Below are 72089 nucleotides of genomic sequence, written 5' to 3' on the forward strand. Positions count from 1 at the left end.
GTCGAATTTGACAGCGAATGCCTCAGATCGGCTCATGAAAATCAACCAAGGATCCGATATGGCCTTCGAATATGCCATTAATTTCCAGACTTTGGCTGCAGAAATGTCTTGGAACAACGATGCTCTTATTGCAGCTTTCTGGAGGGGGCTTTGTGAGGATCTTAAGGACGAGCTGGTTACTCGCGATCTACCTACAGTACTTCCTTTGTCAAGATAGATTCCAGGATGACCTTTGGTACAACCATCGTCAGGTCTGAGTTTCCTCCTCCTGTGGCTTCCACTCCACCAGTTCACAATAAACCTATGCAGATTGGAGCAACATGCTTTACTACCAAGGAGAGAACCAGTAGGAGGAATGCTTGTCTCTGTAATTATTGCAGTCTCGCTGGACATCTGCTGAGATCCTGTCCTACCAGACCTCAGAATCAGGGAAACGCTTCAGCCTAGGTGTGAGGGGGAGTCTCCCCTAGACAAGATTCCTGCACTCCCAGTTACCTACAGATCTCCTTTGTTTCTCCCTGCTTCCCTTTCCACCCTGTCTGGTAAATTTTCCTGTCAAGCTTTTCTGGATTCCAGAGTGGCAGTACATTTCATTGATAGCACTTTTGCTAAGTCCTGTGGTCTAAGTGCTATTCCTCTCAAGACTCCTCTTTCTGCCTAGGCTGTGGATGGCAGACCAATTTCACCAGGTGTTCTTTCTTCTGCTACTGCACCAGTCCTAATTCGAGTTGGCAGTCTTCATGAAGATTGCTGCTCTTTGATTGCTCTGAGACTCCCATCATTTTCCAATTTCCTTTGCTTCGACTTCATAACCCTTCCATTGACTGGTCTATTGGGGAACTTATGGCCTGGAGCCCGTTTTGCCATTCCAATTGTATTTCCTCTTCAGTTATTCCTGTGTCCACCTCATCCATGTTTTTAGTATCCAATCCTCTTCTTCTTCCTACTGCCCACAAAGATTTTGCGGATGTGTTTTAAAAGAGAAATACCGAAGTCTTACTTCCTCATCGTTCATATGATTGTCCCGTTGACCTGATTCCCGGTTCCATTCCTCCTAGGGGAAGAACTTATCCCTTATTCGTGCCTGAGACTCATGCCACAAAAGAGGTTTATCAGGAAGTCTACGTCTCCAGCCGGAGCTGGTTTCTTTTTCGTTCAGAAAAAGGACGGTACTCCTAGACCGTGCAGTGACTACCTTGCCTTGAACAAGATAACCATAAAGAATCGTTACCTCAGATTCCACAATTATTCGACAGACTTAGGGGAGCCAAAGTCTTCACCAAGTTAGACATACGAGGTGCATACAACCTTATCCATATCCATCAGGGCGATGAGTGAAAGAAAATTCATTGTTCCCTACCATGTGGTCTTCTTCAACCATTACCCATTCATACCCAACGCTGGTTAGATGTGGCTATTAGGGATGGGCGAATTTGACCCGTTTCGCTTTGCCGACTCTCATTAAAGTCTATGGGGGTCAAACAAATTTTGATGTGCGACAATTTTTTTGATGCGCATCTTTTATTTTTTGACGTGCAACGCCATTCAACTCTATGGGCGTCATTTCCGTGGCAAAAAAATTCACCCATCCCTAGTGGCTATGGACTTTATTGTGGACTTAAATCTCCGGATATAACTACTATTTTAGTTGTCGTAGACAGGTTCTCCAAGATGGTCCATTTTGTTCCTTTGAAGAAACTTTCCTCTGCTGCTGGGTTAGCACAGATTCTCAGATTCTCTGGGGTGCTCTCTGTTTTTCTCCGTATTTGGTTATAATCCATCTGCCCTTCTGTCTGATGTTTTCTAGAGTGAGATACCTGCAGCTGATGCACTTGGTTGTGATTTCAAGGTCATCTGGTCCCAAGTCCACCAATCCCTTCTCAAAGCCTCTTCTTCTCAGAAAGCCGCTGCTGACAAACACCGTTGTTCTAATCCTCAATATCAAATCAGAGATTTAGTTTGGCTTTCCACGAAGCCCACCAAATTTCGCTTGGCTTCTCCCAAGTTTGGTCCTTGTTATTTGGGTCCCTTCATGATCAAGGAGGTCTGGATCTGCCTTCCTCCATGAACATCTAAAATTAGTTTTGCGTTTCTTTGGTCAAACCTTTTGTCAAGAATTTTTTTTTCGGTTGAGCAACCTCCTCCTGCTCTCATTAATCTTCATGCTCACCAGGAATTTGAGATTCAAGAGATCCTGGATTCTAGGAAAGTGAGAAGCAAGGTCCAATATTTGGTCCATTGGAGGGGTTTTGGACCTGAAGAGCGATCTTGGGTAAAAGCTGCCAACACTCATGCTCCTCGACTGGTCAGGGCTTTTCACAGGAAATTTCCAGATTTCCAAGTTTTGGGAGTCCCCGGAGGTTACTCCTGAAGGGGGGGAGGGTACTGTGTGATGCGCTGGGCGATTTCTCCCATCTCTTCCCTCCCAGCGCATCTCTCTGCACAGGCGTGCACTTCCTTGTCCCCGGTTAGAATAACGCTTGCGTCATGACATCACAAAGATGCGCCGGATTCTAATCTTTGGAGCCAAAACAGCCTTAAAAGCCCAGTTCATCATTTTGTGAGTGCCCAAGCTGGTTTCAGTTTTATGCGCCTGCCGAAGTGTTGTAATATATGCTCACATCATTAGCCCCAAAGCCTTCCCATGGAATTAAAACATAAATTTATGCTGCAGACATTAAAAAAGGAATTGAGGCTGTAGTCTCCTTTTTCACCTTTCTCATATGGGGCACTTTGAAAGTCAAATTCAAGCTGAACAAATCCAAAGGGAAGTTAGCCTAAACTATTATTATAGCTGTTTTTGGGGTGAATTAAGTATTTAAAAAAATTGTGTTACTGGTCCTTAAATAGTATTGGTGGTATAATTTTGCAAACAAAATGGATTATTTCTTGCTCAGGTTATCCTTTGTCTTCCTAGCATTCACTAGGAAGGTTACTATTACTTTTTTTCCAAAATTAGATGACACTTTTTTCAGAAACGTCAGAAAGGTGTGTAATACCGTTGGAGTTGTCTATAAAATACATCTTCATTTTAAATATAGTAAGAATAAAGAAAGAACATCCAGCATTGTGTAACTAATGTGCACTATGTTAAAATAAAACTTAACAAAACCTTTAAGGACTTGAACTTAAATGTTAACACTTTGTGCACCTTACATTGTGTTTATAGGCTTGTACACTAACTTGTTTTACATTGCGTTACAATTTAAAGTGATTGATCACATCTTCATTACCATGGGTAGGGGATGGTTTAATGTGGTACTAGGCAACCTGTTGAAGGTCACTATAAAACTAATACAGTATTGCAGTTCCAGTTTGTATAAGAACACCCATATTGCCACATACAAGTGAGGGAAGTAGTACTATGGTGGTATTTCTTAAATGGTCCAGTGCTAATATATGACCATGTTAAAGAATACCGAATAAACTTATTTGGCTTAGCATTGTTCTAACAATGAAGAATATCATCATTTTCTATATTTCCTTTTAGATCCCTAAAGCACAATGTTCAGACAACTGTCTCCCTGGCTTCAGGAAAGCGACAAAGCCTGGAGCTCCATTCTGTTGCTATGATTGTGTCCTTTGTTCGGAGGGAGAGATCTCCAATATAACCGGTATAAATACATCTAAAACAGTATCAAAGGATTTTAGTGTGATGAGTAACGGCAGAACAGCTTGTGAAAACCCAACAAAGTGTAGTCTGTGAGTATAGGAAAATACAGCCTGCAGTAAGATGGTTGGTGAAGACTGGGAAAGAAAGTTAATGATGGGAAGGTCTAAAGAATAGAGGCCACAGCGATCATCAAGGAAACTGGTGAAGTGGAGTATGAAGTTATTTCAGCAGAATTCTGTCATCTTTGCACTGAGGTTATTGCTTTGTTAATTTAATAGCCAAACCTGAGCTGGATGAACAGAATCATGGTGTAATTATAACATATATTAAGGAGATACAGAGAGGGCTAGAGATTCGTAGGGGAATCTATGGGTGTCTGAAACATTGTGTTCCTGAATGTACTTCAAAAAGTGAAGTCAAATGTTATTTATTTCTTGATAAAATCTGTCAAATAAATTCTTTCATTTCAGTTATCCAGGATTGTCTGTTCCCGTCCCAACTTATTCTCACGTTTCTCTGTGTCTCATCATAAGTGTTTTCAGATTTGTTTTATATGATCCCTTTTCAGTTTTCTTCTACAAGGTGTTTAACAAGATTAACAAAGGTCCAGGGCCAGATGTTATTCATCCCAGGGTAATTAGCGAGCTTAGCTCTGTGATTGCCAAACCTCTTTACTTAATTTTTTCAGGATTCATTGAGATCTGGCATAGTGCCGAGAGACTGGCGAATTGCTAATGTGGTGCCTCTATTCAAAAAAGGATCCTGTTCTCAGCCTCAAAACTATAGGCCAGTTAGTCTGACGTCAGTGGTAGGAAAGCTTTTCAAAGGGTTAATAAAGGATAAGATACTGGACTTCATAGCAAATCACAATACTATGAGTTTGTGCCAGCATGGTTTTATGCGTAATAGATCTTGCCAGACTAACTTAATTTCTTTTTATGAGAATGTAAGTAGAGACCTCGATTCTGGGATGGCAGTGGATGTGATTTACTTAGACTTTGCTAAAGCATTTGATACAGTGCCACACAGAAGGTTACTGGTTAAATTAAGGAATGTTGGCCTGGAACATAGTATTTGTACCTGGATAGAGAACTGGCTAAAAGATAGACTACAAAGAGTGGTGGTAAATGGAACATTTTCTAATTGGACCAGTGTTGTTAGTGGAGTACAGCAGGGCTCTGTACTAGGTCCCTTGCTTTTCAACTTGTTTATTAATGACCTGGAGGTGGCCATTGAAAGTACTGGTTCTATTTTTGCAGATGATACTAAATTGTGCAGAACTATAGGTTCCATGCAGGATGCTGCCACTTTGCACAGTGATTTGTCTAAACTGGAAAACTGAGCAGCAAACTGGAAAATGAGGTTCAATGTTGATAAATGCAAGGTTATGCACTTTGGCAAAAATAATATAAAAGCAAGTTATACACTAAATGGGCAAGCAAAAGGGAAGGGCCGCACTAGCTCACCGCTCTCCCCTCTGATCAGGTGCACAGTCAGACAGTGACCCCACTGTGTATACGACAAGACATTCGACGGCAGACGGCACTTCTGAAAAAAGAGGGTTTATTGGAAATCCTGCTGGAATACACCTAACGCGTTTCGGGAGTTATCCCTTAATCATAGGTTCAAAATTCATTTGTTACAGCTGGGCTTCTTATACACTAGGTAATAGTGCCCTCCAGTGGGCTCTTAGTAAAATTACACCTTTATTACAATCAATTAAAAAGTGAAACAAAGTGAAACAAAGTGAAACAAAATGAAACAGTAAAAAACATTAAAACATTTTTCTTTCCTTATTTTAGGAACAATAAACTTGATTTAAAAACCAAACAAACTGTCATTGTGGTCTTTGTAGCTAGGGCGGTATGAGTAACCTGTCTCTCTAGTCTATATTGATTTTCCCAAGAGGAAAGAAAGAGGAGGGGGAGAGGGGTTTTTTTAATTTCTAATGTAACTGGAGAAAAAGCTACTAAAGTGGCCTATCATATCCATTTAACCATACTAGGCTTTCATCGTTAGAGCCTAGGGTAACTTCCCTAATATAGATAGCTAATATCATGCCTATAGTTTCAGGCCCTTTGGGATCCTTGTATCCAATTTGAGGATCCAGAAGGCCTCTCTGAGATTTAGTCTATGGGTAATGTCGCCCCTCTGATAGGGACCCGTACTTTCTCAATCACTTTCACCCTTAGGTCTTTCAGACCATTGGGTGTACACATCCTAAAATGTCTACCTACCGGGGTATTTTCCTCCCTATTGGAAATGCTTCTGATATGTTCCCTGATCCTCTCCTTCAGCATGCGGGATGTACGACCCACATACTGCTTATTGCAATAACCACACTCAAGTAGATAAACTACATTTCTGGTGTTACAATTATAGAACGCAGTGTTCTTAAAAACATGCCCTGATGTATTAGATCTGAACTCGGACCCGATAGAAATTACTTGACACGTTTTACATGTGTTGGCCCCACATTTGTATGTCCCTTTAACTTTTAGCCAGTTGTCAGCCACATTGGGTGAAACCGATGAGACCAAGCTCGGTGCCAGCATATTTCCTAAAGTTGGGGCCTTTTTTGGGACATATTTAATATCAGTTTTGGCCAGAATTTCGGACATTTTTGCATCACCATTCAGTATAGGTAAGTATTTTTTGATGATCTTACAAATCTGGCCATATTCCTCACTGAATTCGGTTACAAAAAACATTTTTTGTTTATCTAGCCTGATTGATTCAACGTGGCTTGGGTCAAACGTCTTGTGTCATTTTTCTCTCTCTTCAATACAGGTGCTACTCTGGCTTTTTCGTATGCACTTCTGATAAGGTGTTTAGGATATCCTCTATCCTCTAATCTTTGTCCCAAGTCCCCTACAATCTAGGTGTTCCTCAATGGATATGTTCCAGGACCTGGTGGAACAGGATCTTAAGAAGCTAAACACTAGCACTACAGGTAGAATCAAATGGAACATCTCCCTTGAGGAACGGACAGCACTTAGGTCCCTCAGGTCAGCAACTAATATTACCATACGGCAGGCAGATAAGGGCGGAAGTGTGGTTGTCATGAATACGGCCGATTATATAGCAGAGGCCAAACGACAACTTAATGATTGTGAAACTTACTCCACCCTCTCTTTCAATCCTCAGGACAAATTCATGAAAGCAATCGAGGAACTGGTGTCATATGGTATGTCTTTGGGAGTGGTGGATGGTCACGACAGGGACTATTTGGTCAAAAAGGTCCCAATCGTCCCTATCTTTCACCATCTCCCAAAGATACATAAATCCATCAATACACCTGAGGGTAGACCCATAGTCGCCAGCATAGGATCAGCAAACGAGGGACTCTCGGACTGGCTTGATTTGAATCTAAAACCACTAGTCCCACTTTTGGGCTCATATATTAGAGACACGGGTCATCTTATTGAAAAATTATCCACCTTTACTTGGCGGGATACTTATCATTGGATCTCCATGGATGTTAAATCCTTATATTCCATGATCCCACACAATATGGGTATACAAGCCATTTCAGACACACTGACGGAATCAAACACTTACACACCAGATTTTATTCACTTCAATTTACTTGTTCTTGAATTTTTATTAACACACAACTTTTTTCACTTCGACGGGGGTACTACCTCCAGAGACGTGGCACTGCTATGGGGGCTTCCTTCGCTCCCTCATATGCGAATTTGTATATGGGCCGGTGGGAGCAGTGCACGTCTATGGATGTGCTAACCCCTTTCGAGAACACATTGTTTGGTATGGGAGGTAGATCGATGACCTGTTATTTATATGGGACGGTCCTTCAAAGTTGATTGACGAGTTTCATCATTACCTCAATACCAATGTATATAATCTTCAATTTTCACTTGAATGTCACAAGAAGACGATCACCTTCTTAGATTTAACCTTAACAGGTAACACAAACACCAACCTTATAGACACGGAAGTCTTTAGGAAACCGACGGCAGGCAATACGATTTTAAAATATAATAGCTGCCATCCAAAGCATACACTGAACAGTATTCCTTACAGCCAATTTGTTAGATTCCGGAGAAACTGTAGTCAAGATGCTACATTTGATCTTCAATCCCAGCACTTGGGACAAAGATTAGAGGATAGAGGATATCCTAAACACCTTATCAGAAGTGCATACGAAAAAGCCAGAGTAGCACCTGTATTGAAGAGAGAGAAAAATGACACAAGACGTTTGACCCAAGACCACGTTGAATCAATCAGGCTAGATAAACAAAAAATGTTTTTTGTAACCGAATTCAGTGAGGAATATGGCCAGATTTGTAAGATCATCAAAAAATACTTACCTATACTGAATGGTGATGCAAAAATGTCCGAAATTCTGGCCAAAACGGATATTAAATATGTCCCAAAAAAGGCCCCAACTTTAGGAAATATGCTGGCACCGAGCTTGGTCTCATCGGTTTCACCCAATGTGGCTGACAACTGGCTAAAAGTTAAAGGGACATACAAATGTGGGGCCAACACATGTAAAACGTGTCAAGTAATTTCTATCGGGTCCGAGTTCAGATCTAATACATCAGGGCATGTTTTTAAGAACACTGCGTTCTATAATTGTAACACCAGAAATGTAGTTTATCTACTTGAGTGTGGTTATTGCAATAAGCAGTATGTGGGTCGTACATCCCGCATGCTGAAGGAGAGGATCAGGGAACATATCAGAAGCATTTCCAATAGGGAGGAAAATACCCCGGTAAGTAGACATTTTAGGATGTGTACACCCAATGGTCTGAAAGACCTAAGGGTGAAAGTGATTGAGAAAGTACGGGTCCCTATCAGAGGGGGCGACATTACCCATAGACTAAATCTCAGAGAGGCCTTCTGGATCCTCAAATTGGATACAAGGATCCCAAAGGGCCTGAACTATAGGCATGATATTAGCTATCTATATTAGGGAAGTTACCCTAGGCTCTAACGATGAAAGCCTAGTATGGTTAAATGGATATGATAGGCCACTTTAGTAGCTTTTTCTCCAGTTACATTAGAAATTAAAAAAAACCCTCTCCCCCTCCTCTTTCTTTCCTCTTGGGAAAATCAATATAGACTAGAGAGACAGGTTACTCATACCGCCCTAGCTACAAAGACCACAATGACAGTTTGTTTGGTTTTTAAATCAAGTTTATTGTTCCTAAAATAAGGAAAGAAAAATGTTTTAATGTTTTTTACTGTTTCATTTTGTTTCACTTTGTTTCACTTTTTAATTGATTGTAATAAAGGTGTAATTTTACTAAGAGCCCACTGGAGGGCACTATTACCTAGTGTATAAGAAGCCCAGCTGTAACAAATGAATTTTGAACCTATGATTAAGGGATAACTCCCGAAACGCGTTAGGTGTATTCCAGCAGGATTTCCAATAAACCCTCTTTTTTCAGAAGTGCCGTCTGCCGTCGAATGTCTTGTCTTATACACTAAATGGCAGTGTGTTGGGAGTCTCCTTAAATGAGAAGGATCTAAGGGTCTTTGTAGATAACACGTTGTCTAATTCTGGGCAGTGTCATTCTGTGGCTACTAAAGCAAATAAAGTTCTTGTATAAAAAAGTGCATTAACTCAAGGGATGAAACATAATTGTGTCTCTTTATAGGTCCCTGGTGAGGCCTCATCTGGAGTATGGGGGCAGTTTTGGACTCCAGTCCTTAAGAGGGATATAAATGAGCTGGAGAGAGTGCAGAGACTAAGTGCAACTAAACTGGTTAGAGGGAGGGAAGAGTTAAATTATGAGGGTAGACTGTCAAGGTTGGTGTTGTTTTCTCTGGAAAAAAGGCGCTTGTGAGGGGACATGATTAGACTTTACAAGTACATTAGAGGACATTATAGACAAATAGCAAATACCCATAAAGTGGATCACCGTACCAGAGGCTTTAGACTAGAAGAAAAGAACTTTCATTTGAAGCAACGTAGAGGGTTCTTCACAGTCAGGACAGTGAGGTTGGGGAATGCACTGCCGGGTGATATTGTGATGGCTGATTCTGTTAATGCCTTGGATTATTTTTTGGACAGACATAATACAAAGGCTATTGTGATACTAAGCTCTATAGTTAGTATAGGTATGGGTATATAGAATTTAATTAAAAGTAGGGAGGGGTGTGTGTATGGATGCTGGGTTTTCATTTGGAGGGGTTGAACTTGATGGACTTTGTCTTTTTTCAACCCAATTTAACTATGTAACTAACTATGTAACTAAGTGTTTCTTTTTACAAATCTCACTGTCAATAATTCAGTAAACCACTCAATGGACATGTTGGACAAAGATGAGCTATTGTGTTTTCATTGTTTGTATTTTGTTGAAGTCAGCAACCTTTGTGTATCTGGACTTTTGAGAATCTACATTTACTTTTTTGATTTTTTTTAAAAAAAATGATTATAAACTATTGTTTATTAGATGTTAAATTTCCCTTTGTGTATGTAAGAATTAACAGCTTTTTTTTTTATATAAATTGGCTTTTCTTGATTAATTCAGGACATTGTGATCCATGTGCTTTAATGTCCAGTAAACAGAATGTACTTTGCAGGGTAGTACATAATAATCTGTTTGATATCCACAATGTTTCCAATAGTAGTGTAGCACATTTGTTTATGTGTTTTGTTTTAATTGTGATTCTAGGAGTCTCTCAAGAGTAATTCAAACACACCAGCTACGTATAAGCAAAGGTTTATTACATACATAGAATGAAGATGATATACATTACCGAGTGAGCACAGTATGAAAAGCCCCCCTCTCTGCCTGTACGACTGGGAGATCCTAAACAGTCCACAGATCGAGGCTCAAACGGTTCACGGAAGGTTACGTGTAAACCCCACAGGCGAATCTCAACTGGCCGAATGGAGACCCACAGTTTATATAGGCTTAGCAAACAATGAGTTCATATAGTAATTTAGTAAGAAGATACAATGATTTGGTTAATAACAGATCTTGCTTCCCATGCGCTCATCGGGATCTGGCCAGACTCCCAACAAGCACATCCAAAGCAGAGATCTTATCTTGCTAACTGGTAGCTGAATAGCATATTGTGCCCTGCAGCTTTAAGGCCCCACCTTTTTCTTCGAGTGATCTGCCAGGCGAGGTGTGACAACTTCCTGCTACACTGCTATATAGTGAGTGTAAGGAGTGGCCTCTTCCTCTTTCTCCTCTGGATGCTGATCCAGCTGGATGTGCTCAGGGGGACTGAGTGCAATAGGCCAGAAGAAGTCATGTGTCCAAGTCGGGGACCAGGTAACCCCGTGAATGAGGAACAGATATACTAGGGCAGACTTGTCATAGTCTCTCTAGGAGAGAAAGGCAGAGAGGTGAGAGAGAAAGAGCAGCTCTGAGCTCCAACATAGGAGTGGCAGTTTGGAGGTATCTCTCCCAGGCCATATTGCCTGTATTATAGGGATCCCAGTGGAGAGGGAATCAGGAGAGAGTGATTGCCCTGAGGTTGATCCAGAGACACTACTGAAATATGTCACAGAGGTGAAGTGGGAAACCTGCCAAGTCTATCCCCAGGGAGTGTCAGCCTGTGTCTGCTCTAGGTGAGCTGCCTGCAGATCTGTGTGACCTCTCTATATGCTGTTGCCTCAACTCCTGCCTGAGTACAAACCTGATGTCACTTGCCTCGTGCATAGTTCAATAAACCATTTTCCTGTTTTATTAAGCACCTCCTTTTTTTATGTTTTGTGTGCACAGTAGCCTGAGGGTGGTAGTTGCACTACACCGTAGAGGTAACACTTCCACATGGTGAAGACCCTGACCCTGTTGTGTAAGTCGCATGTAGCAATGCTCTACCCTGCTAGTGGGTATTTGATGAAATACCGCCAAATAGCTGCTACACTACAATAAAGGAAAGTCTGATAAGGGCTGCAGAAATCATAAAACATAATACATATGAGAATAATGAACAAATATTAGGTCATCGAGTTGATTACTTGATTATAATTGATTATACAGGATTATGGATTATAAGGCCGCCTTGTATACTATGATATAAAGCTTTGTTATACACAGTTATACGTTATAAAGCTGTCTTTTTACACTATATTGGGCTCAACATATGACATTGGGTTCAACAGTAGAACAGTTCTTTGTGTTTTATTTTTATACAGTTCTTAATCAAAGTATTGCAATGAGCTATTGGGTTTAATCAGAGTATTACCATGAGCCATTATTGAAAAAACTCCTATTAATACGTTTCAATAAAGAAAAGTGAATACATCTGCTATTGACACCCAACTTAATATCTATGTCTGGTGTCACCCCAAAGGTCAATAGAATTGTGATACAGGTAACATCTTATTTTATAATCAGATTAGTGTAGTTTCATCACTACAGAACTTGTATTTTATTTATTTGCAGAATTTCAACATCATTTTTGTAACTACACTACTTTTGAACTTAAATATGTTTTAAACATAATTCATTAGCTTATTTTATTGAACTTTTTATGGTTAATGAACTTAATTGGTTCTTACTTTACAGACAGTAAAAACTGCATCAGATGCTCAGATATGGAATCGCCCAATGAAAAGAGGAATCAATGTATTGCTAAGAGTATAACATTTCTCTCATATGATGATGTGATTACTGAGTTTTTCTCATTCATGTCTCTTGTCCTTGTTGTTGTAACTCTATTGATATTGGGAGTTTGCATTACATATTGGAACTCCTCAATAGTTAGAGCCAACAACAGGAGCCTGAGCTTCCTCCTCCTTGTCTCCATCAAGCTGAGCTTCCTCAGTGTGTTTCTGTTCCTCGGTCGCCCTGTGGATATAACCTGCATGCTGCGTAACATCACTTTTGGAATCACCTTCTCCATAGCTGTCTCTTCTCTCCTGGCCAAGACTATCATGGTTTGTGTTGCTTTCAAAGCCACCAAGCCAGGGAGCTCATGGAGAAAATGGGTGGGAGTCAAACTGTCCAATTCTGTCGTCTTGTTCTGCTCATCCATTCAAATAATAATCTGCATGACTTGGTTGGCCATTTCTCCTCCCTTTCAGGAACTGGACTTTCACACTTACCCTAGAACCATCATCATTCAGTGCAATGAGGGCTCAGCTATTGGCTTTTACTCAGTTATTGGGTATATGGGGCTTCTGGCAGCTGTTAGTTTTGTTTTAGCATTTTTAGCTCGGACATTACCGGACAGTTTTAATGAGGCCAAGTACATCACTTTCAGCATGTTGCTCTTCTGCAGTGTTTGGATCACAATGATCCCGGCCTATCTGAGCACCAAAGGCAAAAACACTGTGTGTGTGGAGATATTTGCCATACTCACCTCAAGTGCTGGACTTTTATTCTGTATATTTCTGCCAAAATGTTATATAATTTTATTTAGACCTGAGATGAACACAAAATCTCATGTAGTTGGGAACAAAGCCTTATAATCTACTGGTTCCAGAAGATTTCTTTTCTTCTTCTTTTTCTTCTTCAGACCATTTCTAGCAAGTGTCCATCCATCTATATTCCCAGAGGACAAGTTATTAGAAGTGGTTTGGATGTTGCACCATTCCTGTATAGCACAAAATATAAGTACAATTCTTTTATTTAAACTCCTTTATCCAGAACACTTTCATAACTGCACTGGTGAGGAACTACTGACTGATACTGAAGTCTTTAATGAGGAATTGCATACTAGTAATAAGCTTATTGCTGCCCATGCCTTGTTGTTTGCTAGTGGCCTGCTGCATTTTATGCAAACCTTACATAACTGCAGAAAGAAACAAAAACATGATACATTTTAGGTACCAGGTAAGCTTTTCAGGTTCTGATGACATATTATCACATGAATTATTATAAACACATGGTACAGTTTTATATATCGTGCACACGTTAAGTTTTTTTTTTTTGATTTTATAATTCATGTTTTTGAAACTCTAATTGGAATGTGTGGGTTTCAGCTCAAAAAACCTCAATAGCAGTAAAAATTGGAATTCAAACATTGACAAATCTTAATGTTCTTCATCTGAAGATTTGTGGTGTATGAGAGCGTCAATGTACAAGATAACTTTTTTACTGTTACAGATCAGTTACAGAGATTTCTTCTGAACAGTTGAATAATAAATGCAGTATTTAATTGTGCCACAGATCAGACAATATGAAACAACATTCATAATGTTCATAACCTAGATAACACGTTGTCTAATTCTGGGCAGTGTCATTCTGTGGCTACTAAAGCAAATAAAGTTCTTGTATAAAAAAGGGCATTAACTCAAGGGATGAAACATAATTCTGCCTCTTTATAGGTCCCTGGTGAGGCCTCATCTGGAGTATGGGGGCAGTTTTGGACTCCAGTCCTTAAGAGGGATATAAATGAGCTGGAGAGAGTGCAGAGACTAAGTGCAACTAAACTGGTTAGAGGGAGGGAAGAGTTAAATTATGAGGGGAGACTGACAAGGTTGGGGTTGTTTTCTCTGGAAAAAAGGCGCTTGTGAGGGGACATGATTAGACTTTACAAGTACATTACAGGACATTATAGACAAATAGCAGGGGACCTTTTTACCCATAAAGAGAATCACGTACCAGAGGCCTCCCCTTCAGACTAGAGGAAAATAAGTTTCATTTAAAGGAACAGAGTAGGGGGTTCATCACAGTGAGGACAGTGAGGTTGGGGAATGCACTGCCGGGTGATGTTGTGATGGCTGATTCAGTTAATGCCTTTAAGAATGGCTTGGATGATTTTTTGGACAGACATAATATCAAAGGCTATTGTGATACTAAGCTCTATAGTTAGTATAGGTATGGATATATAGAATTTAATTAAAAGTAGAGAGGGGTGTATGTATGGATGCTGGGTTTTCATTTGGAGGGGTTGAACTTGATGGACTTTGTCTTTTTTCAACCCAATTTAACTATGTAACTATGTAACCTCAGAATAACGTAATGTACATACGGAGATTGGGAAGCCATTTATCAGTATTCTCATTTTTTAAAGCCCCTAAATCTGACCTAAATTGATCAATATAAGTCAGGAAAGAGACATGGTCTCCCCACATTTAAGCCATCACAAATTAATACCAAGCATATGAAAAGGATAGAAAAGAACAGTGCATTAACAAGCATTGTACACACCATCTGTAAGTCAATTAACTAGCATACTGAGAAAATATAACAATAGATACACAATGTGTAAATATATATTTGCGTGAATTGCTGGTATGGAAAACTGTTTCAGATGTCAAGGCAATGAATGGCCCAATCAGAAGAAAGTAATGTGTATTGCGAAGCAAATTGACTTCTTTTTTTATGCTGATCCTTTAACTGTAGGCTTTAATCTCATTTCTATAATCCTTTTTTATAATTGCAGAATTTGTATTGGGAATCTTTATTTCATTTTGAGACACTTCAATAGGGAAAGCCAATAATAGCAATCTGAGCTTCAATCTCACCTCCTTATGTGAAGCACAACATAGTTTCTGAACCTGGAAAAATTATCATTCAGTGCAACGAGGGCTCATTAGTAGTGATGGGCAAAATTGTTCTGCTTCGCTTTGCCGCAAAATTAGCGAATTTCACGTGAAATTAGCGAACATGGTGAACAATTCGTGAAATGCAAATTTTGACGCCCACACATCTGTTTTAATGCTCGCAATAAAGTCAATGGGAGTCCAAATCATGTTGACGCGCAACAGTTTTGACGCCCCTGACTGGGCATCCAAATTTTTTTGACTCCGGCGAATTTTCACCACCCAATTTTCATTGCAGTTTCACAAATTTATTCACCAGTGGCAAAACACAGAAATTCACCATGAATTTGTGCCTGCCGAATTTATTCGCCCATCACTACTCAGTAGTTGCCTTCTATATTGTCCTCTTCTACATTGGATTGTTGGCAGCTGTGAGTTTCCTTTTAGCATTTTTAGCTCAGAGCTTACAGGATAGTTTTAATGAGGCCAAGTACATCACTTTCAGCATGTTGCTCTTCTGCAGTGTTTGGATCACAATGATCCCGGCCTATCTGAGCACCAAAGGCAAATACATGGTGGCAGTAGAAATATTTGCAATTATCTCTTCAAGCTGTGGCCTTCTCTTCTGTATATTTCTACCCAAATGTTACATCATACCAACAAAACAGTCCTTGCTGGGATATATATAATCTTTGCATTATAATGGAATACTTAATAAATATTAATAACTGAGTCTATAATTAAAGACTTTATTAATTCTACAAAAAAAAATTCATGCTAATGAGAAAAGATGAAATTCCAAAATAATTAAAAAATATATTACAGTGGTTACAGTGGTTCCATTCTTGATTATGCATGGGCTACAAGTAATTATTTGCACTAATGGCCCATCTTCTATTCACATGAATGTTGGGCTTTGTGGACACGTGATTGAGATAAGAAAATAAATTCTTTTCTGTTCATACAAGCACAATCTGATCTGCCACTATGCTAATGTTACATGGGGATAATGCAAAAGGAGGGGCTGCTTCACAGCTTGCATACCCCAATGTCATTTTAACCTGACCCTATTTCATTATGGTAATCACTGTTCCATGCTGTAATGGCTTTCTAGTTTTTTGGAAAGTTTGTTAGTAGAAATGAGCAAACAATGGCTTGTTTTGCTTCCTGAAAAATTGGTGAAACTCATCAACCTAAGGACCAGATTCAATTCAGTGAGATAAAAGTTTTCTCATGGATTATCAAGTGAAAAGTCCTGGACAAGATTTGATTTCAGGAGAAAAAAATATTCTCCAGTTTATTTTTTAGACTTCAATAGAGTATTCACGTGATAAACAGTGAGATAAGTTTTTCTGAATTGAATTGTATCTCAAATTAAATCTCGTCCATGAGTTTTCTTATGATAAACCTTTTCCTCTCTCATATGAATCGGGCCCTAAATTGGAAAGGTCCATTAAAAGGTGAAATAACATAGCAGTCAATGCATATTAGGTCTGCAATTATTGCTGAAGCTTTTCTCCATATTCTACAACTCTTCTAAATAGAAAAAAAGTCTCCCATGTTGCCAATTTCTTCTACACATGGCAACCAGACAACTCCTTGGATAGACTGGAGAGTGTCCCAAACACATTGGTTGATGTGAAAGACAAGGGTTGCCAGACACCATGTTTATTTTTTAGCAAAACACATGAAATTGATATGTGAAAATTCTTGCCACTGGCAAAACCACAGATTTCACAGAGATAACATTTTCTACCCCCAGGGTGAAACTGAAGTAATTCAGGGGAGCTACAAGTACCAGGAATGGAAATGGGTGGAAAAACAAGCAGCTAACATATGAATAGTCGCAGACTGTGTGTGTTGCTTAGTCATAATAATAGAACAGACAATGATCCAGGCATTAGGTCTAGTCTGCAACAATTTTCAGCTGTGGCTAATGACATCATGATGACATCATGTCCTGGAACTGATAAGAGGTAAACAATAATATAAAGAGGAACAAGCAGCCAAGTGTAGGAAGGAGAAATACCCAAATTGTGCTAGCACATACACTGAGACAGAGGAAATAGAAAACAGATAGGGTCTTTACATATGGGTTCTGGAACACACGTATTTTTTTTTAATGAAAACAGAAGAACAAAATAAAAAAATGTGGAACCTTAGTAAATCTGCCACAAGTTTACTGCCTGCCAACTTGGGCAATTATCCAGTCTTTCGGAAAGCAATGAGAAGTTTGGTGCCAGAAATCAATCAGCAATCAATCTGTGCTTACATTTCCCTTTAAATATACTATTCATTCACTGACAGGGTATGTTATGGTTTTCCTCCATAAAATAACTTATTCTGCTGATGGTGTTATTTAATGACCATATTTTTTGTCCCTTCATTTGTACATGTTTTTCATTTGTGATGGACTGCAAGTTTATGGCTTTCTTTAAAGTGGCAGTATACAAAACGCCTCTGCTGAAACTGGTCACAATATACATCGTAAGATTGTAACATAGTAAGTTAAGCTGACACACGTCCATCAAGTTCAACCTTTTAAGTCTATATATAACCTGCCTAACTGCCAGTTGATCCAGAAGAAGGCAACAAAAAAACACTTGAAGTCTCTCCAATTTGCCTCAGAGGGGGGACAATTCCTTCCTGACTACAAGATGCAATGGGACCAGTCCCTGGATCAACTATTACTATGAGCTCTCTCCCATATCCCTGTATTCCCTCACTTGCTAAACACCATCCAACCCCTATCTAATGTATCAGCCTGTACCCCTGATTAACTTCCCAGCTCTCCCTGTAACACCCCTTTCCCTCCTCTAATCTCATTGGCTCCCTCCTGTCTGCTGGGAGGAGCTACTGGTGAATAAAGTATCTGACCCTTCCTTATACCTATCTAATGTATCAGCCTGTACCTCTGATTAACTTCCCAGCTCTCCCTGTAACACCCCTTTCCCTCCTTTAATCTCATTAGCTCCCTCCTGTCTGCTGGGAGGAGCTACTGGTGAATAAAGTATCTGACCCTTCCTTGTACCTATCTAATGTATCAGCCTGTACCACTGATTCACTTCCCAGCTCTCCCTGTAACACCCCTTTCCCTCCTCTAATCTCATTGGCTCCCTCCTGTCTGCTGGGAGGAGCTACTGGTGAATAAAGCATCCGACCCTTCCTTGTACCTATATAATGTATCAGCCTGTACCACTGATTCAGAGAGACAATTCCACATCTTCACAGCTCTCACTGTAACAAACCCCTTCCGAATATTTAGCTGGAACCTCCTTTCTTCTAATTGGAATGGGGACCTACTGGTAAATAAAGCATTAGAGAGATTAGTAGCCCTCTTCCCCAACTTGGCCAGTCTTTCCTCATAGCTAAGATTTTCCCTTTACCAGCTTAGTTGCCCTTCTCTGTCCCCTCTCTAATACAATAATGTCCTGTTTGAGTGATGGAGACCAAAACTGTAGGGCATATTCTAGATGGGGCCTTACCAGTGCTCTATACAGTGGGACCCCCTCCTCCCGTGACTCTCTGCCCCATTTAATACAACGCAAGCCCTCATTTGCCCTTGATGCTGCTGACTGGCATTACTTGCTACGGACAAGTTTATTATCTACAAGGACTCCAAGGTCCTTTTCCATAATGGATTTGCCTAGTGCATTCCCATTAAGGCTATAAGTGGATATTGTTACATCCCAGGTGCAGGACTTTACATTTATCAACATTGAATCTCATTTGCCACTTAGCTGCCCAGATTGCCAGTTAGTCAAGATCCTGTTGCAAGTGCCACATCCTGGATGGAATTAAATGGGCTGATAATTTTGTGTCATCTGCAAACACTGATACATTACTTACAATACCTCCCTTAAGTCATTAATGAACAAGTTAAATAAAAGTGGCCCCAATACTGAGCCCTGGGGGACCCCACTAAGAAACTTACTCCAAGTAGAGAATGTACCGTTAAGAACCACCCTCTGTACCCGATCCTGTAGACCTTAGTTTAGAAAGGGGTTATTTGTGGGGCACGGTGTCAAACGCTTTGGCAAAATCCAAATAGATCACATCTACTGCCCCCCCACTGTCCAGCATCTTACTTACCTCATCATAAAAGGCAATCAAATTCGTCTGACATGACCTATCCTTCATAAAGCCATGCTGATTGTTGCTCATAATGCCATTCATTAGGACAGCATTTTGAATGTGATCCCTTAACAAGCCTTCAAATAATTTTCCCACCACAGATGTCAAGTTTACTGGCCTATAATTGCCAGGCTGAGATTGTAATCCCTTTTTAAATATTGGAATGACATCAGCTTTTCTCAAATCAATAAATAGAATTTATGTTGAATTTGTATTCTGCCTACTTTTAAATTTTCAAAATTCACAAATTTCTTATTTTTTTGCCATTCTAAAAGGCTAATTTTAAAAATGGACTATTTTCACTGACCTTACTCTACCATCCATTATAAACAGTGCAAAAACTCCCTATCTACTTTTAAACAAACAAACCTCTGCCTTTTCTAAGCAGCGACCTTTGACCAATCCATTATCAGGAGCATCTCAGTGGATTATCCTCTCTTCTAGAGTTTTGTGGGACTTGAAGAAGGAGAAAGTGCTGATGTGAAACTGACTACATGTTCTTGATTAGTGCCAGAAATAACAAAATCCATATATATTTCTCAATTAAAACAATAGGTATAAAGTACAAGCCCTATTTATTTAGCTCATGTTGAAAAAGGGTTTAAACAGTCCCTTTAACAGAGGCATCAACTTGCATCACTGAAGTAGTTCAGGGCAACACTGAATGGGAAGGGGATTGGCAGAGAGTCATTCAAATGTCAGTGGATAAAGAGATAGAAAATAACTAAAACACAAAGATATTTCTGTAAAAAAACATAGGATGGAGTAATGTTGATACATAACTAAAATGAAAGTCCCTCAGTTCCATAGTGATAAAGATGCTGCCCCACACTTCTTTCTTTCATGTTTACACAGGTCTTCAAGAGACAGAGACAACTATTTGGTTCTTAAAGTGACAAGTTGTAGTATCTATGAATTGTAGCCAGTTTACATATTCCTATTGAGTAGTGTAGAGCAACTATTGGAAGCTGTTGTGGGAAATAGAAACAATTTTTTAAAACAGCTTTGTAACTTAGTTTAAAAATGAATCCAATGCAGAGAAAGAATAGAGCTTTTTAGAGAAGTAAAATGGGTTTAAAATTGAAATGCTATTTCTATGGCTGTTTATGTGCAGGTGGAATATGTATCTGGAATAGATCACAGATCCCCCAGGTACCTGCACAAATATTCGTCGAACCATAGGAATCCTCTCTCTGTTCTCTATAAAATGAGGGTTGGATGAGGCAGTCCCCTTACTCTGTTCTACAAATGCAGCCCAGTCCTGGATCCTCTGTGTCTCTCTGTGCTACTGACTGGGGAAATGCTCTGACCCTCTACCTTATATTGGGGCACATTATCTGTATACAATTCCAGGGCACATGGCTTTAAATATTCTCTTTAGAGTGCTGATATATGTAGTATCAGTCAGGTGTGTTGGATACTGCCATTCTGGTTGCAAACTGAAGATCATTAAGGCACTTGAGGACTATGAATATATCAAGGAAGGGGATATTATGATTGGAGGAGTGATAACTGTAAATGCCTTTGCAAATCATTACTATTCGATGGATGACAAATTCATAACGTGTTTTAAGTGAGTATTTCGTTTTTTTGTTAATCCAACATCAAATTCAAACCAAGAAAATAAATATTTAACATGGAAGAAACATGGAAAGCTCCAAAGCAGCAGGTTCAGTTAGATATCTGTTGGCTTCTAAACGAATGCAGCAAATGGTTAATGGTAAATAGTAAATCAACAGGAGAAAGTTTAATAAAAGTTCAGTCTGTTCTTCAAGCACAAGCTGGGAAAGGGTAGAAAGCATTTTGTTACGAGGTCTCAATCGTCATGTGGGCCCAGGGAGAAAAGGTCCATAAACATAAAGGTAAATACATTTTTTCTACACAAACATATCTGATTCCACTGATCACTATGATCCATTGTGAAGTGAAGGATTCTGGGAAATGAAGATAATCTTTGCACCACCCACTATGGGAAGCAGAGGGACTTCAAGTCCCAGAATCCATCACTTCACATGCAATAAAATGAGGGCAGGGATGCATTACTGTGTGAGCTGGAAAACAGGTGCCTGTGAATAGAGAAATATCGTCATTCTTTCCCTTCACTCTGTGACTGTTTATGTAGGAAACAAAAAATATTTATACATATTTATATCTGGAAGCTCTGAAATTGTGTAGACTTCTTTGTCAGTCTTTCCAACAGCAAAGATAATGTTATGAGTATTAACATCTGTGAATATAAGAAATCAATCCTCAGAATTCAGTTTTTATAACAATCTCTTCTGAAAGACAAAATATCCGAAGCCTTTTGAAATTAAGAAAAGATGATAGAGGAAAAGAGGGAGGTCTGTTTAATTACTGCCATACACGGTCACTCAAATCTATAAACTCCCCGAAACCTTTTCCATATGGTAAAGAAACAAAGTGACAATAGAAGCCTCCCGTGTGTCCATATTCCAGAGGATTAACATGGATTGCCATTGTCATTTTTACATGTCCATCACTTATTTCTACAGTAGTTTGTAAAACCATCTTATGTTCTTGTGTGCATTACAAAAAGAACAAGATTTAAATTGATTGCATTTGTTTTAAAGGCACCGTTAAAAGTGCATTAACATCCTACCCTATCCAGCACTGTGCCATAAGTGGCTAAATCAGTCTTAAAACTGAAATAAATAATCTCTGTCACTTGTAATGATTGATATGGTTGATACCCAATCTTGAGAGGCTATTGGTGGTCTCTTACTCAGAATATCAGAAATGTGTGCTTGTTTTTTTCTAACTTAAAACCATTACATTCCTATTGTTTATATTGATTATACTAATGCAGGAGGGTAAGGTTTTTCTAAGACCCATGGATTGAGTTGGCCAGCTAGGCTGGGTCCTATTCCTATAGAGTAGGGGGAGTAGTCCCTTGAGGTATTAAAAGGGATGCCCACATGTGCTCTGCCTCTTTCAAGGCACCCACCAGCTGGAGGAAGTGGGGTGTTGCTGTTAGGGGCTGAAGTGGAGGTAGACTTCAGTATAGGAGAAGCAAGTGTCAGGTCAGAAATTGTTATAGGCCACTAGAGTGATGGTTAGGATCAGGAAAGTTAGTAAGCAGCTATGGCTCCAATGAGGAGTTTAGTGAGGGGTTGGTACCCTGCGGCACCTCTGCTGCCATTATAGGGACCTGAGCAGTCAGGCTCAAGATTAAGTAGATCCTGGAGTAATTCACCTCTGTGGGCTTTGCATAGGGATGGGAAGTTGGTGGCCATGAGGCAGGCTCATACCAGTGTGGTATACCTTCCTCCATCCCATAACCTCTTGCCCAGGTCTTCTATAACAGTTTACAGTAACGGAGGAGACAGTTGGGGCAACCTCGTCCCATACACCTGTTACACTTGTTTCTGAAGAAGACTGTTTGGGGGACTTCAGAAAATGTGTATGTGTATGACTAGTGTTTTTTCAAACCTGAGACCCAAATCACATTTATTTAAATTTCCTTCTGGTTGGGGGGCCTTTTTTTAAACAGTATTTGTGTACCACCTGCTGTTATGGCACCAATATATGCCAGGGCTCTTATTACTTTATAACCTTGGTCCTAGGCTTTTAGATGGGAAATGTGTAACCTGCTGTTATGAACTGTGGCACACAATCTAAAATGATCTTTATATTCTCAGACCTAGCATACAAAATTACAAATATCTTTTGGATTTCCGTTACTTCATCAATAAATTCAACAAGACCCTATTCTTGAAACAAAACATAACATTGGGATACCACATATATGATTCCTGTGGAGATGTATATAAGGCACAGAGGAGCATATTACAGATATTATCTGGACTCAGAGACCCAATTCCCAATTACTCCTGTGTAGGAAAGAGAAATATTGTTGGATTTATTGGGGATCTCACCTCAGTAACAACAATTCCCATTGCTCATATACTCAGTGTCCTTGGCTATTCCCAGGTAAGAAACAAAGACCCATGTTAACAAGCATAGCCCCATACTTGCAGATATGTAGTGATGTTGTTTAGACATGTGAGAAAAAAATCTGTCATGTCATAGCAGTGATGATATTATAAGATAATGAATAGTCCAAACTACGGACTCAGGGATAAGGGTCTTTTCTTAAATAATTCAGGAAAAGTCAAAGCCACTGAAGCAATGATATCTTAAGAAGGAATATTAGGAACGGGGGCAAACATTTTTTCAAGAGAATAGTGACAAAGACAAGTCATCATATTATTAGAGAACGTCCAAGACGAAGAAGATGTACATTTTGAAGTGAGTCATTGAAAGTAGAATGTTGAGACAGAACAGCTTCCACCCAAACATCCTTTAATTCCTAAAGGGGAAGCTCAGTTAAAAAAAAAAGTTATGGATGGAATTGTTTTAATTATTAGACACCTACAACTGAAAATCTTTATATCTTTAAAACTTTAATAATACAATCTTTATATCTAAGTCTAAAATGAAATCTTTGAAAAATCCCTCACACACGTTTGGTGAATGGTGGTGCAGGTGCCCAGTAAATACCTGTCAGGGTATCAAATCAGCAGTATAAAGACAACGAGACACACACAAAAATGCATTTGAAATGGTGCTTTACCTATTTAGTGAGGCCATTTTTCTTATGTATAAAACATCTCAAAACATTATCCATTGCTTTATGAAGTACTGTGATGTGATCTATTTAATATTCTAAAAAAATAAACAGCATACCATTGTTTTTAAATAAAACTGGTGCCCACATTATTAAGATGCAGGACTTTGCAAGATGACAAATTCAAGTTGGGTAAGACGGAGTTATCAAGGTCCTAAAAGATCAGTTACCAGTAGAAGTGGCATTGGCAACTAAGGGGCAGATTTATCAAGGGTCGAAGTGAATTTGAGTGAATTTTCAAAGTAAAAAAAATTCGAAATTCTAAGTAGTTTTTTTGGATACTTCAACCATCTAATAGGATACTACGACTAAGACTGAATTTGATTCGAAGTAAAATAGTTTGAATATTTGACCATTCGAATTACTGTCTCTTTAAAAAAACTTTGACTTCAATACTTCACCAAATTAAACTTGCCAAAGTGCTATGTTAGCCTATGGGGACCTTATAGAGCAGTTTACTAAGTTTTTTGAAGTCGAAGAAAAATCGTTCAATCAATTGCTGAAATCCTTCGAATCGTTCGGATGCACCAAATGCCACATTTAATTTAGAATATGGCCAAATCCATTTTTTAATCCTACATCTAAACCAAATCTGGGCATCATCTGCATTTAGACCATGTGATAGCTGAAGGTGAAGATAATTTTTCACATGCTGTATAGTTTTTGGGCAATTTTGCTAATTTGTATCATAACCCTTCCACTATCTTTAGAACACTGCCTCTAAACATCAACGGCCTACCTCTCATGTAATTACCCTGCCTTTAATGTCATCCACTCCCCCTTTTGTCTGGGTGGCAACCCTCTTGGGTCACCTGCAAGGCCAGGTATTTATTCATCTCATTTTAAAGTAAGATCGATTCTGTGGGGCAGACCCAGGGTCATTTTAATAAATGGCAAAAAGCAGCATCTGTTCTAACCTGTGACAGAAGGTAGAAGGTAGACCCCCTCAATCAACTGACTAGAAGCACTCCACTCTGCAGTATAGTTATTTTAATTGCTTCGCTTTTTTATGGGGTTCCCATTTTGCTATTTATCTCCTCCTGTGACTGGTTGGCTAGTTGGGCCAAGATAAAACACCTGAGAATCAAGTCTACTTCAGTAAGCACATACTATGTCTTCAGGTCCTGCTTATTACATCAAATTCACCTGCTTGAGTTAAAGGAACAGTAACACAAAAAAAATTAAACTACTTTAGTTTAGACTGTAAGCCATATGGGGTAGGGTCCTCTAGCCTTTTGTTTCCTTGACATTATATTTTTTATATTTATGTGAATTGTATTTCTAATAATGCACTTATTGTTACTTTTTATTCCAATGACCCCTTGTTTGTTACTACTAATTTATTGTTTTGCTCTACAGTGCTTTGCCCTCAAGGAGCGCTATACAAATAAAAATATACATACATTTTAAAAAAATGAAAATCTCATGTACTTTTGCCCTGCACTGGTAAAACTGACCTGTTTGCTTCAGAAACACTACTATAGTTTACATAAACAAACTGCTGTGTAGCAATGATGGGAATTTAAAAAAAGGCTATATGGTACAGGTTAAATAGTCAATAGTTACAGATCTTATCTGCTGCATAACTTGAGCCTTTTCTCCCTTGAATGGCTGTCTCCATGGCTACACAGCAGCTTATTTATATAAACTATAGTAGTATATCTGAAGCAAACACAGCCATTTTACCAGTGCAGGGCAACACTGGATTATATTTTTATTATTTTAAAACACTTTCATTTTTTGATGTTAATGTTCCTTTAGCTGACTCCCTGTGCTCTAACTATGGGAGTCCCTATATTACTTGTAGGTATCAATAATAACACTAACAGGGCAGAAGGAGGAATAACCCAGAGGAATTAGAAATCCCAGGCAGAAATGTCAGAAAAGTGCAGAATACCTACATGTTCCCCTGTCCTTCTTCAGGAGCAGATATCTCTCACTGTTACATATTTGGCCACCAAGAAAAATTTGCATAAAGGTTAAAAGCTCAGGCAGGAGCTCCCTTCCACTTAGCAAAAGAGACATAAATGCTTCATCTGAAGATATATCAGAAGGCGAAATAAGTTCTAAAGAGCATCAATGTTTAAGGTACATTTATTTTATCTTTTATAGTGGATACATTTCTCATTGTTACAGGTCAGTTATGGAGCTACAGACCCTTTCCTCAGTGACAGAACCACCTTCCCATTCTTTTTTCGCACAGTACAAAGTGATGATGGGCAGTTTATTGTTCTAACACAATTACTGAAATATTTTGGATGGACTTGGGTTGGAATCATTAAAACTAATGATATAAATGGAGTGAGAAATCTAATAACTTCTAATAACCTATCTCTCCAGTGAAGGGATTTGCATTGACTTCACTATAAAGTTCCAACATGAATATTCCCATAATAAAAATAGGATATTTTATAAAAAGATTATCCAGCAATCCTCAACAGGTGTTGTTATTTTTTGTGGGACAATTAATATGAACAGTGTAGATCATTTACGAGAACTATCAGATATATCCAGTGAGAAAACGTTTATTTTTACATCTAACTTTTTATTTTTTAGTTATGCTCTCGGTTTTGCACTTGAATTATTTAATGGAAGTTTGGTATTTGTACAAAACAAGGCAGAGTATAATAAAAATGATCAGAGCTTCAGACAGTTCTTAGCGAGTGTCCATCCATCTATATTCCCAGAGGACAAGTTGCTAGAAGTTATTTGGATGTTGCACCATTCCTGTATAGCACAAAATACAAGTACAATTCTTTTACATAAACGCCTTTATCCAAAACATCTTCCTAATTGCACAGGAGAGGAACAACTAACCGATATTGAAGCCTTCAATCAGGAATTGCATACCAGTAATATGCTTATTGCAGCCCATGCCTTGTCTTTTGCTAGTGGCCTGATGCATTTTATGCAAACCTTACATAATAAGCCAACTGCAGAAAGAAACAAAAAGGTGATACAGTTTAGGTACCAGGTAAGTTGTCCCGGATATGATTACTCACATATATTATTATAAATGCATGGTTATGTTTATGTATATATATACATATATATATATATATATATATATATATATATATATATATATATATACATGGCAGAGGTAGTATAGTGGTGCTCTGGCAATTTGGATTATAAAGACACCTTGCAGTGCTGAAACTCATTCAGTTTTACCCAGGTGCATCCATGAGAGGGATCCTCTGGGCAGGGCTAAGTAATTTTTTTCCCGTTTCTTTAGGGATACTCACATTATAGAAAAAACTACTCTGATTCATCTGTTGTCTTTTCAATATTTTTTTGCAAAAGACAATTTTTTCATATTTAAATTTTTAAGTGAATGTGGTTGTTCACCTTAAAATTTACTTTCAGTGGGTTATTTACTAAACTTCGAATGTAAAAACCACAATTTTGTTTTTTATATAATCAAACTTTTAAAAAAATCGCACATTTTTTTGGAATTTATTAAACCCCAAGGATGGAAAAGTCTGAATCTAAAAGACCTGTCGAGGTTGCATATAAGTCAACGGGAGAATGATTTTTTGATTTGTGCTGGGTTTCGTGCAGTGTCCCAGAGTTTTAGGGTGAAAAAATAGTGAAAATTGTGAAAATCGGATGAAACATCAGAAAAATTTGTGAAAATCAGATAAAATATTCGAAAAAATCATGCAAATCTGATTTTTCACGCAAAGCAAATTTTCGGGAAAATGTAATAATAAATAGCGAAAAAAAACCAGAGTGTATTTGAGCTGAGTTTGTAGCAGAAATTATTGAGATAAATTAGGACTTTGATAAATAACCACCTTAGTATAGTGTAGAGAGTGATATTCGGAGAAATTTGCAAATGATCTTCATTTATTTTATCTCTTTTAGCTTCTTTTGCGACTTTACACTTTGGAATTTCACTTATCTGGTTGCTTGAGGCTAAATTAAATTAACAGCCAGTGGCTTGAATTAGAGGCTGGAGAATGAATGGGAGAAGATTCTGAATTGAAAGTTCATATCATTTTTTGGTTGCCCGGGTTCAGTGATCCCCATTTTAAACCTGTGAAGAATTAGATAAAGAAGGCAAATAGTTCAAAAACTATACAAAATAAAAAATAAAGATGAAAAATGAAAAGTAACTAAGAATCAGCCATTCTATAACATACTAATAGTAAACTCAAAAGTGAACTACCCTTTTAATAAATCTTGAATTTGAATGTTTGGGAAACTCAAATTAAAAAACTGTGTGTGTGTGTGTGGGGGGGTTGTACCACAAAATAATCAATGTAAAAACTCTAATTAAAATGTTGATGAATCTGCCTCTAACAGGTCAAGAGATAAATGATTTCTATAAGCCAATAACATAATACATCCAAAACAGAATTATTTCTTATATTTATTCTGCAGTGAAGAAATTCAAAATTGTGCTGATGTCTTCTGAACATAAGAAAAACATTTTAAACAAAGTATTTAATATTGTCAGATACTGAACATAAGAAACAATGTCCATAACTTCTATGAATGTACATACATACATACAAACAGACACTTACATACATACATTTTACTTTGCTCTAAGGCCTTTTATGTAGGGGAAACCATGGTTCCAAAATGATTGTATTAGCCAATCAAGGGGCCCAAAGTATTGAAAGGGGATCTAAACTGAAAATTATATCAGGAGAATTATTATTTTCCCTCCAAGATAGTCACATAGGCAGAGATTTTGGGTGAATATATTCTCTCTCTAAGTTATTCTTTTTTTCATTCTTTGATGAATGACTGAAAAGGTTTTGTGAATCCTTTTATTCTATCATTGATTATTACTGACCACTGTTTGTTATAAAACTATAATCATTCTCTATGTAACTGAATAAATATATTATATTTATCAAAATGTGCCTTCATTTACATTGTTTGGGTTCATAACACACTTTAGGAGGGAATTAGTACTGTACTCATCTCGTCTTTAACAAAAACCATAGCACATGTATTTAAAGGGATTCTGTCAAGATTTTTATGTAGTTTTTATTTTTAAATTACACAGTTTACACTGCAAATAATTCACTCTACAATATAAAATGTCATTCCTGAACCAGCAAGCGTATTTAGTTGTAATATTGGTGTGTAGGTGCATCTCAGGTCATTTTGCCTGGTCATGTGATTTCAGAAAGAGCCAGCACTTTAGGATGGAACTGCTTTCTGGCAGGCTGATGTTTCTCCTACTCAATGTAACTGAATGTGTCTCAGTGGGACCTGGATTTTACTATTGAGTGTTGTTCTTAGATCTACCAGGCAGCTGTTATCTTGTGTTAGGGAGCTGCTATCTGGTTACCTTCCCATTGTTCTGTTGTTAGGCTGATGGGGGGGTGAGAAGGGAGGGGGTGATATCACTCCAACTTGCAGTACAGCAGTAAAGAGTGACTGAAGTTTATCAGATCACATGACTGGGGGCAGCTGGGAAACTGACAATATGTTATTAATATAATAATAAAATAATTTAAACTGGGATATGATATATTTTGGGGTATTCAAAACAGCCAAAAAATGTTCAACTCTTACTATAACAGCTCAACTGTGACATTATTAAGGTGCTCACAAATACATTGGACTTAGGATATAAAGCTCACTGGTGGGTAAAAATGTGATGGATTAAGTACAAATGTTGTATTCAGATATGAGCCTTATATATGAGCCTTCAGGCACTCTGCAATCTTTTTATGTAAAATTGAGTTTTTGGCTTGGAATGTGACATGTTGCTGACAGTTTTTGAAATGTTTTCTGCACCTTATTCCTGATTGATTATAATACTGATAGTCTGTTCTTGTCGATTGTATACGAGCTAAACCATAACATTAATTGCTTTCCCTTTACTTTGCAGTTACACCACGTTCTGAAGGGTATGAAATTTCCAATGCAAGGCCCTTTTATGAAATCTTTTGATTTACACGGAGAGTTGGTATCTTCCTATCAGGTTATTAATGTGTATGTTCAACCTAATCAATTCATAGCCATTGCCAAAGTAGGACACTACATACCCTGGGCCCCTTTAGATGAGAGGCTGCATATCACACTGGATGCAATAAAATGGAAAACAAAAAATAATAAGGTAGGGACATATTATCTCAAACAAAGCTGGTGAATTTCTATAGAAGCCAATAGAATTTGTCTCAAGCAACTGTTATGTATATTGTATTGCTAATATACAGTAGATTCCACAATTTACAACAGCCAGGTAAATGGAGGCAACATTGTTATTTTCCAGAGATGAAGTATTTTACTTAGGGCAAGGCCAGACATGGCGTTTTTTTGCAGCGTTTTTACATTGCATTTTTAAAAAATAACAGCCCGGCTTTAATACGCATAAACTGCACCACCACTGAAACTAATGGAAAACACACTATGGCAATTCACACAGGGCGCCAGTATTGGAGTTTTTTAGCAGAAACACCAATACATCAAGAAACTACTAAAACAATAGACTCTATGGAATCTGTATGTTTGAAACCACACTTTGCATAAATACGCAGCGTATTTTAAATATGGCATCCAAATTCTCAATGAGAACAATGAAAACAATGAGAAGTGCATGTTGGGAAAAGAATCCTACGTGCTGAAAAACACATAAAAAACGCATGTTGACGATCGCATGTAGTTTCAGTGGTGTATTTACGCCTGGCTGTTCTTTTTTAAATACGCAACATAAAAATGTTGCAAAAACGCCACGTCTGGCCTTGCCCTTAGATTTTCAAGCCCAAAAACAGCAAGTGTTATCAGTTCTTTTAGAATGTGCCCACAATTTATTTTCTATAGAACATCCATCAGGAGACTCTTCCCTGATATACATACTCATGTCTACATCCACTTTCCACTGTATTTCATGTTATACAGTTACAACCTCAATAAACAAAATAGGGAGGTGTTCTGATTGGCTGTCAACAAGATAATCAAACATCATAATCATGAAGTTTAAGTCAAACAGGTCATTTCCATTACATGTTGTTTTACCATAAACAGCTCCACAGCCATTACCCTTAAAATAGCTAAGGGTCTCTCAAGATGGCTTTTCAGGATATTTTAGTGTTAGATCACCCACCTATTAGCAATAATGAGGGGTAATAAATGTTTTTCAAAGATGTATTTTGCTCATAAAAAAAAACTAATTCTCCAAGTAGTAATGTGTTATCCAAATCATTTTGCAACAAATCAACATTTCTTATGAATTAATCAGCCAGAAAATTGTTAAATTACCCTGACGATAAAAAACAAAGTAATCGCTCTTATAGAGGGGCCCCTCATTTTTGAATTTCAACAATTTTCTGTCTGATAAATTAATAATAAATATTTATGTTTGAATAATACTTTACTACTTAGGAAATGTGTCTACTATTTTTTCTCTTCTGAATTAAAATTAGTAATTTAATTGTGTGGGGGGTTATTTATTAAGAATCAAGTTGTGTTTTCCACAAAAAAATTGAGTTTTCGAGTGATTTTTTTGGTCAAAATTCACATTTTTGCTTTAAAAAATATTTTTTGAGATGTATTATCCTCTGACCCTGGAAATGCAATACACCATCTAAAACCTGTTTAGGTCATGTAGGAGTCAATGGCAGAGGCCCCTTGAACCATTTGAATATGTTAATAGCCTGCGTAATGTTTTTTTCCGAGGGTTTTGCACAAAAACTCGATTCATTCGATTTTTTGGGTTTCGCAACTTGAACTTGCAGAATCAAGTTTTTCCCTTCAAGTTTTTTCTAAAATAAAATACCATTCGAGTTTTGAGTTTATTTAAGTTCATTTGAGATATAAAAACTCAACTCAACTTTTGATAAATAACCCACTTAATGTGGAAGACTGACTTTTCTATTAAAAGGTATGTTTTACTAATAAAGAATCTTTTATGAATTCTCGTCTGGTTCTTTTATTTGTTTCAGGTATATAGTTTGTAATGGTACTTTTTGTAATGGTACTTTTATGCTCAATTAGCCTGATTTTTGATTTTCATGAAGTTTTGACAATATAATACATTTAATTGTGTGAATGTATTCAGAATTCCCAAGTACAGTTTCCATATTGATATGCTGGGAACATGTAAATTCTTTTAGTGGAGACCACTGGTGTCCCAGTGGTGTACAATGTATGATGAACCAATACTTCCTAATTATCCATTGAGATAAAATAATGTTGTCCAAATTGGGTAACACATAAACCAATCTCTGGGTACAGAGAAGACAGAAGTGTGAATTACAGACCCATTTTACTGGACAGGTTTAAAGTCTAAAGTGAAAACCTACTGTGCATCCTATCCTACCTGCCAGTTAACAAATCTGGCCTATCATTTTCAAAGCCCCTTGGTGCCCTTACCAAATATTGAGATGCCATGTGAGCAGATAACTTGGGTTTATTAGATCCCCTGGTAAAATCTACCCAAGCGCATGAGTATATCCTTGATTATACCACCGATACACTTAAGCTATTCCCCTTAAGAATGACTCTAAAGCCATTGACTGTGAACCGTTCCAGATGTGCTCAAGGTTGGGGTTTCCAAATGCAATACTCACAGACCAGGGTACTCCATTTATGTCATGGGTTATGGCAGATGTGTGCATAGTGTTCTAGATAAAGCAATTATGTAAATCTGTCTACCATCCCAAGACAGAGAGCCTGGTTGAGTATTTTTAATAAGACTTTAAAAACAATCCAACCGGTAAAGGAACATGCAAAGTGCCCAAGAGGCTCAATGTCTGGTATACAATAAGTTGGCTACAGTGAGGCACTTCCAGGTGGGGGAAAGAGTGACAGTATTAATCCCCACAGTGTAGAGTAAGTTCTTGACCAGATGGCTAGGTTCATTTGAAAATGTAAGCAAGGTCGGTAAACTGTAAAGTTCACCAACCTGGTAAGAGAAACCCTACCAAATTGACCAAGTAAATTTGTTAAAAGGTTGGAGGGATAGAGAACAAGTGTTTGCTTTGCCTGGTGAAAAACTTGAGCCTTAGGTTGGTGCTCAGTGTCCTGGTGGCAACAAAATTGCCAAAAGCCTAGTTTCAGCATGTACCTGACATTAGTGACATCTGATTTACCTGGGGTCACTAATGTCATGGAGCATGACATTATTACAGTGCCAGGGCTTAAAGTATGTGTGGGTTGCAGAAAGGCCATATCAGAGTCACAGAGTGAATGGTCGAGTCCAATTGTTTTGGTACCTAAACCCAACAGAACTCTAGATTCTACAATAGAGAACCCTTTACATAACCACCTTGGACCTCACAAATAGTACTGTCAAATGCTTTTAACCAAGGAGACAAATGAGAAAGCAACTTTCTTCACTCCAGATGGCCATTTTCAATACAGAAAAATATGCTTCGGTTTGCAGACTGCTCCAGCTAAGTTCCAGAGGGCAATGGATGAGCTTATGCCGCCCCACCAGAGATACATATCTGTTTACCTGGATGACATTGTCTTTAGTAGGGACTGGGAGTCCCATCTGCCTAAAGTTTAGGCAGCCCTTGACTCCCTAATAAAGGGTGGACATATGCTGTACGCAGAAAAGTGTGCTATAGGAATGGAGGAGGCAAGGTACCTTGGGTACATAGATGAAAGAGGGCTAGTAAACCCCAGTGTAACAAGGCAGATGCTGTCCAGAACTGACCCTACTCTTAAACCAAAACGCAAGTACAAAGTTATTGGAAATGGTTGGATATTACATGAGGTTTGTAACCAGTTTTGCCACCATAGCAGCTCCATTGGCTGACCTGACCATAGGTGAGAAATCAATCATGATTGAGTGGAGTCCAGATGCTGAAAGGCCCTACCTATAGCCCAAGCCCACACTTTGTCACCACCCTGTGATTGGATCTCCAGATTTTACTAAGGAATTTGTTGTCCAGGCAGACACATCAGACGTAGGTTTTGCAGCTGTTCTTTCGCAGGCCATCAATAGGGAAGATCATCCCGTAGTGTTCCTTATTCAAAAGCTGACTGTAGCTGAGAAAAACAAACAATTAAAATAATACACATCTGAAACTGTATGGATGAGAGACAATGAAAGAGAGTAACCTCCGTCCAGCTGCAGCTATTCCACTCTGGTCACGTGGATTGCACTTTGAGAGACAACGGATAGGAGCGTTCAAAGCGTAGCTGGATCCAAAATAGGATAGAGTACTCTGGTACAATATGTACTGGTAAAAAATCTAATTTTATTAAATATGCATTAATTGGAGTGGATGTATAGAGCAGGGGAATGCATGGCTCTACGCATTTCGTGACTGCATGGGTCACTTCATCAAAAGCCAGAGTAAAACTATTCAATAACTGAGTGAGAATGTCTGGCTGTGACGTGGACCTTGAACTTGCACCATGATTACCTTTTGGGGAGGACATTCTGATTAATCTCTGATCATGATACTATGGGCCATTTGGGAGTTTACTTAAGTATTTTGGTTAGTAGATACAAAATAGTTATTCAGGGGTACATGTTTGTGAGAATCTCACATATGTCTGGGCCAATAATACTATTTAACACCTTATATTATGTTAATAGGCTGGAGCACTAGCTTGTTTTACATTGTGTTAAGTCTAAAGCGATTGGTCGCATCCTTCATTACATGGGTAGGGTATGGTTTATAAGATTGGATTAATGACTCACTGGGTTACCAGATCAAGGTACAAACCCCCTTTGAAATGTTGTGTATTTCTGGTATGACATGATAAAGCTAACACAGCAAAGCAATTCCAAGTTGTGTAATAGCACCCATATTACCACCTACAAGTGAGGGAAGTGGTACTATGGTAGTATTTTTTAAATGGTCCAGTACTAATATAAGAGCATGTTAAAGAATATTGAATAAACTTAGTTGGCTTAGCATTCTGGAATAATATCATAGTTTTCTGTTTTTCATTCTAGATCCCTAGAGCGCAATGTTCAGACAACTGTCTCCGTGGCTTCAGGAAAGCGACAAAGCCTGGAGCTCCATTCTGTTGCTATGATTGTGTCCTTTGTTCTGAAGGAGAGATCTCCAATATAACCGGTATAAATACATATAAAACAGTATCAAATTATTTTAGTACACTGAAAAATGGCAGAACAGCTTGTGAAAACCCACAAAAGTGTAGTCTGTGAGTATAGAAAATACAGCCTAAAGCAAGATGGTTGGTGAAGACTATGAAAGAAAGTTAGTGAGAGGAAGGTCTAAAGAATAGAGGCCACAGAGATCAGCAAAGAAACTGACACTGATCAATAGGCTAGTGGAGTATGGAGTTATTTCAGCTGAATTCTGTCATCTTTGTGCTTTATGCTATTGATTTGTTAATAAACAGAGTCATGGTGTAATTATGACATATATTAAGGAGATACAGAGTGGGCTAGAGATAAGTCTGAAATATTCTACTCCTGAATGTACTTCAAAAAGTGAGGTCAAATGTTATTTATTTCTAGATACAATCTGTCAAATAAATTGTCTATTCTCCGTTATTTGGTATTGTCTTTTCCGTTCAAATTTAATCTCATGTTCTATAGTTTTCTGCATCCCATCATAAGTGTTTTTAGATTTGTTTTGTATAATTCCTTTTCAGTTTTCTTTTGCAAGGTGTTGATTATGAAAACCTTCCCCCTAAACCCAACCAGATAACTAATCTCACTGTCCATAATTCAGAAAACCACTGAAAACCATATATTTCATGGGCAAAAACAAGTACAATTGTATTTTCATAGTTTGCTTTTTTTTGTTGGAGATGTAACTGGACTTTGGAGACTCTACATATACTTTTTGAATTTTTATTATTATAAACTATTGTTTGTTAGATGTTAACTTTCCATTTGTGTGTAAGATATTGTAGTTCAGGACATGATGACCCAAGTGCTTTAACATCCAGTAAATATAATGCCCTGTGCAGGGCAGTACATAATAATCTGCTGATTTCCACAATGTTTCCATAAGTAGTGTAGCACATTTGGTTATGTGTTTCAATAAAGGAACAGTCTCTAAACACAATTATTCCACCATTGTAACAATATCTGGCTATTGACAACCAACTTAATTTCTACAGTTTGTCTGGTTTTACCCCAAAGGTCAATGAGATCTGTTATACAAGTAATATTTTCTTTTTATATTCAAGGTTGGGTAGTTTCTTCCGATTTCAAATAATGCAACAACATATGTTTGTTTTATTTGCTTAATATCAATATATTTTATTTGTAACTAGGCTACTTTTTAACTTAGAAATGTTTTAAACATAATTAATCAGCTAATTTGAATTAACTTTTTATGGTTAATGAGTTTAATTAGTTCTCACTTTACAGACAGTAAAAACTGCATCAGATGCCCAGATTTGGAATCGCCCAATGAAAAGAGGAATCAATGTATTGCAAAGAGTATAGAGTTTCTCTCATACAATGATGTGATTTCTGAGCTGTTCTCATTCATTTCTCTTGTCCTTGTTGTTTTAATTCTGTTGATATTGGGAGTTTTCATTTCACACTGGAACACCACTATTGTGAGAGCCAACAACAGGAGCCTGAGCTTCCTCCTCCTTGTCTCCATCAAGCTGAGCTTCCTCAGTGTGTTTCTGTTCCTCGGTCGCCCTGTGGATATAAACTGCATGCTGCGTAACATCACTTTTGGAATCACCTTCTCCATCGCTATCTCTTCTCTCCTGGCCAAGACTATCATGGTTTACGTTGCTTTCAAAGCCACCAAGCCAGGGAGCTCATGGAGAAAATGGGTGGGAGCCAATATGTCCAATTCTGTAGTTTTGTTCTGCTCATCCATTCAAATAATAATCTGCATGACTTGGTTGGCCATTTCTCCTCCCTTTCAGGAACTGGACCTTCACACTTACCCTGGAACCATCATCATTCAGTGCAATGAGGGCTCAGCTATTGGCTTTTACTCAGTTATTGGGTATATGGGGCTTCTGGCAGCTGTTAGTTTTGTTTTAGCATTTTTAGCTCGGACATTACCGGACAGTTTTAATGAGGCCAAGTACATCACTTTCAGCATGTTGCTCTTCTGCAGTGTTTGGATCACAATGATCCCGGCCTATCTGAGCACCAAAGGCAAAAACACTGTGTGTGTGGAGATATTTGCCATACTCACCTCAAGTGCTGGACTTTTATTCTGTATATTTCTACCCAAATGTTACATTATTTTATTTAAACCAGAGATTAACACAAAATCTCATGTAATTGGAAACAAAGCCTTATATTCTACCTGATAAATTACAGAATAAATGTTTCTTCTCAAAGTAATCAAAGTAGAAATATGTCTATGTTTGGGGGAATTATCGAAGAGAGTCAGGTTTATAGAAGACAATAAAGCACACAAATATTATTAAAAATAATAATATTATAATAATAATATTAAAAATCATTGCAGAGAGATAAAATGGTGCATAAATAGCATACATGCATGAAAGTATTCACTTTTTGTTTACTTTTGTACAATTCTACAATTCTGTAGGCAAACACAGCTTGTTTGTGGTTTTAGTCTAAAAAGTGCACTGGTTAGCACCAAGTGGTCAGAGTAAGAAAGGGAATAAACAGAAATAAAAGAGAAACTGCCTTCAATATCAATTGCATTTACAAATCATAAAGTTAAGTTGCTAGATTTGTCTATCATTTTTCAAAAAACATTTTATTTTCATTGTTTAAGTGACTCAAGGGGTTATTATAATTGAAATTGGTAATTCATTTACCCTGGATACATCATCATTTTCCACTGTCTGCTTTATGTGTCCACTGTCTCAAACTGTATACAATATTATTCACAGAGAGTTAAAAAACACACTAACTGCATTCAGTATGGTTCCCAGTGGTGTAACTACTGGGGGTGCAACTGCACCTGGGCCTGACCCCTCCAATATCACCCTGTCATTTTATAATCATGGCCTGGAATTAATGACATTGCTCTGACATTGCTGTTCCAGGGCAGATTTACTGGCCTTTATTTTGCATTGATTTGAGCCATTAGAAATCTATTGGTTTCTTGTTGGTTTGCTGTTGCATGCGTTTGGCTTCCTTATTTCTTTGTTGTTGAGCTCTTAGAGCCTCCTGGGTAGTTTGCTACTGAAAAGAGATGAACAAAATATTTGCTGCATTTCACCATGAAAAAATGGTCATAGACACCAAAGTATAGTAAAAAAAAAAAAAAAAAAGTTTGAAAAATGCCCATTCACTTCAATGGTAAACTTTTTGGCTGTTGGCACTGTTGCATGGTCTTAGCTTCCTCATGTCTTTTCTGTTGAGCTCTCATAGCACCCTGGGTAGTTTGCTACTGATTATGGATTTTGCAGTTGGCGCTGTTGCATAACCATGACTTCCTCATGTCTTTGCTGTTGACTTGCAATAGCTTGTTGCTGAACTCTCAAAGCTTCCTGTGTAATTTGCTGTTCCATAGCCATAGCCATGGCTTCCTCTATTCTACTGCATCATATTGGCCTGAATCCTCTGCCATATTAATTCATGGCTGCTTTTTTTAAGAAGGAAAGCAATGACATTCAAACTTGTGTGTGAGGCAATGACTCTGAGGTGGTGAAAGAAAATTCTGTTGTATGAAGTCTGCTATGTGTTAAGCAGTGTTCCTGCCTAGGTTCCACTTGTGTGGCCCAATGCTTGTTGTTGGACATTTTGAAGTTGACTATGTTCAGATAAGTTATTACTGTAGCTCTTGATGGGCTATGGTTTCCAGAAGTGCTAATGCTAGTATATGGTGAATAACTGTATTGTAACTGTGCTTATTCTTCAAATGGTATGTGTACATTAGTGATGGGGAATTAATTTGCCTGGCGTGAATTTGCAGTGAATTTGTGGCAAATTTCCATGTTTCAGCACCAGCAAATAAATTCGCAAAACTCCAGCGAAAAATTCGCAGGTGTTAAAAAACTTTGGACGCATGTCTGAAAAGTTGCTTGCATCAAAATTAACACACGTCAGCACTATTCGGGCGCCCATTGACTTTAACGCAGCCATCAAAATTGACTCAAGCAACTTTTCAGAAGCGTGTCCAAAATTGACGCACATCCAAAATTGTCGCTGTTTATTCGTGAATTCTTCAGCGAGTCGAAATGGGAGAAATTCCCTCATCACTAGTGTACATCCCTAACACTAGAGAAGTTATTGTTGTTTTGAATAACCATAAGTGTCCACTATTGATTCTACTAAGAATTATAGTTCTGCAATACCATTCTTCCCAAAATGCACAGGGGTTCCACCAGAGTCTAAAGCACCTCGATTTACATGTGACCTTATACCCTCAAAGTGTTTCATAGTGTCCAGCAACTTTTCGTAGCTGCTATGAGAAAAGGAAAAAAAATCTTGAAATAACTCTGTAACTCAATTTAAAATTGAGAAAAATATATAGGGATCAAAATGACATAGAATAGAAATGTTATTAGTTTGGCTGTTTATGATCAAGTGGCAAATATATATGGAATAGGTCACAGATTCCCCTGGTGCAAATCCTCTCTCTGTTCTCTATAAAATGAAGGTTGGATTAGCCAGTCCCCTTACTCTGTTCTACACATACAGCCCAATCCTGGATCCCCTGTGTCTCTCTGTGCTACTGACTGCTGCTGGGGGAATATTCTGACCCTCTACCTTATATTGGGGCACATGGCAATTTTCTTATACAGGGCACATGCTGTTAAATATATGCTGATACAGTATATGTATATTCAGTCAGGTTTGTTGGATACTGCCTTTCTGGTTGCAAATTGAAGAGTTTCAAGGCCCTTGAGGACTATGAATATAATAAGGACAGTGACATCATGATTGGAGGAGTGGTAACTGTAAATGCATTTTCATATCATAACTATTCAAAGGATGCGGAGCACAAGTGTTTTCACTGAGTATTTTGGGTTTTTATTTTTTGCTAAACCAACATCAATAAAAACCAAGAAAATAAAAGGTTGAACACAGAAGAAACATAAAAAACACCCAAGCAGCAGGTTTAAGAGAAAGTATAGTAAAAATGTATTTCGTTCTTCCAGCACAAGCTTCTTCTGAATTCCAGGAAATTTTGTTTTGAGGTCTCATCTGTAGGTGAAATGTGCAACATTAAAGATGGAGCAGACCAAGCTATAGCTAAATCTATTCAGTACTTTAATTATTGTTTGCTGCACAACAACCCTTGCCTGCTGCCCCTCCCCCTCAAATGATATTCCGTGGTACTTGGTAGTTCTGTGTGTTATGAACCAATTGAAGTTTGTAGATTTAAAAGGCAGATTCTGCAGAGTCAAGTGACTTATACAGGACATCCACCTGAACATTATTGAATTGGGGCTGATAAGAAATCGTAATTTAAGGGAAAAGGGCACAATTAGCTTAAAATGAATACAATTGTAAAAAGATATATTCCCCAGGTTCTTAATTATATACCCCAGGTTCCAATTCTCAATTGTACTTTCTCTCCAATGTTAAGAAAGTTCAACAAAACTAGGTTAAAGTGTGAAGTGAGTCATGGAAAGTAGAAGGGTGAGACAGAATGGCTCCCACCAAAACATCTTTAGATGACTTCAGTTGGGAAAGGACAGGAGATGCCAGTGTGAATTAGAACAGGAGAACAGTTAATAGATACGTTGGAATGAATGGTGAGTTTTTTTGTGCTTTAAATCTCTATAATTCAAGTTTTCATAACGCCAGCGCGCATGCGCCTATAAATATAGAAGATGTGCGCCACGCGCGCCCTAGTGCCGGCACAGAGGAGCAGCGTGGCGGGCGTCCCCACCGCACCGCTAGATCACCAGGGCGGTATGTTATTACACCTCAACAAGTTTTGTTATCTTTTGTGGGACAATTCATTTAAAAACTATATATAATTTATCAGATCAGATATTTTCAGTGCGAAAACTTTTATCTGTACATCAAACTTTTTATATTTTAGTTATGCTCTCAGTTTTGAAGTTGAAATTAAATTATTTAATGAAAGTTTGGTATTTGCACTAGATAGGACAGAATATAATAAATGATGACGGCTTCAAACAGTTCCTAACGAGTGTCTATTCATTTAAATACCCAGAAGTTACTAGAAGTAATTTAGATTCATGTATAGCACAAAATACAAGTACAATTATTTTACATAAACTCCTTTATCCAAAACATCTTCATGATTCCACAGGAGAGGAACGACTAACTGATATTGAAGCTTTTAATAATGAATTACATACTAGTAATATATTTATTGCAGCCCATGTCTTGTATTTTGCTAGTGGCCTGATGCATTTTATGGAAACCTTACATAATGTTATATGTTCCATATGTTGTAAAATGTATGAGGAAAACTGGTCACCCAAAAAAAGTTCAAGTTAGGACTTTTGCAGGCAATCACTCTGAAAAAAGTCGCCAGCGTTTTTTGAACTTTAATGCATTTTTGGCTCATAGGATAAGATGTAAGTGACAGAAGATTGAGGAAGATCTAGCTACTTTATTGCACTTTGTCTGGTCTGAGCTGGCGAAGTCATCTTTGGCGAAAGAGCGTAACGCTCAGTAAAATCCGCACTTTAGTGAATTTGCAGAGTAACGACCGCTCGCCAGAATTAGAAGTCGCCTGGCGATAGAGTGTGAATGACTGCTAGCGTCGGTCTCTCTCGCTAGTGAATATTCGCCTGTGCCTATTAGTAAATCGGCAATATCCCTGCGGGTGGCAACGCTAGTGAATTGTCGCTAGTGTTAGCCCTTTCGCACCTCTAAATGGATAGAGTTGATACAAAGTGGGGGTTATTTATAAAGTTTGCGCATATTTATTTGCAAATGGTTGTATTGCCCATGTTTTTTCCTGAACGCTAAAATATTGCACTGGTCTGCCTGTCTTTCCGGTTTTTGCAAATTGCCATTGTGAATACATTTTCGCAAATGAGATGGGTGTTTGGGTGAGTGCGCCCAATTTGCAAGGTTGTTGTGTGTGAAAACAGCATTGATAGTAACTTAAATTTGCAATTTGCAAAACTGTTTTGCGAATATTTTCTCCGCCATCAAAGTTGTGGCGTAATTCAAACACAGAGGGGAAGATTTACATATGGTCGAATATCGAGGGTTAATTAACCCTCGATATTCGACTGCCGAATGTAAATCCTTCGACTTCGAGTATCGAAGTTGAAGGATTTTCCTCAAATAGTTCGATCGAACAATCAAACGAATCGTTCGATTCGAAGGATTTTAATCCATCGATCGAACGATTTTTCTTCGACCAAAAAAAGATTGCAAAGCCTATGGAGACCTTCCCCATAGGCTAACATTGACTTCGGTAGGTTTGAGGTGGCGAACTAGGGGGTCGAAGTTTTTTTTAAAGAGACAGTACTATCGAATGGTCGAATATTCGAAGTCGTAGTCGAAGGTCGAAGTAGCACGTTCGATAGTCGAAGAAGCCAAAAAAACCATTAGAAATTCGAAGTTTTTTTTATTCTATTCCTTCACTCAAGTTAAGTAAATGGGCCCTAGAGTGTGCACATAATAGTCACAATTTGTGATTTTTGCCATATTTAAAAAGCTCTTAGAAAAAGCTCACTATATAGCTCTTAGTGTGAAAAAAAGTTGCAATTCTGTTTGGACACTCTTATTCAGCTTTATAACCAATTTGCCCTGCACAAAGTTTGTAAATGAGCCCCATTGATGTGTGTGGACCATTAAGACCTCAGCTGGAGACAAGTATTTTGTGACCTTCATGGATGATTACTCCAGATACACAAAAGTATATCTAATGAAGCAAAAAAGTGAAACACTGGATAAACTCAAGGGGGCTCATTTATAAACTTTGCACAGTGAATATATTTGCCCTGCGCCTGGTTATATTTATGAAGCTGAATAAGAGTGCGCAAAAAGAATTGCAAATTTTTTTATAAGAGCTTTTGAAATATGGCAAAAATTGTGAATATCTATGCGCACACACTTTGGATTTGAATTATGCCACTGGTGACAGAGAAAATATTTGCAAAACAGTTTTGCAAATTTCGAGTCCATTGAGTTGCAGGTAAAACTGTGTCCCTGTGTAAAATACATAATGAAGCAGTAGGATTCTTCATGAATCAGATGAAAGTTGAGTGTAATTATAGTTAGAATGTATCCAGGGTATATGAATTTACAATTTCAATTATAATAACCTCTTAAATAATGAAAATAAAATGTTTTTTTGAAAATGAAAGACAATTCTAGCAACTTTATGATGATTTGTAAATGCAATTGATACTGAAGCAGTTTCTGTCTATTATTTCTGTCATTCCCTTTCTTACTCTGACCACTTGGTTCTAATTAGTGCAGTTTTCAGACTTAAATCACCATTTCTCTCAGAAAGCTGTGTTTGTCTACAGAGTTTTGTATAATCCAACAGAGCCGGCAAGGTGGGCATATTGGTGCTCCCAAAAGTACTCAGAGGCCCAAATAGAGTGAATGAGTGTAAGAAATATTTATGCACGTCTGCTATACTGTATATGAACAGTTTTATTTCTCTGCATTAATATTTGTGTACTTTATTGTCCACTATAAATCTTTCTCTCTCTCTCTCTCTTTGTTAATTCCACCAAACACAGACATATTTCTACTATGATTACTTTGAAAAGTAACATTCAATCTTTAATTTATCAGGTAGATTATAAGGCTTTGTTTCCAATTACATGAGATTTTGTGTTCATCTCAGGTCTAAATAAAATTGTGTAACATTTGGGCAGAAATATACAGGTTAAAAGTCCAGCACTTGAGGTGAGTATGGCAAATATCTCCACACACACAGTGTTTTTGCCTTTGGTGCTCAGATAGGCCGGGATCATTGTGATCCAAACACTGCAGAAGAGCAACATGCTGAAAGTGATGTACTTGGCCTCATTAAAACTGTCCGGTAATGTCCGAGCTAAAAATGCTAAAACAAAACTAACAGCTGCCAGAAGCCCCATATACCCAATAACTGAGTAAAAGCCAATAGCTGAGCCCTCATTGCACTGAATGATGATGGTTCCAGGGTAAGTGTGAAGGTCCAGTTCCTGAAAGGGAGGAGAAATGGCCAACCAAGTCATGCAGATTATTATTTGAATGGATGAGCAGAACAAGACTACAGAATTGGGCAATTTGACTCCCATCCATGTTCTCCATGAGCTCCCTGGCTTGGTGGCTTTGAAAGCAACACAAACCATGATAGTCTTGGCCAGGAGAGAAGAGACAGCTATGGAGAAGGTGATTCCAAAAGTGATGATGCGCAGCATGCAGGTTATATCCACAGGGCGACCGAGGAACAGAAACACACTGAGGAAGCTCAGCTTGATGGAGACAAGGAGAAGGAAGCTCAGGCTCCTGTTGTTGGCTCTCACAATGGGGGTGTCTATGTGTGTAACAAACACTTTCATTATCACCAGAGCAATAAGGAAAAAGAAAATAGCAATAGAAGAAAAAAATGCAGAAATGTAATCATTGATATATGAAAGAAAATCCTGCGTTTTTCCAATACATTGATTCTTCCTTTCATTGGGCCATTCCATGTCTGGGCATTTGATGCAGCTTATGCTGTCTATAAAAATAGAAGATATATTAAAAAAAAGAATTATTCACATTAGTTTTAAAAGAAGGAGAGATATAAAGACCAAAGGTTTGAACAGAAAAGAACCCCACCATGTGTGTAGGTCTAGACTACAATGATTCATGAGATGTACTGTTATTAAGCATGACATCCAGATTTTTTATTCTCAGTAATTGCCATGAATTGAAAGCTCAATTTTACTTAAATCAATTTCAGATATAAAATACAATGAATAAATATATTTATGAACAAAATGCATGTGTTATATGGTCAGGTGTTTTAGAGCTGATCAGTAATTAAGTCTCTTGCATTAAATATTTCTAGATGTCCAGCCTGAGTATTTTTCAGTAGGATCTTAGGCTTTTAAGGTGGAATGTAATTAAAATCACAAGCGTTGTTTAAAATGGCGTTATTACAAATGTTTAGTTTTCTTGCAATGAAAAATCATTCGCTGGTGAATATTACATCACTCATTATCGCTAATCAAAGGTTAGCATTAACACCTACACTTTCATTAAATATTATTTCACAAAAATATGCTTTGTGTTGTGAAATTTTATTATATACAGTACAAAAGCCATTTGTTCTCAAACTTTGCGAGCAGTGGCGTAATTATAGAGGAAGCCGATCCCACAGTCACAGGGGGCAAGGCAAAAAGGGGGGCCCTGAATGTGGGGTCTGCTTCCTCTATAGCTATTAAAAAACCTTCCTCCCCAGCCGTTCTCTCTTACCAGCGAGGAAGGGGGAAGCAAGTCGGGCGGAGTCAGGGTTGCATTTGAGTGGAGTTGGGGCAGGACATGGACAGGGTGCAGGTGGGATGTGGGTGGGAGGAGGCAGGATGGGAAGTGGGCGGGAGGATGGGAATTGGAGTGTGACGGGCCCCTCTGAAGATTTTTTTGCAGGGGGGCCCAGCGCACTCTAGTTATGCCACTGTTTGCAAGGAAGTCGTTGAGGTCTGCAAGCAATGAAAATCTTGGTTGCTGAAGTTCACAAAGGTTTGTGAACATGTTTTGCTATATAGAAACATATTACATTCCCCCATTAGAGTGTAGGATTTTCAGTATCTGTGATGTTTTTTGTAGAGTGTCTTGCCCTGTGGAGTACAATAAAGCCTACTTTATTGGTTAAAGGTTTCTCAAGTGGCAAGAGAATTAGTGGAATTTTGCAGCAAATATTAAGAGAGTCAAGCGTCAAGAGTCAAGAGTGAGTTTATTGTCATTTCATCCATATACGTTTGTACAGTACACAGTGAAAGAAAACAACATTCCTCTAGGACCATGGTGCTACACAAAAAGTGCAAGTGCAAAAATATGCAACTCGTGCAAGACAGGACAGCATAGTGCAGGGACAGGACAATACAGGGCACACTCAGCAGATGTAATATGTTAAGTAAATAAAGCTAAATGTCAGACATGATGGTGTATCATTGTGATATGACAGTAGTAAGAACATGATAAAGAACATGATAAAGTGCAGATGTGCTCAAAGAGAACATTTGTATCCAATGCCTATTTATTTATACAATGGAGTACAGTGGCCGTGTAACGTTGTGGTATATAGTAAGGTCAGATGGAGTGTGAGAGAGATCTGTCCGGTCCCTTATGGCTTGGGGGAAGAAACTGTTACACAGTCTGGTAGTGAGGGCCCTAATGCTTCTGCACCTTTTTCCAGATGGCAGGAGTGTGAACAGTGAGTGTGAGGGGTGTGTTGGATCAGACACAATGCTGGTGGCTTTACGGATGCAGCAAGTGGTGTAAATGTCCGTGATGGAAGGAAGAGAGACACCTATGATCTTCTCTGCTGTCTTCACTATCCTCTGTAGGGTCTTGCGCTCCATGACAGTGCAGTTCCAGCCCAGACAGTGATACAGCTGCTCAGGATGCTGTCGATAGTCCCTCTGTAGAAGGTTGTGAGTATGGAGGGTGGGAGATGGGATTTCCTCAGCTTGTGCAGGAAGTAGAGGCGCTGTTGGGCTTTCTTGGCTAAGTAGCTGGTGCTGTGGGACCAGGTGAGGTTCTCCGCCAGGTGGACACCAAGGAATTTGGTGCTTTTGACAATGTCCACATTAGAGCCGTTGATGTACAGTGGCAGGTGGTCACTCCTAGTCTTCCTAAAGTCAACAACCATCTCCTTTGTTTTGTCTACATTGAAAGACAGGTTGTTGGCTCTGCACCAGTCTGTTAACTGCTGCACCTCCTCTCTGTATGGTGACTCGTCATTATTGCTGATGAGACCCACAGTCATGCATCAGCAGAGTGAACAGTAAAGGACTAAGCACAAAGCCTTGAGGGGCTCCGGTGCTCAGTGTGGTGGTTCTGGAGATGATGTTTCCAGTCCTGACTGACAGGTCTGTCGGTCAGGAAGTCCAGAACCCAACTGCAGAGAGAGGTGTTCAGTCCAAGCAGGCTCAGCTTTTCTATCAATGCTGAGGAATGATAGTGTTGAATGCTGAACTGAAGTCTATGAACAGTATTCAAATGTAGGTGTCTTTTTTGTCCAGATGAGATAGATGGGCTAGATGGAGGGTGGTGGCTATTGCATCGTCTGTTGAGCGATTTTGATGGTATGTGAACTGTAGTGGGTCCAGTGCTGGTGGCAGCAGGGTTTTGATGTGTTTCTTGACAAACGTCTCAAAACACTTCATGATGATGGGGGTGAGTGCCACAGGACAGTAGTCATTGAGGCACTGATGACTTCTTCGGCACAGGGACAATGGTGGTGGTTTTGAAGCACTTCAGGACAGTGGAAGTGATCAGGGAGATGTTAAAGATGTCAGTGAAAACATCTGTCAGCTGATCTGCACATTCTCTTAGCACTCTGCCAGGGATATTGTCTGGTCCTGCTGCCTTCCATGGGTTTACTCTTTCTAGAGTCATCCTCAAGTTAGCCACCGTCAGACGCAGTGCCTGGTCACTAGGCAGAGTGATGGTCTTCCTCATTCCTGTGTTGTTCTGTGCTTCAAACTGTGCATAGAAGTCGTTCAGCGCATCTGCAACGGAGGCGTCACTGTCACAGGCAGATGGTGTTGACGTGTAGTTTGTGATAGCCTGGATGGCCTGCCACATGCTCCCTGTGTCACCATTCTCTTGGAAGAAGCTGTTTATTCTCTGAGTATTTGCACGCTTAGCTACTCTGATGGCACGGGAAAGTTTGGTTCTCACTGTTCTCAGGACGACTTCGTCACCTTCCCTGAAAGCAGAGTCTCGGGCCCTCAGTAACACACGTACCTCTTCAGTGAACCACTTCTGGTTGAGGCGTGTAGTGATGCACTTGGAGATAGTGACATCATCAATGCACTTTGTGATGTAGCTGATTACAGATGACGTATTCTCATCCAAGCTGTAGGTTGCAGCCTCCCTAAACATGTTCCAGTCAGTGCACTCAAAACATTCCTGAAGAGCAGTCATGGCTCCTGCTGGCCATGTTTTCACCTGCTTCAGAACCGGTTTAGAGTGCCTGATGAGTGGTCTGTATGCTGGAATTAGTGTAACAGAGATGTGGTCTGAGTATCCGAAGTGTGGGCGGGGCTCTGCTTGGTACGCACTGGAAATGTTTGTGTAAACCTGATCCAGTGTGTTTGGCCCTCTCGTAGCAAATCCCACATGCTGATGGAATTTAGGGAGCACTGATCTGAGGTTCGCATGGTTAAAATCTCCAGCGATAATAATCAGTCCATCTGGGTGAGTGTTTTGTATGTCCGTGATAGCGCTGTACACCTCCCAGAGCGCATCTTTTGTGTTCGCCCTGGGAGGAATGTAAACTCCAATAATATGAATGGAGGCAATCTCACAGGGTAAATAAAAGGGTCTGCACTTCACAACAACAAACTCCACCAGCGTGAGCAGTGACTGGACACAAGCACAGAGTTCCTGCACCATTTTGTGTTGACGTAAACACACAGACCACCACTGCGATTCTTACCACTCAGAGCAGCGTCTCTGTCAGCTCAAACCGCGACTAGCCCATTCAGCTGAATGGCGGCATCCGGGACTCTTTCGCTGAGCCACATCTCCATGAATATGAACATGCAGCAGTCTCTGAATTCACACTGGGTAGTTTGCTGGAGTCGAATGTAGTCCATTTTATTTTCTATGGTGCAGACATTAGACAGTAGTATGGACGGAAGCGCGGGTCAGTTGGGGTTAGTTCTTAGCCTAGCACAGACTCCTGCTCGCTTTCCACGCTTCCGCGTCCTCGTACACCATTTCCGAGTGCTTCTCCTCCCGCCATTGGCCCCAGGCAAGGCCGTGGTCACAAGATCCAGCTCCAGAAAAGGGCGAGTTCCCGTAGTGTGTGTAATAAGCCATCCTTTATTGTAACATATGCATAATTGCTCTACCGAATTAGTGTCTGGCAATTATAGACCTGGACCTTAGCTGTTCCATAGTCCATAGCTTCACAAAAAACAAAGTAAAAAAGCACAAAAAAGAAAGCACCTTGTGATCCGGAGAGGCCACTGCAATGCACGCCGCCATCTTGTTCCCCACTAGGCCCACAGTCTCCCCCGAGGTGCCCCACGTCACCAGGCCAGCAGTCTGCCCTGCAGTTCAGGCCCCAGCTCAGTCCCGGGTACCTCTACTACACGAGTCCCTGGCATCTGTTGAGGAGGTAGGCCCAATTTTGTTCTCCAGCTCTGTGTGTGCTAGAGAGACAGTTTTTCCTCCTTTAGGCAGTGGATGTACCTTTTAGGCTGCTGGTGTGGGAGATGTTGGCAGAAGGGGACTTGTAAAGCACGGATGGGTGCAGATGCCCTGGGAGCCTTTGCAGTTCTGTCTTCCCTGGGGAGGGAGCGCGTGGCTTACAATTTTCTGGGTATTCCCAGTATAATGGTGAGTAAAGGAGCATATTTTACAAGTGTTTAGTTTTAAAGGAGTTGTTCACTTTTAGTATGATGTAGAGAGGGAAATTCTGTGAGAATTTGCAATAAGTTTTCATTTTTTTATTATTTGTGGTTTTTGAGGTATTTAGCTTTTTATTCAGCAGCCCTCCAGTTTGCAGGGTTGCTAGGGTTCAAATTCCCCTAGCAACCATGCATTGATTTGAATAAGAGACTGGAATATGAATAGGAGAGGCCTGAATAGAAAGACGAGGAATACAAAGTAGCAATAGCAATACATTTGTAGCCTTACAGAGCATTTGTTTTTAGATGGGGTCAGTGACCCCCTTTTGAAAGCTGGAAAGAGTCAGAAGAAAAAGGCAAATTATTTAATTTGAAAAGTTGCTTAGAATTAGCCATTTTGTAACATATTAAAGTTATCTGAAAGGTGAGTCACCCCTTTAAGTAGATGATGGGGTAACTCTAAATGACCAGGGTAGTTTATGGTTTCATGCCTTTACAAAAGAGCCAATAAAATAAATTATCCAGATCATCCGTTTATCTAAAAATGTTAAAAATTGTTACAAAAGTGAATACAGGTGGGAAGTTCATGACTTACGCTGACCATTCATTTAACTGCCCATAGAAAAAACTGAGCTTAGATAGATGTATAAAACTTGCTCTGCTAATTAAGATACATCTTATGATAACATTTCAAGAACATTTCCTAATGAGGGACATGCTGTAAAGTGTAATGAGTTCTGGGAAACTACAGAAAAGTTCTGACCGTCACAAAACTAAATGTGACAACTTGTGAGCTGAACTTTTGTGCTTAACAACATCAGGTAAATTCTTCTAGTTGAAATGAGATGAATGGGGATGTCTACACCGTGCAGAAGACACAAGTGTCCAGTTAAAATAACATGATATGTACAGGGTATCAGGAGTGCTCCATTGTGCTCCACAAGATGGTGGCACTCATAGCCTCCACGTGCCATGTCATGCCATCATTGTGCTGTGTTTTGGTACAGAAATTCTAAATAAAAGGGTGCCAGGGGCCTGGGTTTAATGCCTGAATGTAGATCCTTCTAGCTAAGAGTTCCTGGGTGTTCTAAATTGCTTATTTGACTTGATCTACCGGTTCTTAACCATCTGCTTCAACTTTTGCTACTATCTGCCTGCCGTGATCTTTTGCCTGGAAATATACGATGACACTATGGGCAGATTTATCAAGGGTCGAATTCCGAATTACAAAAAACTTTGAAATTCGACCATCGAATTAAAAAAACTTAAAATTCGAATATTTTTCAGCAAATTTGGCAATCCTGCGATCGAATAAAAATCGTTGGATCGAACGATTTAATCCTTCGATTAGAAGGATTTCAGCGATCGATCGAAGGATTTTTATTAGATGTGTAAAGACTTAGAAAATGGTTGTAATAGGTCCCCATAGGCTAACATAGCACATTGGCAGGTTTGATTTGGCGAAGTATTGAAGTCAAAGTTCTTTTAAAGAGACAGTACTTCGATTATCGAATAATCGAACATTCGAAAGATTTTTACTTTGAATCAAAGTCGAAGTAAATTCGAAATCGTAGTATCCTATTCGATGGTTGAAGTGTCCTTGAATTTCAAATTTTTTAACTTCGAAAATTCCCTCTAATTCACTTCGACTCCAAATAAATCTGCCCCTATGTATCAGACTTCTCTACAAGCAGCTGCCTCCTTGGTCCTTACTCCAACCTTTCCGAGCCTCTAGGCCTGACACAGGGAAGCGTTTGCACAAATACTATATTACAATAAGAAATTGTATTCAGAATTTGCCTGGTAATAAATAGGCTGTTAATGGATTTGCATTCCCTAATTTTAATCTGGATGAGATATGGGGAGGCCCATTAATTCATTTTCATTGTATTATAGCAGTGCACTGCTCCGAGACACTTTCCCAACAGTGTCGCTACAATTAATTACACTAGAATTAAATTTAATGGGACAGACTTCCTGTGGAAACCGAGTTCCAATATGGGACCACTGGAAGGTTTGTCTTGTTCGCATGTTCCTTCCAGAACCCTAGAGCTTCCAGGGCCAGACAGCTAAATAATTTAAACAGAGAAAACATTTTTGACAAAGTTCTTTAAAGTTGAAGATTTACTAAATACTGTACAACATCTATAGGGAACTAAATCTATTGTGGATTAACACTGAGTTGTAATATAAATGTAAACTACCATAAGACTATTATTGCCTTCAGTGTCCTCTGTATAGTATAACCACATTTCAGTTTATTATTGACAGATTCTATATCCATTTCATTTGGAAACTATTTGTACTGTATATACCAGTTATATTGGAGATCTCTCCCTCAGAACACGGGACACAATCATAACAGCAGGATTGGGCTCTGGAACTTGGTGCCTTCCTGAAGCCGGGGAGACAGTTGTCTGAACATTGAGCTCTTGGGATCTGAAAAGGTCAGAAAGGAAAATCAAAAATCTGTCAGCATTAAAGCACTTTTGGCAACGGAGTCAAGCTCACCAGAAACACAAAAAAGGGAGAATAAATAGACATATAGTGTAGTATTTTTGAGACGGTAGTTTCACACCAAGTGCTTGTGTGTAGAATTTATATTGTGTTTTATTAATTCCCCTTTTCCAGATTTCCCTTTATTTTAGTCTTCCGCTTCGGGGGCTGTGCTTATTTTCACTTTGCAGCATGCATGTGTGTCTTCCACCAAGGAATGGCTAAAGTGCCTACTTACAGGACGTTTCATTTTTAGATCACATGTAGTAGTGCTTTCCTTTCACTTTACAGCATATATATGTGACTTCCACCAAGAAATGGCTAAAGTGCCTACTTACAAGACCTCAATCTTTAAATATATAGAAACGCTTGTGAAACCTGATTAAAATGTGAGTGCAAAATTTTTTTTTATATTTTTTAAATATTTATTAAAACATACTACACAATATAAGTCTCTATTCTATGTGGGAGTGATTGTATGGAGTGAGTGAGGAGAGGGACGCAAAGCATTATTACATGCGATCCAAAGATTAAGGTCTTGTAAGTAGGCACTTTAGCCATTTCTTGGTGGAAAAATAAGCACAGCCCCCGAAAGCAGACGAATAAAATAAAGGGGAATCTGGAAAAGGGGAATTAATAAAACACAATATAAATTCTACACACAAACACTTGGTGTGAAACTACAATCTCAAAAATACTACACTATGGGGCCGATTCACTATGGGTCGAATATCGAGGGTTAATTAACCCTCGATATTCGACTAGGAATTAAAATCCTTCGACTTCGAATATCGAAGTCGAAGGATTTAGCGCAGATAGTTCGATCGAACGATCGAAGGATTATTCCTTCGATCAAACGATAAAATCCTTCGAATCGAACGATTCGAAGGATTTTAATCCAACGATCGAAGGAATATCCTTCGATCAAAAAAAGTTAGGCAAGCCTATGGGGACCTTCCCCATAGGCTAACATTGACTTCAGTAGCTTTTAGATGGTGAACTAGGGGGTCGAAGTTTTTTTTAAAGAGACAGTACTTTGACTATCGAATGGTCGAATATTCGAAGTCGTAGTCGAAGGTCGAAGTAGCACGTTCGATAGTCGAAGTAGCCAAAAAAAAAACATTAGAAATTCGAAGTTTTTTTTATTATTGTTTTTTTTAAAGAGACAGTACTTCGACTATCGAATGGTCGAATAGTCGAACAATTTTTACTTTGAATAGTTCGATTTAAAGTCGTAGTCGAAGGTCGAAGTAGCCCATTCGATGGTCGAAGTAGCCCAAAAAACCTTAAAAATTCGAAGTTTTTTACCTTCAAATCCTTCACTCGAAGTTAGTGAATCGGCCCCTATATGTCCATTTATTCTCCCTTTTTTGTTTGGTGAGCTTGACTCCGTTGCCAAAGGTGCTGATCCATTTTTTATCCTATATGAAGCATTCTACAGTTGAGAGACTGAAGTAGGACCGGCAGGAGGAAACTAAACTAAAGGACTAACTTTTTTCATTTCTGGTGCATATTTTGCATTTTGTGCAGTGTATTGAATTTAGAGAATTTTTGTGTAAATTTGCAGCATTATAGCAATATTGTCATGGTGTTTAATGGAACAATAACACCAAAAAATGTAAGGTTTTTGAATTAATTCAATTATAATGTACTGTTACACTGTACTAGTGAAACTAATCTGTGTACTACTAATCTGTGTACTACTATAGTTTAATAAGACAAGTTGCTGTGTAGCCATGGAGGCAATTGAAATAGGACTAAATGGCTCGGGTTAAATCACAGAAAACATAAATTCTGTAAAACACAGTTATGTCTTACAGTGCTAATCTGCTATCATCTATGTTACCTGAGCCTTTTCTCCTTTGGTTGCATTCATGGCTCACAGCAGCTTATTTATATACTAATATAGTAATGTTTCTGAGCAAACACACCAGTTTTACCAGTGCATCATCAGTACATTGACTCTTAGGGGCATATTTATCAAGGGTCGAATTTTGAATTGCAATTCGGCAGGTTTTAGATGGCGAATGGTCGAAGTCAAATTTTAAAAGCGACAGTACATTATCAATTTCGATATTTGAATATTCAAATTTTTTTCAAATTCAAATCGAATTTGGACTATTCCCTAGTCGAAGTATACAAAAAATAGCTCCAAATTCTATTTTTTTTTCATTCAATTTTTCACCTCGACCTTTGATAAATCTGCCCCTTAATAACTGCTTTAGAACACTTTTATTTTTTGGTGCTGTTGTTCCTTTAATAAGGATTTTAATATGAAAAAAGATGTTAATTAAATAAAATAATTTAAATCAGTTTAGGGTTATGGTTTAAAATATATTAATGCATAAGTTACAAAAAGAACAATTCACTGGCCCTAGCTACCTGAATAGGACTTTCCCATGCCACCCCATCACCAAACATTTGAAGTTTCTGCACGGGTCAAGGAGTGATCATGTTTGCTAATGTAGAGCACACAATTGTACTCTTTGCACTAGAAGACACAAAATTACCAGCTTTACCAGTCCCTGGTAATGTGTGGGCTGCTACTACCTTAGGTGAGTTCCTCAAGTTGCCCCATGGCAACATCACTCCTGGTTACAAAAGTGTATAATTCAAGCAAAGGAGATGAATTTTAGTATAATATAGTCCAAGGTGGTGATTAAAGCCTTCTGGACATAAGACTCAAGAGCATTTTATTTTGATTTGGCACCTTTGTACATGTTTGATCACGTTTTGTACTTTGTACTTATCAGTGGGGCAGATCTTACACCTACAACTGAAACACACCTTCATCTGACTTGGGTGTTAGAAGGTTTTCAGTTGGAGAGATTTAAGTTAGACTTATGGAAACCAAAAATAATCCAAACGTTTTGGAGTCTATTCCAGGACTCCCTGCTGACTCAATAAAGTCTGTTTGGGAAAAAGTTTTTTCAGACAGGCTTATTAACAAGGACAAGAACATTGCATGGATGGCTATCCAAGGTGGCATTCCCCTTCAAACATTCATATATACCCATAACAGGTACAGATAAAGGCTTTGCCCATTATACGTAAATCATCAGTGAGGAAACATTTTTATTCCTGTTTTAGCATCAACAGATCTTGCTTGATGCCCTGAAACATGAACTCAGAGACTATGGGGCAAATTCACTATGCGCCATTTTCGTTACTTCGCAAATTCACTAACGTAACTTCGCTAGCGTAACTTCGCACCTTTACGCCTGGCGAATTTGCGCAACGGACGTAACTACGCAAATTCACTAACGCGCGCATTGTTCTGAACACTACCTTTTACGCTAGACTTCCTTCGCCACCTCAGACCAGGCGAAGCGCAATAGAGTAGAAAGGGATTTCTTCAAAAAAAAAAGTAAAAATTTTTTCTAAGTCCCAGAAAACGCTGGCGTTTTTTCTATATTATGGGTGATAGGCTGAAAAAGATCGAAATTTTTTTTGGGGCTCCCCTCCTTCCCCCCTACATTTCCTAATTCATGGCAACTTAACTATACAGTGGGCACATGTGTAGGGCAAAAAAAAAAATTATTTGATGTTTTGAAGGATTCCCAGGCATTTGTAGTGATTCTACGTATTCCTCCATTGAAATTTGAATTTGGCGCCGTATGCAAATTAACCATCGCTACCGTAACTTCGCTTCACTTAGAGAATCAACCTTACGCTACCCCTGAGCGCAACTTCGGATTTTAGTGAATTTGCGGAGCACTGGCGAAACTACGCCTGGCGAAGTGTGGCGAAGTGCGGCTAAGTTACGCCTGGCGAAACTACGAATCATTGTGAATTTGCCCCTATGTGCCCAGAAACATTCTCACATAAATTTATCGACTGTTTCAGGACAACCATGGGCAAAGGGTAATTGTGTTAAAGACATTTTGCTGTTTCCCTATAATCTCCTCATTTTGAGGTGATATAAGATGACTTTCCAGGACTTCCATGTGTCCCATGTGTGATCAACTGCTTGGATAGCAGTAGGTTAAATGATTCCACTGTGGGAAGTCATCAGACAAGCACACTCATTTCTGGTATATTTATTATAACATATAGCCTATTCCATACTTGATCTCAGCTTAGACGGGAAGAGGAAACAGGAACAGGAATAGGAATCATAAAACAAATTATAAAACAGCAGGAATGTTCTTAACCAAAATGTCCACATAAGCAGGTTACTACATTCCTTGCTTTTTAACAAAAAGTAAATCTCAACAATCAATTCTGTTCTTAAAGATTTTAAGGCTGAAAATCATAAAACATATTGGTACTATAAGTCCCATCTCTCACACATTCACTCCATTTACCCTCTGGACTGTAACACTGTATGGACTGGATGAAGATTTGGTAGACACAAATTCCTGCAACAGGTACTTGAATGTAATTTGTAGAACAATAAGGAAGTAAGGGTGACACAAAATTATCTGGAACCAAATGATCTACATGGCCATGAACGTGGTGGTTACCCATTTGTACATTATAAGTCAGGGGACCCCATCTGTGACAAATTGTCCCTGAATGGTGAAAATCACCAACCAACACCTTATCATCTGGGTTAAAGTCTTTTTTTCTTTGTCTGGGATTATTATTTGCTTGCACTTGTTGCTTCTGATTCTTCTATACTGTATCAGCTAAGGAGGGTTTAAGCAAATCCAATCTGCTACTATAATGGAAAGGTATGGAGGGTTAAAGGGCAGAAGATGGGATAGAAATGATTGGTGATTAAGAAGAGCAACCAGAAACCAGTAGGTTCCAGCATCAAATCCTGGCATAGTTTATGAGGTGCCTTTTTTAAAAATAATCCACAGAATGTGGAGTATTCCGATAATTAAGCAGATTTAAAGAGAAATCATCAAAGTCTCAGCTCTGGTGTAGTGCCACCCGACTCACTTGCAACTGTTTCATCAACAGCCCATTCAGCAGCACCATTTAATAGTTGGGTGATTAGGTGGGATCAATTTGTGCCTGATATTTTGTTTTAAAAAGTACTGGAATTCCTGAGACGAGAAGTGAGGTTGATTATTAGATACCAACTCCTATAGCAGAGCATAGATTACAAATAAATTATTCAGCAAAGTGATAGTTTTCTCACTTGTACTCATTTTAGTGGGCAACACCTCCAACTGCTTGGAATGTCTGTCTATAAACACCAGAAATGTTTGCTGGTTTATTTCAGCATAGTCAAATCTTTCCCATGGTGATGTAGTCCATTCCCATGGGTGAACAGGTGCAGTAGTTGGCTGATTTTGTCCAGAAGCCCAAGCAGTACACTGACCTACAAACATTTTTATATTCGGATCCAGACTTGGGAGCCATAGGTAACCACAATCTTAAGTTTTCATTCTGTTTAAACCTGGATGGCTCTTCATGAGCTCAATACCTCTACTGGTATTTTGTGGGTATGACAAAATGTATCCCCTATGGTAAGAAGCCTTGATCTATGGAAAACCTCTCTCTCTTTTCAAAAATATGGCTTAAGCTGTAGTTGGCCCAATCTTTGCAAGTATAATCCCATACTCTTAGCCAGAAGAGAATCATAACTTGTTACAGCTGCAATATCTTTGCAAGAAATACTTTATATACTCAGATTAACAGTCTAAGACAACCACCTTTATTTATTTCAAATTCTCGAGTTAACTAATTGTTTGATTAATTTTACAGGCTGGATTGATTCATGTTGAGTGACTGATCATATTCCTAATGAAACACTATTCCATCTCTGAGTGCTTTTCAATTACTTTCCTGATCTCTGTGTGTCTGCATGTTGGCAAAAGATTCCCCGAGATCATGTTCATTATAAATGCTTTTGCAATAAAAAAAAGAATTCTATATGCCAGTTCTAATGCCACTGATAATATCTGGAAAAATAAAGAATTCTTACAGTGTTTCTCTTCCATCTAAATGATGTTATATCCATTTTAATTTGCTGATCTTTTGGAGCTTGTGGTGAGAACTGGCCAATGATGTTCCTGGTCAGGCCTGTACCAGCAGATATAATGTAGTTACAAATCCGGTATCCAGTGATATATTCCCCATGTTCATCAAAGGAGAAGGCTGGACCATCAGGCGAGTTATTTGTAAGTGTTTTTAAGTAATAATGCAGCTATAAACACCAAAAAAATAGCATTTTTAAAGTAAGATTTTTCTTGAAACTATACATATATTTATAACAACAAAGAAAAAAGAAATATAAATGTGTTTACTTCACTTAAACACAAGCCATCCTCTTTATAATTAATTGCTGGAAATTTTTGTGGGAGAACAGACCAAAGAATCAGAGGTGTTTGTAAGGGTAGTTCCAAGGTCGAAGCAGCCTATTCGATGGTCGAAGTACCCAAAAAAAAACTTTCGAATTTCGAAGTTTTTTTACTTTGAATCCTTCACTCGAGCTTAGTAAATGTGCCCCAAGTGACCTGACTGAATACAGACACCTGGACTATTTACAACCCAGGTGTGAAGCGGGTTACAGCTTCAGTGGGGAACCCAGGTGTGGATGTGGAGGGCTGCAGAACCCTTATGTGGCAACCGGGTGGGCCCTAGACCCCCTGTGTGATACTGCTTCAGAATAATTCAATAGTAGTTGTAGATGGTTCTTTAACTTTTACAAGTAAATTAGAGTTATTCATGGGGAATGTTTGGTGGGTCACAGTATCTCCCTGAAATCTTTATCTGTCAGAATAGTAATCAGAGATATTGAAAACATTAATTCTGATAATTACCTTGTACACATAATCATACATTTCTCTTTTCCTCACAGATTTCTCACTCATATCATGAATTGCCTGAGACATCAAATCTACTGCAAGATGGACTTGGGGAGAACTGGAATCAGCAGTAAAGTAGGGAAGGGCTCTTATAGGTTCCTGTCCAGTACAGTTACGGAGAGTAATATCATAGATATTTTCATACAAATGGTTCTTGTTTGGATTTTTTGACAAACAGAAATGAAAGATCATCCAAATATTTTCAAGTAACTTGAGCTTTGGGAATTTTGAAGGATGTAAATTTTCTAAAAAAATATTCATTTCTGGAGTATCTAGATGATAATGATAGCCTGGCACAAACACCAAACTGCAATTAAACATTTCTCGGTCAAAACGAATGACCATATCATTGGCTCCCCAGTTAGTGGACAGGATCAGTGTCTTTGTCTGAAGCAGAGATTTTACCATAAATAATCTTAAAAGAATAGTGACAGAAACTGTTCCACAGAGTAAAATAATGCTGGTAGATGAGCTGTGAATAAGGGCAGAATCACGTTCTAGATGTTTAGTAGTGTGATCATTAATGTTCAGCCTTATTGTGAACTCTATGCAGATGCCTTCACTGTAGAGATATTTGCTCAGGTGCTGATGTTCTTCATCTCCACTGATATCATCAGATGTAATTATTCCAACCCAGGTCCAACCAAAATGTCTCAACAACTTTCCTAAAGCAAAATAACTGCTTTCCTCACTCTGTACTGTCCGGAAAAAATACGGGAAGGTGATTCTATCACTTAGTGATGGGTCTGTAGCTCCATAACTGATCTGTAAGGTTAAACACTGACAAATTTAATACACTGGTCATAATTCTATGAAACTGTTATAAAAAGTGAGATCTGTATCATGTATTTTTGAAAATAGCAGGTTATTAAAAAGACGATCCTAGTCTAAGGGGCCGATTCACTAACTTCAAGTGAAGGATTTGAAGTAAAAAAAACTTCGAATTTCAAAGTGTTTTTTTGTGCTACTTCGACCATCGAATGGGCTACTATGACCATCGACTACGACTTCGAATCGAACTATTCGAACTAAAAATCGTTCGACCATTCGATAGTCGAAGTACTGTCTCTTTAAGAAAAAACTTCAACCCCCTAGTTCGCCATCTAAAAGCTACTGAACTCAATGTTAGCCTATTGGGAAGGTCCCCATAGGCTTTCCTAAGTTTTTTTGATCGAAGGATAGTCCTTCGATCGTTGGATTAAAATCCTTTGAATCGTTCGATTCGAAGGATTTTATCGTTCGATCGAAGGAATAATCGTTCGGTCGTTCGATCGCACTATTTGTGCTAAAATCCTTCGACTTCGATATTCGAAGTCGAAGGATTTTAATTCCCAGTCGAATATCGAGGGTTAATTAACCCTCGATATTCGACCCTTTGTGAATCGGCCCCTAAATTTCCATAATCACAAAGATTAGTATAAATTAGATAATATATGATTATTATTATTTCAAAAAGTTCAGTTGTAATCAAAACACCAATAGCAGTGAATAAAATCAATCAATAGTACAAATTTAATTAAAATCAATTAAAAGTCCAATTCATGCATTAGACCAGCAATCAAAAATGAGTTCACCAATAATGTAATACTTGCTGGGCTAATTCATGAATAGAAATTTTAATTGATTTTAATTTTTTTTATTGATTGATTTTATTGGCTGCAATTGGTGCTTGCATTTTAATCAATGCACTTTTTTTAATTAAGAATTTAAAGAATTATTATTATTGCATTTATTAAATGGATAATAAATAACCCATGGCATATTCTCTTTTTAACTAATGCCCCTTGAGAAAGGACTTGATATCAAAACTTTATTTTTGTTGTACCAGCTGAAAACACCTAAACTTAAAAAAGTGTTTGGAAGGTAAACAACTCATTTATTACTAACTGTTTAATTTATTTAGTATTCTCTGTATGATATTCTTATATTGCTAAAGCATAACATTACCATATGTCTCCATTGTTTAGATTTCAATTTATTATATTTGTATATTATCCCTAAGGATAAATAAGCTCTGCTAGCTCAGAATTTGGGAATTTATGGAAGAACATTATTTCTTACCTGGGAATATCCATAAATGCTTAGAATCTGGGCTATGGGAACAGTTGTTTCTGATGAAAGGTCCCCAATAAATCCAGCAATGTTTCTCTTTCCCACACAGGAGTAATTGGGAACCGGCTCCCTGGTACCAGATAATATTTGGAACACACTTCTCACAGCCTTCCTTGGGCTCCCGCAGGAATCAGATATATGGTATCCCAGAGTCACATTGGGTAACCGGGCTGGATTCTTGTTGGTTTGCTCAACAGCAAACTGGAAATCAATCAAGCGCCTGAAATCCGGTAGGGTGGGACTGGAATAATGAATTAAACAGATTATACTAAAATCACATTGTGAATTCACCAGCCAATATATTCAAAAAATACATTTACTTAAGAGGAGTAGCATGCACATTCCCAGTGGCAGGAGAGATATTACACACATGTGGTGGAGCACAAAGCCCAAACTAGGAGCAAATGAAAGAAGCATTATGTGCCTCTTGCTCCCTCCCCGTTGGGCCCAAGGTATGTACCTCTTCTGCCTACTCCTAGTTCACACCCGGGCATGCCTATTGATGGAGTCTGCTATGGGAACTCTAGAACTATGTAGAATTCTTGGGAAAAAATTAAATTTCATCCCAAAAAAAATTATTTCTAACAAAAAACAGTGATACAAAACTTACAGGGGGTCATTTATCAACACTGTGCAAACTGGCCCATGGGCAGTAACCCATGTTAACCAATGCAATTGCTGCGTTCATTGTCCTACTTGCATCTGGCTTTAAAAAGCTAATCATTGATTGTTTGCTGTAGGAAATTGCCCAGGGGGGGGGGGGAAATTTGCCCAGTGTTGATAAATGAGCCCCTTAGAGTCTGCAGATGCAATGATCTGTCACCAGAAGATTGACTGGAAGGCAGATAAAGACATTGTATTTCAATGGTGGTGATCTGATTGTCTTGCACAGTTGGAGCTTTTGATTGTTGCGACCTTCTCAGTGCTGGACTGAGCTCTTTTAACTCAGAGATCCAGTTCTCGATTAATAAACTGATTCATGTAATTTTCCAAACATTCAAAAAAGCGTTATTTGTCCTTAAAGGGATACTGTCATGGGAAAATTTCTTTTTTCAAAACACATCAGTTAATAGTGCTGCTCCATCAGAATTCTGCACTGAAATCCATTTCTCAAAAGAGCAAATAGATTTTTTTATATTTAATTTTGAAATCTGACATGGGGCTAGACATTTTGTCTGTTTACCAGCTGCTCCCAGTCATGTGACTTGTGCTCTGATAAACAACTTCAGTCACTCTTTACTGCTGTACTGCAAGTTGGAGTGATATCACCCCCCCCCAGCAGCCAAACAAAAGAACAATGGGAAGGTAACCAGATAGCAGCTCCCTAACACAGGATAACAGCTGCCTGGTAGATCTAATAACAACAATAGTAAAATCCAGGTCCCACTGAGACACATTCAGTTACATTGAGTAGGAGAAACAACAGCCTCCCAGAAAGCAGTTCCATCCTAAAGTGCTGGCTCTTTCTGAAATCACATGACATCATAAAAATCTTGACAGAATCAATTTAAATTACTTCATTTATCACCATCAATATGTCAGTTTTGTATAATTTGTCAGTAACAAACCTATCTATACACTATAGATAGGTCTATATCTATATACCCCCAAAAGTGTCAATTTTCCAGTAACTACACTCACAATGGTCCATGACTTTGTATTAAATATATCATTTTGTTGTTAAATTGAATTTCACACCATTTGAGTACCTAGAAGTTTTTGGTCTGTTTAGTTCATGTTTGGCTCTTTCAAAGCATTCTGCTAATAGTACCCTTACCACTAATATTCATCATGAGGGGTTTAGCCACAGCTAAAAAAAACACCTATGGGCAAACTCAAGTACTTTCTGTATTTCCATCCCATGTGTGAAGTGAAAGGTGTACATCATCACTTTTGTAAGCATTTTTGTCAAGTGAATAAAAGCAGTGGGGACAGTGTTATAGTTATTGAGTAATGACATTACATAGGAAACTAATATTTAGGCCCTGGTACATGTAGTGTTGGTTCAGAAGCAGATATCAGCCAAAGATATGAAATCAAACATTTTTGGGCTAATTTGCTCTTCAACTCTGTGTAACTACAGACAAGAGGAAGCTGTGATTGTCAATACAGATATAGGAAGAGACAGAAGGGAACAATGCAGAGGAGACAGCAGAGGAACCAACACTACATGTAACCAGGGCCTAAATATTAACTTCCTATGTAATGCCATTACTCAATTTATCACAGTAAAATGAAGGCAGTATAAAAAGTAACCCTTCCAACACTTTCCTCTTGGTTCTCAAGTAGGGTTGCCACCTTTTGCTAGATTTTTTACCGGCTGGTGGGGGGCGGGTACAAAAATGGGCGGATGTGATGTCAAAGGGGGTGGGGTTGTGTGTAAAAGGGGTGGGGCCACGGCATGGCCAGGACAAAAATTTAGGAAAAAGATATGTTTACAGGGGATTGGGGGCAGGCCGAGGGGTCTTTTTAAGGGTATTACAAATTTACCGGCAGCTACAATCCCTGATTTAAGCTCTGAAGTGCATTGGCCCAGCCTGCCAACCCCCCCACAGCAAGCCCCTGGGTCCCACACACAAGACTCACTGGCTCCTGCCCTGTGTCCTGTAAATCCTCAGGAACTGGATCCCTTGTTTGTTTGTCCAGTGCAGACAAGGAGCAAGTCTAAGATGGCTGCCAATCAAGTTTCCCATAGGGAAAAGCCTTTACAACTTTCAGCCACTTCACAGTCTTTGTCCATCCATGAGCAACACCCCACACAAGTTTAATCCCAAAATGAGCACTGTATTCTGACTGTCAAATGTGTTCTCGATTCTGCCACAACCAAGATGGCTGCTACACCTGTACAAAACAGTGGGCAAACAAATGCACGCTATGAAAATTCTGAACCAAGGTTTGTGCGAGTAATGGCTGGGGCAGCTGTGGGGGATGTGGGGTGTTAAACAATAAACACTAAAGCTTGAGCAGTTGACCTGCAGTTTGGGTCGATCTTTGCGAACTTTATATTTGTGGATATATTCAGCAGCACACACGGTGGAGGTGCATCACAAAGTTTCGACTAAAAGTTGTTTCGCAGTCTGTTTGAGGTAACAGCACCATTTCTTTTTGCAGCTGTGGGGGATCTGGAGGGGCTCTTAAGCAAGTCTCAGACACTTCTGTACAGTTTAAATTTGAATCCCAGCAGCACTCTAGTGTGCCAACCAACAAAAGCAACAATTTTAAGCAAGGATGTAAATTGGCTCCTGCTTTACAACAAGTGCTGCAAGTGCCCCTAATGCAGATTCTTCCTCTGCCATGGACCCTGCGTGGTGAGACATCCACATGTGAATTAGACAAAGGACACGTAGAACTGCGCACACCAGCATCTCATCTGTTGTTGGACACAGCACAGGGAGTAGACCAGCGTGCCCCAGAAACCACATATCTGTGTACCCCAGCAGCTCATTTGTGTATAGAGCTTTTAGCCCCTGTTACTAGCTCTTTGCAACACTGTCCAGTTGAGGAGAATCCTCCAGCAAATCAGGATGGTTTGATATACAATGTTTGTTCAACGGATATTGACTTGACCAATACTGAACTCCACTGAGGTGCATGGCCCACTCCAATCAGGGGTGGTGGTTGTGGTATTAGAGTGTGATGATGATTATTTCTCAACAGATATGGAGGAGGAAGAGGTGCAGGAGAATGAGGCAGCTAGGAAACACAGAGAAGAGAGGGAGGCTTACTCCAAGGAGTCTGAGTACATGCATATGTTGAGAGAAAGGAGAGGGAGGACAGGGCTAAAGAGAGGGGGTTGAAGAGGTCCCAGGTTCTGCAGCCTTCTTCCAAACCCAGCACTAGTCCTCTGGCGTCTCATTCTTCTGCAGCTAGGTCCCGGGTTGACCCTCACTAGATTTGGTGTGTGTGATGGAAAGTTATCAATGGACAGAGGGATTGACTCTGTGGGCTGGGGGGTGTATGGGAGGGTTTGTGGGACTTTTGGTTATTTTTGTTTTTCTTTTGGTTATTTTTGTATTTTGATTTGTGAACTGTTTATGAAATGATTATTTAATGTAAAATGATCTTATAAATTAAAAAAAATCTATATATTAGATACTTATCTAGTGCTAAAAATCCCTGTATCTGCAGCATCTGCAGAAAATAGCGTCCCTTCCAATTCTTTTCCATTATAAATGTCTTTAAATATTAGGCACTAATAATCTGATTATTCCTTTTTTCTCATATATGAACCTATTTGAAATGGTACTTACCCTATACATATGAATCCTATAGACTTGTCCCTTGGATCTGTAATATTAATGTCTAAATGTGCAGTCATCACTAGTGATGGGCGAATTTATTCGCCAGGCGTGAATTCGCGGCGAATTTGCGCGATTCGCGTCCAGCGAATAAATTCGCGAAACGCCTGCGAAAATTCGCCGAAAAAATTCGCCGGCGTCAAAAAAACGGGCGCCGGCGTCAAAAAAGCGGGCGCCGGCGTCAAAAACGAGACGCCGGTGCCGTTTCGCGAATTTTTCGCCGTTTCGCGAATTTCGCGCGAAATTCGCGAATTTTTCGGCGAAGCGAAACGGCGCAAATTCGCCCACCACTAGTCATCACTGCTCCAATCATAATGTCTCCTTCTTGTATATATTCATGTTCCTCAAGTGCTTTAATGATCTCCAGATGACAAGTTGGATTGTGGGGTTGGATCCCAGATATGCAGAGTCCCACACACAGGACTATCATGTATATTAGTACCATTATAGGAGTAAGTAAAACATAGACCTGAACATTGTATAGGACTTTGAGAAAGAAACATGTACATTATGATAATATATAATATGGAATATGGATCAGAGACTTTCCCCAGCAGCAGTCAGTAGCACAGAGAGACACAGAGGATCCAGGACTGAGCTGTATGTGTAGAACAGAGTAAGGGGACTGGCTAATCCAACCCTCATTTTATAGAGAACAGACTCATAATACAAATAGACACAGGCACCAGGGATCAGAGTTTTATGCCTGAACAGTTAAATCCATAAATATCTGCTGAACAGAGAAAGAACCAAAACAATAATCATCTGATTGTGAATATTTATACACACACTCTACATCGGAGTTCTGCTGGTGGAGAAAATTTATATTTGCCAAAATGAATGGGACAGTTACTAAACTACTGTATGTTCATCTAATCTTCATATTAGGACTCTTAGGTTGAACATGTCCATGCTATCATTGCTTTTACTGTTCTTATCTCTGTTGATATGTATTCTGCCTAGTTCCTTATTACATGAATAATAAAAGGCAAAATTATTGGCAAAGTACAACATTTATTAAACTGGATCAAAAAGATGTTTGTTTTTAAGGTTCCTGGCACATGTTACCTGCTATGGGTAACTAGATCCTTAACAAACTTTACACCTTTTTATACATAATCCCATTTCAGTGCTTAGTGACTCTCAATTCTGTGTAATGATGAAGAATGGGAGGAGTCTCTAACATGGCAGCCATTTCTAAAATGATATTTATGGAGTCAAAGTCATTAATCTTCTTGCTAAACCTTGTTGTGGAGTTTTCAGTGGACCCCTCAGATACAGAGAAATAGATATTGTTTATAGAGAACAGTTTATTGATAACATGTAAATGGAAACATGATCATGGACAGTCACTTCTAGCCCAGCCCTGGGGGGCAAGTGTTTTTTTATAGGCCTCCTGGTGGTGGTGCCCACAGTTTGTGATTGAGACTTTAACAAAACCAGAACAAAATATTGTTGCTATTCCCCGGGCAGGATTCATGGCTCATTCTTCTAATTAACAGGGATTCTCTATCTCATACAAGGTTAGTTTTAGAACGTATGACAAAACTTGTACATCATAAGAACTATATCTGTCTGATTTGATTAGTTGACAAGCTTGTTTTTGTGGGTAACTGCTTGTAAGTGGTGCTTTAAGGGCACCTCTGCAATAAAATAACATCCAAAGAAAAAAATCCAGTTGCACACAGAGATTGATGCAAAATCCTTGATGATTTATTTAGCCCATATATGAACAAACAAGGGCAACGTTTCGGGCCTCACTGGACCTGTAATCAAGCCTAATGTGATTTCTTTCACCAAACAATTATATATATAGAGTGTTGTAGGGGTGTAATCAGAAACCCCTCCCCTTTCCAGTGGCATCATTAATTGACCTTGCATTAAATATTCATGCATTAACCCCTCGTGATATTCAGTCCAATAGTGAGTCCATATCAATCTTATTATTGGGTAATACTCAGAATTGTTCAATTCTAAATATATACTGATCTCATATTACCTGAGGCGCTGTCACAATTTATATTGCACTGGGTCTCACACCTCCGCATTCTTTTCTAGAGAACTGGACTGATTTTTCAGTCAGTTATGGACTTCTTGCAAGGGACGGGGACACCTTAGATGATAGTACAGTTGCTTTGGGAGAGAGTATAGCTAGAGGGTTGGAGAAGATTTTAAATTATTCATGCGAAGGGGGGCTCAGAAAGTGTTTCTGTGGAAGATAGATTGGATAAGGGAGTGTAACCCTTCCTTGATGCACTTCTATAGAACTGGATCAAACTCTACATCTGGAACAGTTCCTGTGACAATCAACCAGACCTGAACCTCTTTACTGGGCTTTACAGTGTAGCGCCTCGACCTAGTAAGCACTGATGAGTGCACCTCAGGGAAATTCCACTTGGGAAACCAAACACTCAGTTTTGCAATAAGAAAGATACAATTTATATAAAGATGAATAAGAAATACATTGCAAATACAAACAATATAAACCTTGCACAGGGGACATTAGGGGTTTGTTCAAGTCTTAGGACAGTCTTTCATGAGTGACAGCCCGCACTCCATTCTGGTTGGACAATGCAGTCGCTCAGTTCGGTCCCTGTCATTGTTTCCCTTTCCCAAGACCTCTTAATACACTACAAGTAGTGCTAACTGTTTAAAGCAGGGGTTCTCAAAGTTTTAAACAGGGGGCCAGTTCATGGTCCCTCAGACTATTGGGGGGCCGTCTGTGGAAAAAGCATACAATATCCCCATAATTTATAGTAGGATGGCACATAGGAACCTCCATGTACAATACACTTAAATTCATAGTAGGATGGCACAGAGGCAATGTTTGCTTATTAAAATGTAATTACAAGCTATGAGTAGAAATATAAAAAGTCCAGAGCGTCAGTAATAATTAGACAGTCAATAATATGCATAGAAAGAGTGGGACATTCACTGAAATAGGTGACTTCCATCTCCTCATTATGTCATCAACCTGCTGCCTGCTGGCTCTCTCCTACACCCCCTGCCTGTACAATATTGCATTGCATCCCTGATCAATTGCTTCATGGGGATTTTTTAAAGACGGGAATAACGATAAGCATACACTGAACGCAGCAGCCGTAGTGGGGGCCACGGAAATGACCCCGAATGGCCACATCCAGCCTGCGAGCCATAGTTTGAGGTCCCCTAGTCCAAAGTATATCTATAGGAATAAGTTACATCAACTGGACTTGCTTTATTTTTTGTCTTGAAGCTGTTTAGCTAGAAATCTGACTAGCTTTCTCAATTCAGAATGACTTCTTTAAAGATCTTTCAGGAGTTGAATACAACATCATCTTGCTCCTGTCAATGTGGAAGAAATACAGGGTATATGAACTTTAGTAGTCCTTGCTTATCTGTGGTGGAACAAGCCCCACCTGGTATATTGTCTTCAGTTGTAACTTAGATAATTCTAGATAATTTAGATCCACAAAAAGAGATTTTGTCTAAGGCCCCTGGCACATAGGCCGTTGTGTCACTCACACTTCATCATCACCAGCGTGGGCTACAAAATGTCCAAAGTAGTTGAAGAATATTGGACTCATTGATTTTATTTTTTTGTATTATGGAGTCATAAACCCAGACATTTCCACATGGGAACATGCCTGTGTTTTCTATCACACAAAGGCATAATTGTAGGATGTCTAGGGACAGATGTCAGAAAAACCTATTTTGTAGAGTTATGGTCTGTAATGGATCTTTGTGTGAATGTAGAATGTCGGAGGTTGTATCTTGGAGAAAAAGATGTAACAACAAGGTACAGTATATGTACAGTATATTTGTTTTTAAGAGGATGGCTGGCATTTAATGGCCTGGGAGCCTACTTTTGTATGGTATCTTATATACCTATTATCAAACAGCTGCAAAAACAAGGCCTGGATTCCCAGGCTGTTGTGTTATCTTTGTACTAAAAAGATGTTTATCTCTGATTTTGCTATATATTTATTTTATGTAATGTATGTTTTCAAGTTTTTTCTAGAATTAATGTTAGTTAATTAGAAAGTATGTGATAATTGTAAGGTTTTGGGTATTTAAAAAGACCTGTAAGATAGGGAAAATACAGATACTGTAACATAATTGATACAACACCGCCATCTTATAGTGGTTTCACAAAAGGACTTTTAATATAACCACTCTTTTTGGTTCCAAAGTTCATCAAAGGAATTCCTCAGTAGTGATGGGCGAATTTGTGAAACGGTGCCATTTTTGACACCGGTGTCTGGTTTTTTTTTTTACGCCGACGCCTGTTTTTGACGCCTGCAACATTTTTTTTTGATGCCGGCGAATTTTCTACAGCGAATTCTCGTGCCTGTTTCACAAATTTATTCGCCGTCTGCGAATCGCGCAAATTTGCCGCGAATTTGCGCCTGGCGAATAAATTCTCCCATCACTATTCCTCAGCAAAAATTGTATAAATGAGCTGCTCTCAAACAGCAGGGTACCTTATCTTGACTTCTGATACCATCAAGAAGAACCAGAACATTCAGATCTTATATATAAACTATGAAATGGAGAGACCCACTAGAGGAAAGGAAGGTATTAAATTACCATTACTGGGAATTGGTCCTCCTAGCGGTTTGCTTGTTCTCATTTTTAACCTAAGAACTGTTACAGACAGTATTCAGACTCTGTATTGCATTGTTTAAATACATCCTTCCACTGCTAAGCCTAAATTAGACTGGATTTTGTTAGAGCGATTCAATTCTAACAGTAGTGATGGGCAAACATTTGTGAAAATCATTGGGTAAGCATTTTTTTTCAATTTTGTTTTTACTAAAAATGCATTGAAGTCAATTTGCTGGTTTTTTATGCACACAATTAAATATATCAATAGACATTTTTTTGTCAAGCTAAACAATTTAAAAAAAAAAACTTTTGCAAAAAAAAAAAAGTATTTTTTCTGAATCCATGCCTGCCGGAAAATCATTCCAAAGGTAAAAAAGTGTAAATCATTTGTGGTAAAACATAAGCATCACATGTTAGCCCAAAGTTGTCTTTGCTCATAATACAGTAGATATGTTTTCCAACCAGCAATTTACATTAATTCTTGTAGGACAGTAACTTCAGGGGTTTGACCCTCACTAAAGGAGATTAGGTGTGGTCTACAAAATGTTCTGTCTGCCTCCCTAACTGGACTTTCAATATACTTATTGATAAGATTATATGTATTTATTATTCTCATACTTGCATAATAAAATAATTGACTTTTTACCTTAAAGTTATTTTTGATCTTTAGACAGGAAAAGTTTTTTTTTTTTTTTTTTTATTAATAGACCTACTTTTTATGTCTTTTAAATAATTCACATTGTTTTGGGCCTGAAATTAAGATAAGTAATTGGACATACTTTATTACAATAACTTCATAATCAATGAATACATTTTAGTTTCTGAGTAATAGAAGCATGGACTGGATTTTCAGGTATAGGCTGAAATTAATAATATACTAAAAATATGAGTTAAATAAATTATAGGAAAAGGAAACCATACAAAATAAGTAATTAAAGAAGACCAGCTAAACATAACGTAGAACAGATTCACCTAATAAGAGTTCATTCAGTGGTACATTTAAGGAAAGTTGTGAAAAAACAGCTATCTGTATTTATTTCCAAATACATTGAACTTTATGTTTCTTTCTGGTCTAAACCAAATTAAGAAGCATTTTGGCAGAAATATACAGAATAAAAGTCCAGCACTTGAGGTGAGTATGGCAAATATCTCCACACACACAGTGTTTTTGCCTTTGGTGCTCAGATAGGCCGGGATCATTGTGATCCAAACACTGCAGAAGAGCAACATGCTGAAAGTGATGTACTTGGCCTCATTAAAACTGTCCGGTAATGTCCGAGCTAAAAATGCTAAAACAAAACTAACAGCTGCCAGAAGCCCCATATACCCAATAACTGAGTAAAAGCCAATAGCTGAGCCCTCATTGCACTGAATGATGATGGTTCCAGGGTAAGTGTGAAGGTCCAGTTCCTGAAAGGGAGGAGAAATGGCCAACCAAGTCATGCAGATTATTATTTGAATGGATGAGCAGAACAAGACTACAGAATTGGACAGTTTGACTCCCACCCATTTTCTCCATGAGCTCCCTGGCTTGGTGGCTTTGAAAGCAACACAAATCATGATAGTCTTGGCCAGGAGAGAAGAGACAGCTATGGAGAAGGTGATTCCAAAAGTGATGTTACGCAGCATGCAGGTTATATCCACAGGGTGACCGAGGAACAGAAACACACTGAGGAAGCTCAGCTTGATGGAGACAAGGAGGAGGAAGCTCAGGCTCCTGTTGTTGGCTCTCACTATAGGGGTGTCTATGTGTGTAACAAACACTTTCATTATCACCAGAGCAATAAGGAAAAAGAGAATAGCAATAGAAGAAAAAAATGCAGAAATGTGATCATTGATGTATGAAAGAAAATCCTGTGTTTTCCCAATACATTGATTCTTCCTTTCGTTGGGCCATTCCATGTCTGGGCATTTAAAGCAGCTTATACTGTCTATAAAAATAGAAGTTGTATTAAAAAAATAATTGTTCACATTAGTTTTAAAATAAGGAGAGATATAGAGACCATGTGGGACATTCAAGAATTAATTAAATAAGTACTGAAATAAGGGGCAACAAAAATGAATGTGTGTAGGTCTAGATTACGATTCTTGACAATGATGTACAGTTATTATGCATGACATTCAGACTTTTTATTCTCAGTAATTGCCATGAATTGAAAGCTCAATTGTACTTAAATCAATTCAAAAATAAAATACAATGAATAAATATATTTATGAACAAAATGCATGTGTTGTACTCACCATAAAGTGTATATGCCCAGGTGTTTCAGAGCTGATCAGTAATTACTTCTGTTGCAATAAAGACTTTAAATATCTATAGATGTCAGCCATCCAGCCTGAATATTTTTCAGTAGGATTTTAGGCTTTTAAGGGGAATGTAATCAAAATCGCAAGCGTTGTTTAAAATGTCATTTTTACGTATGTTTAGTTTTCTTGCAATATAAAATTATTCGCTGGTGAATATTACATCGCTCATTATCTCAAGGCAAAAGTTAGCTTTAACACCTGCTCTGGGGTTTCATTAAATATTTTGTCACAAAAAAACGCTTTGTGATTCTGAAATTTTATTATATACGCTGCAAAAGCCATTTTTTATATTTTGTGAGCAGTGGCATAACTATAGAGGAAGCAGACTCCACAGTTGCAGGGGGGGGGGGCTGGACTGTAGGATCTACTTTCTCTATAGCTAATGAAAAAAAAA

General features: G+C 38.6%; 2 protein-coding genes across 2 annotated transcripts; one reads left to right on the forward strand and one right to left on the reverse strand.

Annotated features, from left to right (window-relative positions):
- Positions 1-6505: 6505 nt before the first annotated feature.
- LOC121403121 (vomeronasal type-2 receptor 26-like) lies at positions 6506-37011 on the forward strand. Its single transcript, XM_041590838.1, has 5 exons — positions 6506-6800; positions 26619-26791; positions 29678-29818; positions 34703-34826; positions 36098-37011. Exons 1-5 carry the CDS (start codon positions 6506-6508, stop codon positions 37009-37011), a joined length of 1647 nt encoding a protein of 548 aa, XP_041446772.1.
- A 6363-nt stretch (positions 37012-43374) lies between these two features.
- On the reverse strand, positions 43375-60800 carry LOC108705333 (vomeronasal type-2 receptor 26; the record flags this gene model as incomplete). Its single annotated transcript, XM_041591090.1, has 5 exons — positions 43375-44282; positions 51447-51570; positions 57509-57730; positions 58329-59156; positions 60453-60800. Coding segments are annotated over 5 exons (2430 nt in total), but the record flags the coding sequence as incomplete, so codon positions are not given.
- Positions 60801-72089: the final 11289 nt, after the last annotated feature.

The sequence above is a fragment of the Xenopus laevis genome, chromosome 1L (genome assembly GCF_017654675.1).
Source record: "Xenopus laevis strain J_2021 chromosome 1L, Xenopus_laevis_v10.1, whole genome shotgun sequence".
In the NCBI taxonomy this organism is placed as follows: domain Eukaryota; kingdom Metazoa; phylum Chordata; class Amphibia; order Anura; family Pipidae; genus Xenopus; species Xenopus laevis.

Excerpts from the sequence above, each read along its gene's own strand:
- LOC121403121 (XM_041590838.1), top strand. The coding sequence starts at position 6,506 with ATGGATATGTTCCAGGACCTGGTGGAACAGGATCTTAAGAAGCTAAAC. Across the intron at positions 26,792-29,677 it reads TGATACAGTTTAGGTACCAG|TTACACCACGTTCTGAAGGG; the intron begins GTAAGTTGTCCC and ends TTTACTTTGCAG. Across the intron at positions 29,819-34,702 it reads AATTCATAGCCATTGCCAAA|ATCCCTAGAGCGCAATGTTC; the intron begins GTAGGACACTAC and ends TTTTCATTCTAG.